Source organism: Lepidochelys kempii, chromosome 8 (assembly GCF_965140265.1).
Source record: "Lepidochelys kempii isolate rLepKem1 chromosome 8, rLepKem1.hap2, whole genome shotgun sequence".
Lineage (NCBI taxonomy): Eukaryota > Metazoa > Chordata > Testudines > Cheloniidae > Lepidochelys > Lepidochelys kempii.
In genome coordinates this window covers 33,989,741-34,061,604 of record NC_133263.1, presented here as the reverse complement: position 1 = coordinate 34,061,604, position 71,864 = coordinate 33,989,741, and the positions used below count along the sequence as shown (strand labels likewise).

Below are 71,864 nucleotides of genomic sequence, written 5' to 3'. Positions count from 1 at the left end.
AGCTATTCTATTCAGCACAATTCTTTTCTCAGCCATTTAAAGAAATCATAATCTAACACATACCTAGCTAGATTACTTACTAAAAGTTCTAAGACTCCATTCCTGGTCTATCCCCGGTAAAGACCAGCATATAGACAGACACATAGACCCTTTGTTTCTCTCCCTCCTCCCAGCTTTTGAAAGTATCTTGTCTCCTCATTGGTCATTTTGGTCAGGTGCCAGCGAGGTTACCTTTAGCTTCTTAACCCTTTACAGGTGAGAGGAGCTTTCCCCTGGCCAGGAGGGATTTCAAAGGGGTTTACCCTTCCCTTTATATTTATGACAGGGGGGTACTGGGTCCAGGGTGAGAAACAGTTCCTGGCTGTTCGGAAAACCGGTTTCTCCGCTTGCTTGCTGTGAGCTATCTTCTTTGTCCCCAAAACCTGCTTCCGTGTTGCCTCCATCTCCATTGAAGGAGTCAAACAACACGGCTGGGGTAGTGGTGGCTGAATCCCCTAAAATGGCATGCAGCTCATCATAGAAGCAGCATGTTTGGGGCTCTGACCTGGAACGGCCATTCGCCTCTTTGGTTTTCTGGTAGGCTTGCCTCAGCTCCTTAAGCTCCTCAGCTCCACGGCACTGCTTCATGTCCCTGTTATGGCCTCTGTCCTTCATGCCCTGGGAGATTTTGACAAAGGTTTTGGCATTTCGAAAACTGAAACGGAGTTCTAATAGCACTGATTCTTCTCCCCATACAGCTATAAGATCCCATACCTCCCATTCAGTCCATGCTGGAGCTCTTTTGCGATTCTGGGACTCCATCATGGTCACCTCTGCTGATGAGCTCTGCATGGTTACCTGCAGCTTACCATGCTGGCCAAACAGGAAATGAGATTCAAAAGTTCACGGTTCTTTACCTGTCTACCTGGCCAGTGCATCTGAGTTGAGAGCGCTGTCCAGAGCGGTTACAATGGAGCACTCTGGGATAGCTCCCAGAGGCCAGTACCGTCGAATTGTGTCCACAGTACCCCAAATTCAACCCGGCAAGGCCGATTTAAGCGCTAATCCACTTCTCAGGGGTGGAGTAAGGAAATCGATTTTTAAGAGCCCTTTAAGTTGAAAAAATGGCTTCATCTTGTGGATGGGTGCAGGTTTACATCGAGTTAATGCTGTTAAATTAAAGTCCTAAAGTCCTAGTGTAGACCAGGGCTAAATACCTGGGCCTAGAGTACCTCATCTCCAGTAGGCTCTTTCATAATTAGCTATCTCACCATAAAAACAGATCCTTTTTGGGCATTGCCTCTCTGCCATATAACTCTGACTCACCCTCCCCACCCCCTTTACAATGCCCACACCAATTTAGTTTGTTCTCAGAACAATATTTGCATAAGCAAAAGTGCAAATAACAAATGAGTAGGAAATGGTTGAACGTTGACCCCTGGAATAAGACCTGGGATTTTTATAATCTAGTCATCTGCTATATTGACTTGCAAATTTTACCCAAAGTCAGTGTTAAATCTGAGTGGGCAATGGGGTGGAAGTGAGGAGCTGGAGTTCACCTGCTCTAGTATGTTGTAGCAATGCGACGACTCACCGGTGCAGCACCGGCTGGTCGTCCTGGGAATTAGCTCTTCCAGCCTCCAGGACCCCAGTGCTCCTTACCTTGGGGTTCTGCCCTCAGCAGTAACCCACAATCTGGGTCTCCCCTCCCAGGGGAACCCCCAATCCTCTAAACCCATCTTGCCTCAGTGGCTACTGCCAGTCATCATCCAGCCCCCTTTCCCTTGAGCCGATTGCAGTCAGTAATGGCCACTCATCACCTGCAAGGGGGTAGGACCACCTGACTCTGCCTAATCCCAGGCTGCACCTCTGCAACCCCAGTACCTGTGTAGGCCTTCATCAAGGCCTACAGCCTGGGGGTTTACCAGGCAGGAGCTCCCTAGCTCCCCTTTACCCTTCCCCAGCACTGCTCCACATAAGGTACCAAGCTCTCAGACAGCTAGCCATTCCCACTCCACGGCTAGAGTTAGACACCTTCAGCTCCTTGACCCCAGGCCTCTTATAAGGGCCAGCTGGGCCCTGATTGAGCTGGTCACACCTGTGGTCAGCTACTCACTCAGCTTTTCCCAGCCACAGCCCTCTCCAGAGCTGCCTTTAACCCCTTCAGGGCTGGAGCGGGGTGGTCACCCCACTACACATGTCTACATGGCAATTTAAAACCTGCTGCTGGCCTGGGCCAGCTGACTTGGGGACTTAGGGCTCAGGCTAAGGGGCTGTTTAATTGTGGCATAGATGTTTGTACTTGGGCTGAATCCCAGGCTCTAGGACCCTGCGAGGTGGGAGGGTCCCAGAGCTTGGGCTGGAGCTGCAGGCCAAACATCTACATGGCAATTAAACAGCCCCTGAGCCCTAAGAGCCCAAGTCAGCTGGTATGGGCCAGCCACAGGTGTCTAATTGCAATGTAGACATACCCATAGTTTCAGTTAAACTCAGATGAATCAGCCTTAATAAAACCAGGATTTACTTTGCTAACTTGCCTCTGGACTCTTGCTTCAGCCCAAGAGAGCTCTTGGCAGTGGTTCCAATGACCACTGCGAATCCCAGGCTGTGAGATCATTGGCACAGCGTTGTTTCCTCCACAGTTTAAACAGCAGAATTGGTATTCTACCCAAGGTGGCGCATTTCAGGTTACATCCTGCTGGATGGCGTTTTGAGAATTCTGCTGCTGAATTATGTTCATTTTTGTATGTTCATAATGTGAATTATATCACGGGGGAAGCCCCTACGCTGTCTGCAAAGGCCTCACTTGATACTTCCTGCTGTGAGGAGGGGTGTGTGTGTGTGTGTGTCATAAATATAAAGGGAAGGGTAAACCCCTTTGAAATCCTTCCTGGCCAGGGGAAAGCTCCTCTCACCTGTAAAGGGTTAAGAAGCTAAAGGTAACCTCGCTGGCACCTGACCAAAATGACCAATGAGGAGACAAGATACTTTCAAAAGCTGGGAGGAGGGAGAGAAACAAAGGGTCTATGTGTCTGTCTATATGCTGGTCTTTACCGGGGATAGACCAGGAATGGAGTCTTAGAACTTTTAGTAAGTAATCTAGCTAGGTATGTGTTAGATTATGATTTCTTTAAATGGCTGAGAAAAGAATTGTGCTGAATAGAATAGCTATTTCTGTCTGTGTATCTTTTTTGTAACTTAAGGTTTTGCCTAGAGGGGTTCTCTATGTTTTTGAATCTAATTACCCTGTAAGATATCTACCATCCTGATTTTACAGGGGGGATTTCTTTATTTCTGTTGACTTCTATTTTTTATTAAAAGTCTTCTTGTAAAAAACTGAATGCTTTTTCATTGTTCTCAGATCCAAGGGTTTGGGTCTGTGGTCACCTATGCAAATTGGTGAGGCTTTTTATCCAACATTTCCCAGGAAAGGGGGGGGGGTGCAAGTGTTGGGAGGATTGTTCATTGTTCTTAAGATCCAAGGGTCTGGGTCTGTAGTCACCTAGGCAAATTGGTGAGGCTTTTTACCAAACCTTGTCCAGGAAGTGGGGTGCAAGGTTTTGGGAAGTATTTTGGGGGGAAAGACGCGTCCAAACAGCTCTTCCCCAGTAACCAGTATTAGTTTGGTGGTGGTAGCAGCCAGTCCAAGGACAACGGGTGGAATATTTTGTACCTTGGGGAAGTTTTGACCTAAGCTGGTAAAGATAAGCTTAGGAGGTTTTTCATGCAGGTCCCCACATCTGTACCCTAGAGTTCAGAGTGGGGGAGGAACCTTGACAGCGTGTGTGTGTGTGTGTTTGTATGTAGAGTGATGGGGAAGGGTAGGAGACTTGGCTGCACATTCTCTAATCACCAGCTGGAGTAGATAGCCTGGTACACACAGGGCAGGGTAAGATGCTCTGTGGAAAAGGATGACTCAGCTCAGTCCTCACCCAGCAGGAGCAGGCCAAGAACTGTGAGTCTCCAAGCCTCAATTTGTACTCCAACCTGCTCCTTTGGCAGTCAGCTATAGGCTGCCCCTCACTTGGGGCAGATATATAAAGTTATATCTAGCCCTTAGAATTATTCAGGCAATTCTCTTCCTCCTCCTCCCGTACACTCTCTTCCTTGCTCTCATGGAAGGTTAATGCTTTCCGTGATTGTTTAGACAAATTCTTGTAAGGATGCCAGTAACTCTCTTCTTGTCTCTTGTAATTACTGTCCTATCGTTATCCTTGAGAAAGACCATCTGTTCCTGTTCCATCACCAGTCATCTTCCCATCTTCTTGCTGTATCAGTTTCCCTGGAGAACAACTCTAATCGTGCTGATGGTGTATTTCCTAAGGTCTCCTGGAAGTTGTCTCTCATTCTTGCATAGTTCGTTATGTTCAATCACATCAAAGTGGGTGGATGGTCAGGTGGCTAACGAACTAGCCTGCGACTCAGGAAATCTCTGTTCAGTTCTTGGATTTGCCCCATGCTTTCTGTGTGACCTTGGGCAAGAAGCTTTGGCTGGCATTTTCACAGAAATCTAAGGGAGTTAGGTGCGTGCTGCTGAAAGTCAATTGGTGTCGGGTGTCAAATGCCCTTAGGCAGCTTTGAAAATCTCAGCCCTCATCTCTTTGTGCCTCAATTTCCATCTCTAGAATGGGAATAACAATATTTCTTTGTCTTTGTGGCAGGGACTGCTTCTTACCTTGTATGTATACGGGCTTTGCACAATGATACCTCTAGGCACCACTGCAGTACAATAACCAGAATCTCACTGGTGTTGCCTTCTTCCTCTTATGTTATTTCCTTCAGTTTCTCCAAACATAGGTGATTTAACCAGAAACAAAATTAGGTATGGAGAGAGGTCAGAGGCAAAGTGGGTTACAGTGTTTCTCTTTAATTTCTGAAGACCACGTTTCAAATCATGCCAGATCACTAGTAGAACTGAGCGAGAAAGTTTAATCTGCACATCTGCTGACTGCACAGTCACATTATCGCAAAATCACCACACAATCTGGCAGAGAGAAAGTCTGCTCAGGAGAGGCACTGGCTGAGAATAGCAGACCTGGATGCTGTAGCAAAGGATTGAGGTGCACCAGCATTAGAGAGGTGTTTCCAGGCATGGGGTGTTGTGGGTCAAGATTGTGCTGTGTAGGTGGTTTGGAAGAGCAGAAAATGCTGCCGAGTGGCATTCTGAGGTGCATTGGCAGAGTTCTGTGAAGGGGTATAGCTAGAATCGGTGCATTGTGTATCTGGATTAAGGAGGCTGAATTGCGTGGTGAGGGTGAGAACTGAAACGGGAGGCTTTGCGAGCGAGGTGGATTAACAGAGCCATGGGGGTCCTAGGGACTGCAATAGCTGCGCTTTTGCAAGTCAATGCATTGACAAAGCTGCATGTGGGAAGCTTCTACAATGCTTGCCCACACAACACTATGCTTAGCGCTATTAGTCTCTTGCTTTTAATCAACAGCAAATTAATCCCTGGGGTTCTGTTCTCTTGCCGCAGGATACAAGTAACTTTCACTTAAAGTCAATAGAAGTTACTTATACCCTGCAGCAGAAGAATTAGGCCCCAGAAACTTGAGAGACAGAGAAATGAGATTTATCCTCCATGTTGCAGATTTAACTGCAGCTAGGGCCTGTCACTCAATATAATTCAAAAATAAGTGTACGTTTATATAAAAAAATCACATTTTATTAGAGGGGAAAATGCAATACATTTTCTGTCAAAGCTTCCAGCAGCCAAAGATGAAAAGGATCATCATGAAAATCATTGGTATGGAGATAGATTTTCATCTTGCACTAGCAGGAGGCTCATTCATATTTTTAAGGAATCACATAACATTTAAATGATCTGTAAAGGGTAAACATCAAAACTCATTTTTCAGTGTCGATCGTGCCAACATCAAGGGCCAATCTTCAATGCACTACTAAGCAGAGGAGGTGCACGCCGCACAATGCTGAGAACAAACAATGCTGGTTCAGACTCATTCTGCTTCTTAGAGCTCATTTCCATACCAACTTTACATCCATGCAAAGAGCATTTATTGTTTGTTCATATCAGAGATCGTTCTGCTTAGAACTCCTGTAAAACTCTTTTTCTGTCCTTTTATCAAAATTGTCTATAAAATATATCCTTATCCCTTTTCAATAATTTATCATGAGCCTTTATATGTATATTTGCCCTTTTTCAGATGAGTCAAGGACACAAAGCAACTGCACACTGGCAATGTGACCTCCCTTGTCAGACTCAGGTCTGTTTTTAATTGGCCCACTCTAGCTTTGCTTATTGGGGATTGTGTGTTGATTCACAACAGAACTCTTTGTGGTCTAGAAAAGAGATGTGCTGAGGTGGCAGTGTTTGTGTTTGGATGTGGTCTGGATTAGTTTTTGCTCAGGGCTCAAGCTTTGAGGCTATCTTGTGGTTTGGGTTTAGATTCAAAATGGCGGACATCTCACAAGCTCAGCCAATGGGAAATCTCATGAGATTTTATGGAGATATCACTGGGTGTGAGGATACAAGATCTCGTGGCCATGGACAGCACAAAGACAGCCCCACTAATCATACTGGGCCTCCAACACAATCTGCTGCAAGAAACTGGCAGCCCGTTTGTGGAACTGAGCAGGAATTGAGAGGACTGCTCTCATTCCTCCCAGGCAGATCTCAAAAGCTGTGAGGGGCAACTGCTGCTCTGCCCTGAGAGCACCTGCCTCATGGGAACCAACATCCTTCCTGCTGGTTCCATTCCCCAAGAGAGCCAGAACTGAGGTTTCCGCAGATTTTTGGTAGATTCCAGTCAGTAAACTGACAAAAATATCCGACAAATGTCAGATAAAAATGATACTTTGCCCTTCTATAGCACTTTGTGAGGATGCCAAAGTATTTTGCAGACATTGATACAGCCTCTCAACAACCTGGGAGCAATACTATCCTTAGTGTACCGATAAAGAAACTGAGGCAACAAACAGGAAAGCGCCTGGCTCAAGCCCATGCAGCAAGTCAGTGCCAGAGCTTGGAATAGAATCCATGGGCCCAGTGACCAGTTCTGTTTGACATGCACAGGAATTTGGGGTAGAGGGAAAAGGTGGCTTTATGCTACTTTGCCATCTACCATAGTTTCTGTCTGGTCTCAAACACAAGTTATAGTAGCAATCAGGCAACTACACCTTTCATCATGGCCTCCATCAGCCCCATGGCCATTCCAGCAGCTTCAAACAGCTGGAATGCAGCAATGCTCCAGGCACAGCCTCTTCACGAGAGACTCCCCGGGGGTGGGATAGAGCTGGCTCTACTGGCTCCATGCCACCTGGGGAAGCCCTGGACACAGAGGTTTATTTCCCATTGGTGAGTTCTGTCTGGTTTACTGCCTCTTTACACAGGAGGGGCATAAAGGGGGTGAAGCAGGACTGACCATCAGACCCCTTATCTCCTGGCTCTCGCTCTCCTGTGCTTGAACCTCAAGACCTCCCTTCCTCCTTTCGTTAATTTAATTTCATCCAAGAACTCATTTCATTCTGTCCTTTTGTACAAGTGTCTGTTTGCCCATCTGTAAGTCTTTGATAAAACCTTCATGGGCTTTTAACAATCCTTCTGTTCCACTTCCTACATTTTTCCGTCTCTCTCCTCCCACTCAAGAAGCTCCTAGTTTATTGCTTTATAAGACGATTGGTTTCTGCAAATGAATACTTTTTAAAGATGTCCGAGCTATCAGAACCTTTCTAACGACTCCAAGGCTGGAAATAAAATCTACATCTGAAGTCACAGAAGTAAGTTTAAGTAGCATTTAAGGTTTAAAGCCACGTCGGAGTCAGTGAGGAATGTTTAAGTGTTCAGAAGTTAAGAGGCTCGCTGAGTCTGAAAAATGGAAATAAAATGTTCCTGGCAGTTACGGATGAATGACTCTCTAGATGTTTGTCCCCTTTTGGAAGCATTTCAAGGTTGCACTAGTGCTACATGGACATCAGAACATCCAGTAACTGATTTTGTGAATGTTGAAGGCAAGGGATCCCTGCAGAGCAGTCTGCAGAAGCTTCTGGAATGAGCTGACACAGCAAAAGAAACTCCTACATCAGGGTGTGTGGAAGACTGATAGCAGCAACTAGGACATGGGTGCTCCAGCCTGGTAGTCAGTGTGATGTTCAGGAAGCCAAGGCCAATGAGCAGGTCAGGAGCCAGCATCCGACAGGAAAGAGGACCCAAGTTGAGGTTCAGTGCTGAGCCGGAAACCAAAGAGCCGTAGCCCAGGGTTGGAGCTGAAGCAGTCAGAAACTAGTGCAACAAGGTTCATGGGCCAGAACAAGGCTGAGGACACAGTTGAAGTCAGGAACTGAGGACAAGGAAGGGAGTCGGGTAGCTTAGTGGCTCTCAACCTTTCTAGATGACTGTACCCCTTTCAGGAGCCTGATTTGTCTCATGTACCCCCAAGTTTCACCTCACTGAAACTACTTGCTTACATAATCTGACATAAAAATACAGAAGTGTCACAGCACACTGTTACTGAAAAATTGCTTACTTTCTCATTTCTACCATATAATTATAAAATAAATCGATCGGAATATAAATATTGTACTTCCATTTTAGTGTATAGCATATAGAGCAGTATAAACAAGTCATTGTCTGTATGAAATTTTAGTTTGTACTGACTTCACTAGTGCTTTTTATGTAGCCTGTTCTAAAACTAGGCAAACATCTAGAGGAGTTGATGTACCCACTGGAAGACCTCTGCATACCCCCATAGGTACATGTACCCCTGGTTGAGAACCACTGAGGTAGCTGATGGCAGGGTCTGTAGCAGCAGCAAGCCAGCATCCACCTTGTGGTATGGAAAACTTCCTGCATCTCTTTCTGGCTTAAATAGTGTACCCAGCCCAATCAGGGACTCCCAAGCACCTCCAATCAGCTCTTAGAGACGGTACCCTTTAGTGGAGCATAAAGCCTTAGGGTTTCTACTTCTCCAGTCACTAATAGAGCACTGGGAGAAAAGCCTGAAATGTGACACAAGAGCAGCCTAAAGGCTCAGAAACTAGAAGGCAAGTGAAAGGAACCCCAAATGTATTTTGTTTTTGGTTTTAAAACCATGGTGTTTTTTTTTTTAATCTCATGATTTTGGGGTTCCTAATCTGTGCTTTTTTGAATAATTGGGGTTGGCAGTAGTAGGAATATAGAGAGAGATGAGATCTGGTGAGATAAGCTCAGGTCTGGGGTCTCCCAAGTCCTAATCGCAGCCCTGATACTGACTCACAGTGTGACCTTGATCAAGTCATTTCACTTGTCCCAGCTTCCCCCTTGATGAAACTGAGAGATGTGATGGGTGGACCAATGCCACACTGAACCAGGGCAAGAAGGTGTTAATGGTCTGCCCTGAACACAAGGACAGAAACCAATCCCACCTTGCAACACCTGCCAGCACTATCAAATCTAGACGGAAGGACCTGCAGCCAGAAGGAAGGTCCCAGCTTCAGATCCTTGGAGGGGGGATCTTGGCTGTGAGACAGAGGATTGTTGTGTTAAAAAGTGGGCGTGTCTCAGGCCCAACAAGGGATAGGATATTAATCTTAGAAATGCAGGGCTGGAAGGGACCTGGACTAGATGACCTCTCCAGTCCCTGCACTGAAGCAGGACCAGGTGAAGCTAGATCATCCCCAATCGGTGTTTGTCCAACCTGTGCTTTAAAACCTCCAGTGATGGGGATTCCACAACCTCCTCTGGAAACCTGTTCCAGAGATTAACTACCCTTAGTGTTTAAAAGATTTTTCTAATATCAAACCTATATCTCTCTTGCTGTAGAGTAACCCCATTACTTCTTGTCCTACCTCCAGTGGATATGGAGAACAATTGTTCTCCATCCTCTTTAGCATTGATCGCCATTCTTAGCATATTTTAAGACAATTATCCAGTCCCCCCCATAGTCTTCTTTTCTCAGAACATGTCCAGTTTTTGTGTTTAACCTTTCCTCATAGGTCAGGTTTTCTAAACCCTTGATTATTTTTGTTGCTGTACTGTAGATTCTCTCCAATTTGTCAACATCTTCCCTGAAGTGTGGGGCACATAACTGGACACAATATGCCAACTGAAACCTCATCAGTGCTGAGTAGAGAGGGACAATTATCTCCTGTGTCTTACATGTGACACTCCTGTTAATAAATTCCAAAATATTAGCCTTTTCTACAACTGCATCATACTGTTGACTCTCATTCTATTTGTGATCCACTATAACCCCCAGGTCCTTTTCAGCAGTATTACTGTCTAACCACTTATTCCCCATTTTGTAGTTCTGATTTTTTTTCCTTCCTAAATTAAGATTAAATTCAAGAGAGACAAGTGCAAAGTACTTGTTGATTTCAGACCAGTTCTCCAAGTTGTCAAGTTTTGTTCTCCCAAGTGCTTGCAACCCTCCCAGCTTGTGTCCTGCAAGTTTTAGAAGTATACACTCCATTCCATTATCCAAATCACAAATGAAAATATTCAATAGTACCAGACCCAGAATTGACCCCTGCTGGATCCCACTAGATACACCTTCCCATTTGACAATGAACCATTGATAACCACTCCTTGAGAACGGTCTTTCAACCAGTTGTGCACCCGTTTGTTCTAGAAATGCCTCATCCACCTCCTTTTCCTGGTTCAACGTTAAACAGTTAAGGGTGATCTGAGGCTGTGTGTCAAGTTATTTCTGGCTCACTCCCATTGCAACAACCACTATTACAATCTTTTTAACCTTTTATTAAAGATCAGGGGATGAAAAAGCATTTGAAATGTAAAGGATTTAAGTTAGGCTTTTATTTCAGCAAACTTGCACCTGCCCACCTCCCAGGATTCTAATAAGGCCTCACTACAAAATCCAGTCCTGTTGTCTTTAAAACAAGACCAACACAGATGAGTTGATAAATGCAAAGTAATGCACGTTGAAAAACATAATCCCAACTATACATACAAAACGATGGGGTCTAAATTAGCTGTTACCCCTCAAGAAAGAGATCTTGGAGTCACTGTGGATAGTTCTCTTGAAACATCCACTCAATGTGCAGTGGCCTCAAAAAGGCAAACAGACTGTTGGGAATCATTAAGAAAGGGATAGATTATAAAACAGGAAATATCATATTGCTTCTATAGAAATCCATGGTATGCCCACATCTTGAATACTGCATGCAGATCTGGTTGTCCCATCTCAAAAAAGATATATTGGAATTGGAAAAGGTACAGAAAAGGGCAACAAAAATGATTAGGGGTATGGAACAACTTCCATACGAGGACAGATTAAAAAGACTGGGACTGTTCAGCTTGGAAAAGAGACGACCAAGGGGGGATCTGATAGAGGTCTATAAATTCATGACTGGTGTGGAGAAAGAAAATAAAGAAGTGTTATTTACTCCTTCTCATAACTGAAGAACCAGGTGTCACCCAATGAAATTAATAGGCAGTAGGTTTAAAACAAACATAAGGAAGGACTTCATCACACATTGTGCTGTCAACCTGTGAAACTTGTTGCCAGGGGATGTTATGAAGGCCAAAAATATAACTGGGTTTTTTAAAGAATTGGTCCATCAATGGGTATTCGCCAGGATGGGCACGGACGCAATCCCATGCTCTGGGTGTCCCTCGCATCTGACAGCCAGAAGCTGGGATCGGACGACAGGGATGGATCACTCCATAACTGCCCTGTTCCGTTCATTCCCTTTGAAGCACCTGCTATTGGCTACTGTCAGAAGACAGGATACTGGGCTAGATGGACCATTGGTCTGATCCAATATATATATTATATATATGGATATAAACTGGCCACTAGGAAATTTAGATTAGAAATTAGACGAAGGTTTCTAACCATCAGAGGAGTGAAGTTTTGGAATAGCCTTCCGAGGGAAGTAGTGGGGGCAAAAGATCTATCTTGCTTTAAGATTAAACTCGATAAGTTTATGGAGGAGATGGTATGATGGGATAACATGGTTTTGGTAATTAAATATTCATGGTAAATAGGCCCAATGGCCTGTGATGGGTTTTTAGATGGGGTAAGATCCAAGTTACCCGGGAAAGAATTTTCTGTAGTATCTGGCTGATGAATCTTGCCCATATGCTCAGGGTTTAGCTGATCGCCATATTTGGGGTCGGGAAGGAATTTTCCTCCAGGGCAGATTGGAAGGCCCTGGAGGTTTTTCGCCTTCCTCTGTAGCATGGGGCACGGGTCACTTGCTGGAGGATTCTCTGCTCCTTGAGGTCTTCAAACTACAATTTGAGGACTTCAATAGCACAGATATAGGTGTGAGGTCTTTTTTAGGAGTGGTGGGTGAAATTCTGTGGCCTGCATTGTGCAGGAGGTCAGACTAGATGATCATAATGGTCCCTTCTGGCCTAAATATCTATGAATCTATGAATCCAATATGACCATTCGTATGCTCTTAAGAGAGGAGAGAAAAGAACAGGAAAACGAGAAAAGGCCATGTCCCTCTGTGATACTGACATTTGCTTGAGAAATGTGGGCCCAGCTCATGATCTGATCAGTCACTTTGAGAGCTGGTTGTGTAGCTGCCTTTCTGGTCATGGGCTCACAGCAGGCTTGCAAAAGATGGACTGGTCTTGCTGGCTCAGCCAGAAAGTTATTACAAGGAAGGCAAAAGGGGAGAGAAAGGAAAATATGGTGGGGGAGGAAAGTGACACATGAGAAAGAGTGTGACAGCAGAACCCCAAGGCTCACTTCCCAGGTGATGCTCAGGATTTAGCAGAAGCTGGTGGTGGCGATGTCCTTTGCTCCTTCTCTCTGGGCCAGTTTGGTCAAGTTGCCTTCCAAAATCAGCACAATGAAGGCCAAGCATGTCATGGTGGATCCCCAGGTCCTAGAAGACCGTGGGGGTAGAAGCCATGATGGTAAAGCTCACGCCTGCCTGTCCGTGTCCCCCCCCTTTCCCTTAGTGACTCCCAAATACACAATATCCAGGAAGGGGCATCAGCATCATCCATATTTCCTCCTATTTCTAGATTTGCTCAGGGTGTTTCCACTTCAATCCATGACTCTACCTGCAGTCTTGCAGACCCCTATGCTGCTACTTGTAACCTGACCAATCCAGTCTGTTCCAGTCTATTTGTCCCCCAGCTGTTGCTGACTTTTACAACTGATTTTATGTAACAGGCTAATTTGGACCTTTGTTACTTGAAACAACAAAGGGTCCAGCTTCATTGTAGTTGGGAGATGTAATTCCCAGATTGGGTAGATATACATGTGCTAGCACCTAAAAATAGCAGCATGGCAGCAGTGGTTCTGGCTGGCTGCCAGAGAATGCACCTTGGGGGTTGGACAGGGTTGTATTTGGGTGGCTAGCCTTTGCCGATGCCCATGCCGCAACACCTCCACTGCTATTTTTAGGCACTAACCAAATCAAAGCTAGTGCTGTTCATCTACTCGAGGCGGGAATTACACCTCCCTGATGCCGCATAGATGGACCCTTAGAGTACAGGCATCTGCACAACAGGACCTACTGTGTGAGCTGAGCAACCCTTATCTAGGAACCCTAGGAGCAACCAAGTGTGGGGAGAAGACTTGCACTGGATCTGTCGTCTTCTTTGCATAAGTTGAACCCCAGGAAGGGGCTGTGTTTTGGCTCTGCTCCAAAACACTGAGTCAGCAGTGTGCCCTTGTTGCCAAGAAGGTCAATGGCATTTTGGGATGTATAAGTAGGGGCATAGCGAGCAGATCGAGGGACGTGATCGTTCCCCTCTATTCGACATTGGTGAGGCCTCATCTGGAGTACTGTGTCCAGTTTTGGGCCCCACACTTCAAGAAGGATGTGGATAAATTGGAGAGAGTCCAGCGAAGGGCAACAAAAATGATTAGGGGACTGGAACACATGAGTTATGAGGAGAGGCTGAGGGAGCTGGGATTGTTTAGCCTGCAGAAGAGAAGAATGAGGGGGGATTTGATAGCTGCTTTCAACTACCTGAAAGGGGGTTCCAAAGAGGATGGCTCTAGACTGTTCTCAATGGTAGCAGATGACAGAACGAGGAGTAATGGTCTCAAGTTGCAGTGGGGGAGGTTTAGATTGGATATTAGGAAAAACTTTTTCACTAAGAGGGTGGTGAAACACTGGAATGCGTTACCTAGGGAGGTGGTAGAATCTCCTTCCTTAGAGGTTTTTAAGGTCAGGCTTGACAAAGCCCTGGCTGGGATGATTTAACTGGGAATTGGTCCTGCTTTGAGCAGGGGGTTGGACTAGATGACCTTCTGGGGTCCCTTCCAACCCTGATATTCTATGATTCTATGACTTTTCTACCTTAAAGGGTGATCTGAGGATTAAATCATATTTGTAAACTTCTTTGAAGAAGGAAAGTGCTGAATAATAATTAAGTTTCATTTCATGAAGCCATCCATATAAATAAAGATATAAACAAATGTTACTGAAAAGGCCACAGAAATCCTGTAACTCTATGTTCAAGTTTCTAATGTGGGGATAGGTTTCAGAGTGGTAGCCGGGTTAGTCTGTATCAGCAAAAACAACGAGGAGTCCTTGTGGCACCTTGGAGACTAACAAATGTATATGGACATAAGCTTTCATGGGCTAAAACCCACTTCATCAGATGCATGGAGTGGAAAATACAGAGGCAGATATTAATACACAGCACATGAAAAGATGGGAGTTGCCTTACCAAGTGGGGGGGCGGTGAGTGCTAATGAACCAATTCAATTAAGGTGGAAGTGGGCTATTCTCAACTGTTGAAGGGATGAATACCATTGAGGGGGGGAATGCTTTTGTAGTGCTAATGAGGCCAATGTAATCAAGGTGGTCCATTTCAAACAGTTGACAAGAATGTGTGAGTATCAGAAGGGGGAAATTAGTTTTTGTAGTGACCCATCCATTCCCAGTCTTTATTCAGGCCTAATTTGATGGTGTCCAGTTTGCAAATTAATTCCAGTTCTGCAGTTTCTTGTTGGAATCTGTTTTTGAGGGTTTTTTATTGACGAATTGCCACTTTTAAGTCTGTTATTGAGTGTTTAGGGAGACTGAAGTGTTCTCCTACTGGTTTTTGAATGTTATAATTCTTGATGTCAGATTTCGTCCATTTATTCTTTTGCATAGAGACTGTCCAGTTTGGCCAATGTACACACCACACAACAAAAACACTAACCCAGGAATCAATCCCTGCAACAGACCCCATTGCCAACTCTGTCTGCATACCTATTCAAGGGACACCATCATAGGACCTAACCACATCAGCCACACTATCAGAGGCTCGTTCACCTGCACATCTACCAATGTGATATATGCCATCATGTGCCAGCAATGCCCCTCTGCCATGTACATTGGCCCTTTCTCATGTGTCACTTTCCTCTACTGTGGAGTAAGCATTTGAGCGGGTGGGATGGTTTAAAGCTATGATTAGTTAGGTGCTGGAGTAGCTTCCTTGCTCATAAGGGGCGAAGCTATCAGTGAATCATGCAGGTTGCCCTTAAGGAGTGGCACCATGTGCTTTCTACTACCACACACATGCTCATATATTCTGCTGATGCCACATATTGTAGAAAACATTTTTTACAGTTCGGAAAGTTTCCCTAGCATGTGGCCTAGGTAGCTGTGTACAGGTCCCAACGTGGCAGAGGAGTTTATACTAACACATTTTCAAAAAATCTAAACATTTTATGGAAAACTTACTTAAAAAATCATGTCACAGTTTTAAGGTCCAATATCTCAAGTTGCCAGGGCTAGAAATGGATGCCGGATATCACTGGAGAGCCTAGGAAACCAGTTCTGCACAGAAGAGAGCTCTAAGAGATTTTGGAGCTCTAAGGGTTGTAACTTGTAAGTAGCTCAGTGGCCCAAATTTAATCTGCATATATTTACATAAACATCGTATTAGTTAGCATTTCCCCTGCTCATATGTTTCTATAATTGCCAGACATTTTACTAAACTAAAGCCATCTCTTCTTGTTTTCTTTTCCCTTTCTTAATTTCCACCTGTCACTTTCCTCCTCCCTTGCGCTATATTGATGACATCTTCATCATCTGGACCCATGGAAAAGAAGCCCTTGAGGAATTCCACCATGATTTCAACAACTTCCATCCCACCATCAACCTCAGCCTGGTCCAGTCCACACAAGAGATCCACTTCCTGGACACTACAGTGCTAATAAACAATGGTCACATAAACACTACCCTATACCGGAAACCTACTGACCGCTATTCCTACCTACATGCCTCCAGCTTTCACCCTGACCACACCACACGATCCATCGTCTACAGCCAAGCTCTGCGATACAACCGCATTTGCTCCAACCCCTCAGACAGAGACAAACACCTACAAGATCTCTGTCAAGCTTTCTTACAACTACGATACCCACCTGCGGAAGTGAAGAAACAGATTGATAGAGCCAGAAGAGTTCCCAGAAGTTACCTACTACAGGACAGGCCTAACAAAGAAAATAACAGACCGCCACTAGCCGTCACCTTCAGCCCCCAACTAAAACCCCTCCAACGCATTATTAAGAATCTACAACCTATCCTAAAGGATGACCCAACACTGTCACAAATCTTGGGAGACAGGCCAGTCCTTGCCTACAGACAGCCCCGCAACTTGAAGCAAATACTCACCAACAACCACATACCACACAACAGAACCACTAACCCAGGAACTTATCCTTGCAACAAAGCCCGCTGCCAACTGTGCCCACATATCTATTCAGGGGACACCATCACAGGGCCTAATAACATCAGCCACACTATCAGAGGCTCGTTCACCTGCACATCCACCAATGTGATATATGCCATCATGTGCCAGCAATGCCCCTCTGCCATTTACATTGGTCAAACTGGACAGTCTCTACGTAAAAGAATAAATGGACACAAATCAGATGTCAAGAATTATAACATTCATAAACCAGTCGGAGAACACTTCAATCTCTCTGGTCACGCAATCACAGACATGAAGGTCGCTATCTTAAAACAAAAAAACTTCAAATCCAGACTCCAGCAAGAAACTGCTGAATTGGAATTCATTTGCAAATTGGATACTATTAATTTAGGCTTAAATAGAGACTGGGAGTGGCTAAGTCATTATGCAAGGTAGCCTATTTCCCCTTGTTTTTTCCTCCCCCCCCCCCCCCAGACGTTCTGGTTAAACTTGGATTTAAACTTGGAGAGTGGTCAGTTTGGATGAGTTATTGCCAGCAGGAGAGTGAGTTTGTGTGTGTGGTTTTTGGAGGGGGGTGAGGGGGTGAGAGAACCTGGATTTGTGCAGGAAATGGCCCACCTTGATTATCATGCACATTGTGTAGAGAGTTGTCACTTTGGATGGGCTATTACCAGCAGGAGAGTGAGTTTGTGGGGGGGTGGAGGGTGAGAAAACCTGGATTTGTGCTGGAAATGGCCCAACTTGATGATCACTTTAGATAAGCTATTACCAGCAGGACAGTGGGATGGGAGGAGGTATTGTTTCATGATCTCTGTGTGTATATAAAGTCTGCTGCAGTATCCACGGTATGCATCCGATGAAGTGAGCTGTAGCTCACGAAAGCTCATGCTCAAATAAATTGTTTAGTCTCTAAGGTGCCACAAGTACTCCTTTTTTTTTTTCCTCCTCCCGTATCTACTCTTTCCCTTCCATTATGTTTTCTTCATCTTTTTCTGTTCCTCTCATCTCCATGCCCGATCCCTTATTACCGGGCTAGCATAGACAAGACATGTAAGATATGGTGGCTGTGGGGTAGCTGCTCAGGGAGTTAGGTTGTAAGAAATTAGCCCTGGGAGAGATGGATGTAAAATAGTTAAAGTAGGGTGGAGGAGTTGCATTGTATGTAAGAGAGTGGTATGATTGTTCAGAGCTCCAGTATGAAACTGGAGAAAAGCCTGTCGAGAGTCTTTGGGTTAAGTTTAAAGGTGAGAGCAACAAGGGTGATGTCGTGGTGGGCGTGTCCTATAGATGATGAGGAGGCTTTTTTCGGACAACTAACTGAAGTTTCCAGATCACAGGCCCTGGTTCTAATGGGGGACTTCAATCACCCTGACATCTGCTGGGAGAGCAATACAGCAGTGCACAGACAATCCAGGAAGTTTTTGGAGAGTGTTGGGGACAACTTCCTGGTACAAGTGCTGGAGGAACCAACTAGGGGCCATGCTCCTCTTGACCTGCTGTTTACAAATGGGGAAGAACTGGTAGGGGAAGTAGAAGTGGGTGGCAACCTAGGCAGCAGTGATCATGAGATGACCATCTGGTTGGTCATACTCCGTCTCAAACAGTATCCATGCAGTGCCCATGCATTGGGGGGGTGAGCGCTGCCTAATCAGAGTGCTATGACCTGCAACTAGAGATGACTTGGCCACATTTGGTTGGTCACACTCCACCTTGGGCAGTGTCCATGCATTGGGTATGTGAGTGCTGCCTAATTAGAGTCGTAGACACCTTGTCTACCTGGGAGCTCTTCTGATCTTCCAGCTGTTCAACCAGCCCATTCATCCCACAAGCATTCCAGGAGGGAGGGAGAGGGGGAAAGCCTCTTCACAGGTATTCAAAGAGGGAGAGGAGACAAAAGGAGAGGTGGGGGAAAGTGTAACAGACCTTTTGAGCATACAGATTTTACATAGCATAGTCATAGAGAGCATGCAGATCACTGCTGCTCCTACAACATTGGAGAAGACCATCCTAACTGGTTCTAAGATGGAGCCTAATACATTTATGACTGGGCTGATATTATGGGGTTGCCTGTGCTAGCAGGGGGCTGGACAAGATGACCCACGAGGGCCCTTCCAATCCTATGTCCTATAAACACTATAAAGCTGATTCCCCATGGCATTTCCACCTGCATTTTGCAAATCCAGTAGATCCTGATAACCCCGAACAAGCATGTGGATGCTTATGCAAACCAAACGTTCAGCGCTATGTTCATTGTACCCTACAGCTGCTTAACCTGTTTCTCTGAACACAGCAGTTGCAGTCCAAGCAGAGATCAAAAGCCTGTGGGGATCAGTGCACCTTTAATTAATGTCAATTTCATGGAAAATACAGTGTAACAAAAAAAACCTGCTAAGAGTTGAGGATCTCTTCTTTTAATCACATGCATCAAGATTTATTGAGACATCCGAGTTGAATTACTGGACCACTGAGAGACTATCACACATCTACAGATTTTTATGTATTGGGTAATGTATTTCTGATGGAATTTTGAGACTAAAAAGAACAATGTCATTAGCCATGGATTCTTCAGAACACAACTGCTTTCACCTAAAGAGGAAAAAATGGAGGTATATTTAAAAAATAATGAAAATAGATATTTGTATCAACAATCAACGAGGATCACGTTTGTGTGTTAAACAACCACCTTGAAATTGGCCTGCCTCAAAGGACTAAGCAATTGCAAGCTACCTTAGCATGAATGATTTATGACATTCATGAACTTGGCAACTACATCAGATTTCCTAAACCTGGCAGCAAACACTGCCTGCATATTAAGTGAAGATTTATGATTTATAAAACTCACCTCATTATGCGGAGGTACATGAATTGTCTTATGTGCACAGTCTATAACTCCCTGGACAGATGAAAAGGCAGCTATGTCACACAATTTATGCATTCTTGCTGCTGAAGTTTGGGAGGAAAAAAAACAGACAAAAATCACCAGTTCTCAGAAGAATATCTTAAAACTACCTATTTCAACACAAAATGATTAAATGGCTAAAATTGAACAGTATCTCAGAGGAGGGGGGAAAACCACAGAGGTTAATGGCTAAGGTCACTTGAACCACTGTACTAAACTATGGCCACATTTTGAAAGGCACAGTAATAGACAGCATCCTAAATGACTCCCTGGAAATAACAAGAGCTTTGTCAGTCTAATTCTCTTTATTTTCTGCCCACTTTTGTGTGCCTTGTGCTATTTTTCATCAGCAAACTCAGCCGGATTCCAGACTTGGTGACATGATCTTCTAAGAAGACTGCGTACAGGGAACCTTTCATGCCATTAATTCAAAGTGGCTATAAAAGAGAACATTGTACTTAAAGCAACATGTAATTAACCCATGGAACTCACTTCCACAGGTTGTTGTTGAAGCAAATAACTCCAGCTTGCTTTAAAAATGGATTTTGCTCATCTTGAGCAAGACTAGAGTAGTGACGTTAACGAGGTTGAAAATTCGAAGGGTTACCAAGGAAGCAGTAAGGGCCAGTGGGGAGAACCCTGGAGTAGAAGTCAGGACAATATATTTTATGCCACTGATTTGCTGGGAGACCCTTGATGAGTCAGAGTCTCGTGTCTTGGTTTCTCATCTGTAAAGATGGAGATAATGCTACTAACCCATTAGCAATGTGAGTGCTAAGAATTGCTATTTAAGAATTCTCTGGGTGTAAGTCGATTGCTGGCTGGGCTCAAAAATAAATCTATCAACCTCCTCCTAGCTGCACAAGTAGCCAAGTGTAGATGGATTTTCACCTCCCTCTGAAGCACCTGCTATAGGCCACTGCCCAAAGCAGAACAGCTGACTAGCTGAACAGTTGGGGTATTCAGGTCTGGCGACTCCCATGTTTGCCCCTAGGCTAGTGTCCATTGGTCTAAAGCAGGCCAAGGGGGTTACACAGACTACAGCACCGCATGAGGTGAAGGAAAACTATTGGAAGGAGAAAAGTTCTGCTGCCTGCCCCAAGTTAGATGGCCACACAACCAGAGGCAGATGCACTTGAACAGCTGCCACCTCTGTCCACACTGTGCGTTTTCTGTACCTCAGACACAGCTGGTCTTGCCTACATTGGAGGTGACTATTCTGGATGCTTGAGGCATCTGACTCAGAAACAGCAGCAAGGTGTTAATGACAGGAGGAGCTGAGGGGAAGAATGTGAACTCCTTCCCCTCCCTTTTGTCCTTGCTGGAGCCATTCTCTTGGATTTAAGCAATTCGATCTGAGACGCAGTTCAGTGCACAATCTTGGTGCAGGACTCCAATGCCGCTGAAGCCAGTAGTGAATGTTAACTACACCCAGGGATTTCAGTTATTCCGAACCTACCGAAAAGAGGTGAACTTGCACAGATACACCCACAGAGAACTGGGGGGGAGTTGGCGGTCTGAACAGGCTGAATCCTTAGCTCATCCTCAGCAGAACACGGAGACTCTGAGTTAGTGTCCCAACTTACCCACTCCGCAGGTGCTGGCTTTATTGGTAACTGAAAAACAATCACACAACCTACACAGCAGCTTGGCAGCTCTTTGGGTTTCCCTCTAGTGCCTCCTCTGTCACCCTCCTAAGAGCCATACTGAGACTTCTGCCTCCTGGGTGAGCTGTTTGGACCCCCACTGCCAGCATCACTCAGCCGTAGTTACCCTGAATCTCAGTGCAGGAGTTAGCATGAGCCTGGGGTGACTCTAGCACGGGGCCATGCTAGCCTGTTACAGGGAAGTTTTTCTATTTGTGTTTCGGTGAAGCAGCAGCCCCTGTGCATGCAGGGCTGTGGTGGGGAGTGAGGGCATGGCTGACTTTCTCCCTCTTCGCTACATGATGTCACAAATGGGGCTCATTAAACTCCACAAGCTGCCTGTTTGTGCCTTAGGCCCTGCCCAATGTTCCCTCTAATTTTTGACAGGCCAGGTGCACAAAAAATTTCTTCTCTGCAAATTGTTGTGATTCTATGCAAATTTTTGTGTGTGTGGTGTTTTGCCGTGTGCGCGGGGTTTAGGATCTGTGTGCGCGTATACATGCACACAGCTTAGAGGGAACAGTGGGGCCCCTGCCCTCCCATGCTGGGAGATCCAGGCACTTCAGGGAGATCCAGAGACTTGCTGTGCTCCCTTGAGTTGTTGCAGCTATTTCCATCCCCTCTCAAGGGGTGCAGCACTCACTCCCCTCTGAGGGGCAGCTAGATTTCCTGGCACACGCTGGCGAGGCAGGGCCAGGATTCCTGCTGCACTGAGATGGCCAGCACCACTCGCCTCCCTCAGCCATGGCACTTGGGTGAGACTATGCTTGTAATCAGCTCTGCGAAGCAATGCAAGACGTGGACATCATTTTGTTTGCTCCCTCTCATCCCTGGTACCCACATAGGCACAGGGCACCATATAGCCCCTAGCAGGTGCCCATGGAGCATGATCAGTTGCAATTTTTCAAACCCTTTTAACTTCTTTAATAGCTTTCCTCCACCAAAAAAAAAAGTAAAAAAAAAAGTAAAAAAAAAAAAAAAGTAGGGCCCAATCCTGTGAGGTGCTGAGCTGGAAGTGTTCAGCATGTCAGAGGATCAGGCTGTGAGTGTCCTCAGCTTCCCCTGAAATCGGTGGGAGTTGAGGGTTCTCACTGACTTGGCAGGACTGGCAGCACTGGCTCATATCTGTGATCTAGAATCATGCCACAAATTCCCACCAGCCTCAGTGGGAGTTTTGCGTGAGTAAGGCGTGGAGAACACTGCTCTTAGCTGGGCATGACAGCTCCGCAGGTAGGAGGTGCCATGTAGCACATCTGAATATTGTGGTGGTCTGGTGTTTATGAAAAAACACTTCACTATTGATTTTTCTGGGACACAAAATTCAATAGAAGAGGATCTGAAATTCTGATCTCTTTTTCTTCCCCACCCTCTCAGCACCAGAGTGGCTGAAAATGCGTGTTTGTTCTTTTTATGCCTACACCAGTTTTTTTCCCCCATTCTAAATTTAAACCTTCCCTTTCAATGTACATGCATCTGTCACAAGGCTGAGCTCACTATAAACTGCCATAATCATCTGCATCAATTGCAAAAACAAGCAGTTCAATACCAGGACTAGGTGTGTCATTCGCAGGCTGACTCACTATGTCACTCAGTGTGTCCAGGCAGCAATCATCCTGGCTTGACACACTCAAGTGGATCATTCCAGCCAGTTTGAAGTATAAATTCAAATTGGCTGGGGTAAAACTGTTCAGATACCATGGTAATGGGCACAGTGTAAGAACCTGAACAGAATAATAAATAATAATAGCAATATAGCATTTTTCACCAGCAGATCTCAAAGTACTTTACAAAAGAGCTCAGAATCATTATTCCCCTTTTACATGCGGGGAAACTGGGGCACGGTGGCAAAGGGACTGGCCCACTAGTGCTGCCAGATGGACAGAAAACTGGACAAAGGTGCAACCAAAGAGTACTGATCAAGGGCACAGACTTGAGAGGGTGGGGGAAGTGCCCCATGGATTACTGCAGGGGTTGGTGTTCGGTCAGGATTCATTTGGAACAAAAAGTAAACAGCCCACTGTGTTCATGATGGGACACTGGGGCATGTTTCAAACACTGGTGAGAACAACAAAGCCAGACAGGTTAGAAGTATGGGCAGAAAATAAGAGAATGAGATGCAGCACAGAGAAATAAATGCAGGCTAGAAATAAATGCCTCACCTCTGGGAGAGAACCATTCAAACCACATTTAATCCCAGGGCAAACTGTGGAGAGTAGCAAGGCCGAGTGAGAGCCAGGCATGATCCAGGACAGCAATTAGATCTGAGCTAGGAATGGCATATGGCAGTGGTTCTCAAACTTTTTTTTTCACGGACCACTTGAAAATTGCTGAGGGTCTCGGCAGACCACTTAATGATCTTTCCAAATGTTGTTTGTACCATTAGCTAACTGTTGTAAAGCGCTTTGGATAAAAGCGCTATATAAAAAAAACTTAATTAATAAACATTTTTTGTCCTACAAATAAAAGCACACAACTCATATTTTAATATCAGTAGTCTTACCTTTCTAAAGTGATGGATGTGCCCTCTCTCCCCTGCTGCAGCAGCCCCCGAGCTGGAGCTGGGAAGAAGGGGGGTCACTCCCTCTCTCCTCCACCTCAGCAGCCCCCGAGCTTGGTTTGGGAAGGAGCGGGGTCTTTCCCCCACCACAGCAGCCACAGAGCTGAGGCTGGGAAGGAGGGCTGTCTCTCTCAGGCAGCTGCAGCCGTGGAGCTCGGAAAAGTCGCCTCTTTCTCTGGCTGCCGCAGCCCTGCACATCCCAAATTCCCCCCACCCCCTCCCACCTACCCTCTATTCCCCCCAAGGCCTCCACCTCCCCTTATATGTGCATCTTCTCCAGAGTCCAGGCACCTAATTAGTGGAGCCACGTCTGCATGGCTCCACTAATTAGGTGGGTGGCCCTTCATTTTCTCATGTGCGGCCGCCCACGCACGCACCTTAGAGGGAACTATCCGTGAACCACCTGAATGGAGCTCGCAGACCACTGGTGGTCCATGAACCACAGTTTGAGAACCTCTGGCATATGGCAATTGGAAACGCTAATGCGATTTTTGGGCATACACGGAAGCCTCAAGTTACAGAGCAGGGAGCTGATATTGCTGCTCCATGAGGGCTCTGTCTGACAAGGTGCAGAGCCCTGTGCAGCCTTTGGTTTCCTGGCAGTAGATGAATTTTACAGGGTTTTTATGGGGCCTTAATATTGATTTATCAGCATCATCTTCCTTGGCTACTGTCAGCTTTTTACACGGCAGAACATGCCATGTACAGTAGCACAAACCTTCTGACAAACGTATATTCATTCTGAGCAGCACACACTGGAGGTGTCAGCGAGATGGCCATGTGGGCCTGTACTATAGCAATGCCAGCAGCAATAGTTGTGCCAGTGGGGGAACATGGGCCCAATCCTAACCCCACTGAAGTCAGTGGCAGAACTCCTCTGGGTTCCAGTGCACTGGGGTTCAGAGCTGTTGTCTTACTCATCCGCTTCAAAACATGAGCTCATGTTTCCATAACAATGACAGTGCTCTCGGGGAGCCAGCCAAGTCCCAGGCTATTTAGGGCTTTATGGATGCTAACTGAATGGCATCCAGAAGCAGACTGAGCCAATGAAGAGCACCTGTGTTTTGTGCTCATGTACTCGTGCCAGCCTCCCCACCTTAAAAAGGCACATGACTGAAGTTTCCACATATGCGCCAATCATAGGCCATTGCAGGAATCCAGCCATGGATCTGGGGAATGCAGGAGCAACAATCTATCCACTTTGGGTATTTATCTGGCCCCCATTATCATAGAATATCAGGGTTGGAAGGGACCTCAAGAGATCATCTAGTCCAACCCCCTGTAAAAATTGTGAAGTGCTCAGAAACTAATGTACTTCTCTTCACACCACACCATGAAACAGAGCAGTGCTGGTATCCCCATTGTACAGATGGGGAACTGAGGCACAGAGAGGCTAAGTGATTTGCCCGAGGTCACCCAGGAGGTTTGTGGCAGAGCAGATAACTGAACCCAGATTAATATACAGCAGAGTAGTGCTCCAAGCTCTGCATCATCCCTCCGCTGATTTGTAAAGCCCCAAGACTACAAATCATTGACAAAGGGATTGATGTGCCTTCTCATTGGAGGGAGACCTCATAGGCTACATGGATTTCTGCAGTTACACTTGTAACAAAAACTATCCACTTACAGGATCTAGATGGGCTCGTACTTCTATTTTATTTCTACCTCCACTGTAGCTCATGTTCTATGCGTTAGTTTTAGTTGTAGTAGTTTATGACTCTCACAGGATATTGATTCTTTATTATGCCAGGTAAATATTTCCTGAATTAAGTTAAATTCCTCATTCTCAGAATCCCTGATAATATTTGCTGAGCGTTTTGTAAGACCAATAATAATATTGGACCTCGCCACTGTGTAGGTATCAACTCACCCAAGTGCTCACTACTGGGTCAAGAAGGACATGTCTCCAGAAGAAGTCATCTTTGTTGCTTAAAAGAGGTAAAGCAATTCCATGGATGTACCCTTGCCTTGCCAGGGTCAGTTCCTTAGTGGAGAGCGGAGAACACTTCTAGTCCAGGCCTAGGTCTTTCCTTTCCTGGAGCTGTCTGGTTGGTTTCTCCCACTCCAAGAGGATCTGATTCCACTACCTTTATTCACTGAGCCGTGCCATACTTCTCAGGTGACCCCACTGATTTTGATAGAACCCCTTGCAGAGTACAGCGGTACACAGCAAGAATAAAGGTAGCAGGGTTTTGGCTCAAAGCAGACAGATTGGTTTTGGGGGAAAATATAGACCTAAGTATAGTCTGTCTTTTGCATAGGGAGACCTAGTCAGGCTCTCCCACTGGGGAGGTTTGTTGATTGAGCCTTGTCCTCCCTCCTCAGGGAAATCACCCAACTCACAAGCACCTGTATTTCCTTGAAGGATGACCCACCCACCATCTCTGATGCCTGACTTCTCTTTTGTGTCCTATCCAGATATTAACTCCGACTGGACTGTCCTCTTTCCACGCTTGACCCTTCAGGATGCCTTGCATGATGGATTTAGGTACTTGGGCCAGATCCTTAGTCATTGTAAATCGGTGTAATTCCCTTGAAGTCAAGGGAGCTATGCTGCTTTAGACCAGCTGAAGATTTGGTCTTCGTCTCCAGCACAGACCACTAACCTCTTTGTGCCTTGGCTTTGCATGGGCTTTGAACCAGCCACAAATATTTACTTTCGATTAAATGTGCTGTTGCATGGACTTCATGTTCCACTTTAAATGTAAAACAAATTGTGGCTTAATTGTAAATCTTACCCATTCAGAGCTCTCACCTGTAGACTGATGGACTCAGGCTAGGTTGGCCCCATCCTTTACCTGTGTCTTCTTTAACCTGATCATGTAAACAGCTAGCCTTCTTTGAACATGGCTCTTTGTACAGAGACCAACCTTCACTGAGCTGAACTAGGCTTTCTGGAACCTCCCTCTGTCAGTGGTTTTCTTTTTTTATCTGTGAAAAGCTTCAGATCAGGGAAACAATCGACAGAATGTATAATGGGGAGGCTCTCATTTGTAACATGCTAATTGCCTTCATTATTCTGATGCCTGGGGGTGCCTCACATACCTATCACAACAGCTGTGATTGTGCAAGGGTGAAATGCAGTTTGCTGCTTCCCACTGTGGCCTGCATCTTTAGCACCAGTGACAAGTCACTGATACTTAAACAGTAGGAAGGATTTTTCTGTGAGCTGCTAACAGACTCTAAAGCAGCTGTGGATTTTTGTCTACTTGTTCTGTTGTTTCCATATGACTTTCTAGTCTCCCTTTAGGCCATGATCAAGTAATAAAATTCACATCCACACACCCTGGTGATTGTCGATGAGAACCCAAGCTGCACTAGATTCTAGTATCAGTAGTGCTGGTATAAATGTGGAGAAACTCTTGAAGTCAATGGGGTTACCTAAGTGATGAGCATGGTACAATTGTCTCCCTTCTATGTGCTGAACACCTATCCCCAATCAATTTATACAGCCACTCCTGTTGTCCACCAAATAACTTCTGAAGACTCCCATCCCCTGTGATGCCCATGGTAAAGTGCCTAATGATAATGGCTAGACAAGTGTTCTGTCAGTGATTCCTTAACCTTTCTTACTCCCTTAACAATGATGAACATACTACCTGTGAAACCCCCACTTATATGTCACCTGGATCTTCTCAACTCTTCTCCCTGCCACCTCTTGGTCGTTTTCTACACACACTTGTTGTGCCTTGTCTCTGTTCAGGCCCTGATCCAGCAAACTACTCAAGCACATTGCAGTGGGGTGTGACTCACCACTGCAGTGCCTCCTGCTGGACATACTGGGAATTAGCTCTCATTTCACCGGAGCACTTTCATCTAGTGGTGTCTCACCCGTCATCACTCTTGCCTCTACCTCTAGGACCCATGTTGCTCCCCAGACCACAGTGTTCTCTTCTGGACTCAGCCCTCACCCCCCTTCCAGGGGACTCAACAGTCCTAGTCCAGCCACTTGCCTTGGTGGCTGTGACACTCTGTATCTCAGGGGAACATGCTGCACCCCCATGTTCATCCTTATAATATGATTGTGTGGTATCCAATGCAAAGTTTGTCATGTCGGGTGTCTTAGGAAGGCTCATGATGCACTGAGCATTGATGTTATAGTAATGTTATAGGTTGTAATTTCATGTATTTAGTTATGAGGTTTAAAATGTGTCCTCGTGGCTTAAAACAAGCCCAGGCAAAACTCTCCAGGAACAGAGGGCCAGTTCACACCTCATCAGGTCATATATGGGACAAACCCAGCCCAGCCTCACAGGAACAAAGGACACTGGCCTAGGCAGCAACAAAGTGAGTCACCCCCCTTCCCTTGGTCAGTCAGGGACTACAATGAGGTAATGCCCACCTGACCCTGAAGGGTCAGGGGTGGACAAAGCCAAGAGAGAAGAAAGAACATGATAAAAGGGAGAGACATTTGCCATGCTCTTCCTCTCTCCTCCACCTCCATCTATAGACATCATCACCAAGCAACTGAAGCACTGATTAAAGGAGAGAGCCTGGCTGAAGGGCAACCAGCCAGCCTGTGGTGAGAAGCACGTAAGTTCGTAAAGGCAATCAAAGCTTAGAATGCCCATTGCTTTTATTTCATTTGACCAAATCCAACTTCTTGTGCTTTGACTTAAAATCTATCTTTGTAGTTAATAAATTTATTTATTTGTTCTACCTGGAGCACTGTGTTTGGTTTGAAGCATGTCAGAGACTCCCCTTGGGATAACAAGCCTGGTGCCTATCAATTTCTTTGTTAAATTGACAAACCCCTATAAGCTTGCAGTGTCCAGCAGGCAAAACTGGACACTGCAAGACAGAGATTCTGAGGGTTTTCTGGGACTGGAGATATTGGCTAGCGTCATTCAGTTGAACAATCCAAGCAGCTTACATGCCAGAGGCTATACATGAACAGCCCAGGAGTGGGGTTTCTCACAGCAGAGCAGGGTAAGGCTGGCTCCTAGAGTCAAGGATTGGATGACCTCGCGATCACCGGTCCAGATAACACCAGGGGAATGTCACAGTGGCAAACTGCAATCCATGTATTGGCTACTCACCTCCATGAGAAGGGGGGACAGAAGAAGCAGGGGGAGACTGAGGCCCATCTGCTACTCCAGGTCATGGCCCAGGGACCCTATAGCCAGCAGCCACATACAGCCCCTTCTCCTACTCCACTGCCTGTTTCCCTGGGCCACTTCCCCACAGCCCTAGCACTTTCTCCTCCCTTGTATCAGGACCTCAGGCTGGAGCTCCCTCTTGCTTCCCTGGCCCTGGCCACCACTGCTCTGTCCATGCTGCTATCTCTCTCAATTCTCCTACAGGGCAGCTAGTCATCCTCATTCTCCCTTACCCTCCAGGAAGAGACTACCTTTGATTGATCTGCTCAGCAGCCCCTCTTATATGGGCCAGCCTGGCCCTGATTGGCCGCTCCACTAAGCCTTCTCCCTATTGGCTGGCTCAGTAAGCCCTCTTCCAATTGGTTGGGTTCTGCACAGCCTCCCCAAGGCTGTTTTAACCCTTCTTCTGCCTGTGTGGGGCAGTCACCCCACATAGGGTGACCAGATGTCCCGATTTTTGGGCCTTTTTCTTATATAGGCACCTATTACCCCTTACCCCTGTCCCAAGTTTTCACACTTGCTATCTGGTCACCCTAGCCCCACCACACATGCTTAACTTTAAGCACAAGAATATTCCCATTGACTTGAATATCTGTTGCTTATTATGGGCCTGTACACTGTAACAATAACACAGAATTTGGCTCCTAATATTCTCCATTTGGGCCCTTGAATCCTAGATATAGCTTGGCTCCTTGTTATGTTTGATCAGGCAGTGCCTTTTCTGTTGGACCTCATTTCAGGGTGTAGGAAAGCAGTTGGGCTGCAGCTGACTCCAAAGGCTGCTCTTCAAGACCCTTTCGTAGTAGGACACATCAGCGGTGCATATACAACATACACCTAGGAGCCAGAGAGCAGCAACTGCCTTAGAGTCACTGCAGACAGGAACTAATTACTGTGGAGAAGCTAATGCACAGCTCCCTGCAGAACTTGTCACATTTGTCTACAGATTTAAGTTGCCTTGGCAATGACAGATGTTTTATAACATATTCATTTAACTGAAGATTGCATGTAACCTTTTTGCATGCTGCCAGTTACAGAGAAATCTGCTTAAGACAACTGTGGGTTGAACTAACAAGACGTTTTCCCAAACAAATTGAAACTGACTTAAACAGTATAAAAAATCAGTTAGGACCCAATGCTGTCCCCACTGAAGTCAATAAAAGTTTTGCTATTAACTTCCATAGGAGCAGGACACAACCCTGTGGCAGAATATTTTTGTAGAGTCTCTCCCTTCTTTTCACTAGCCGACTGGATCATTTCAAGGCTAGAACGCTGAGTGGCTCTGGAATAATTTGGTCCTGAAATGTTGTGAAGTGTCTTCACTAACCATGCCAACTAACATAAAATGGGTTAATTATATCTGCACACACTACTCCCTCTGACCATTTCAATTGCACTGCATTGCGGGTAACCATCCCACAGTTCCCTGCACAGCTCCTTTAAGAGGGGTTTGTGAGAGAACCTAATGTGGGTCCAGAAAGGTATTCTGGGAGACTGAGTCAATGTCACAGAATCCTCAGGGAGTCACATCAATGTATATGATGATGAAACGCACCCTACTGGCCCTCTTCTCTTCCTCATAGCCCCTCCTCACACCAGCACCCTTCCCTAGAAAGGCTCAGATCCAGGAAACTGCAAATATAGGACCCAATCCTGCAAGGCTCTGAGCATCCTCCATACCCTAAGAACTCAATGGGAGTTGAGAGCACTGGGCATCTTTCAAGAGTTGCTCGGCATCTTGCAGGATGGGGTCAGAGTGACTGAGTGGTGAGGGGAATGCCACATTGTCTGTCAGGAAGTGACTGTTTCATCTATTTTGCTACCTTGTGGGGAGGACAAAAGTTAATAGGCGTCACAGCACAAGAGTGTTTTAAGGAGGTACTTGGAGGAGGAGAGATGGATAGGATCCATGGCAGACAAGGTCAGGGAAGGAATTGCATAGACAAAGATTCGGCAGGAGAATGGACCAGGTCTGAGAAGGAACTGCATGGAAGGAGGGTTGGAAATAAGAACAGGGCAAGGAAAGAAAAGAGGCATTTAGAGGCGCATCAGGAGTGCAAAGGGGGGTGTAAAAAGACGGGGGAAAGAGGTGGGGAACCAAGTAAATTAATTCAGGGCATATTGAATTAACACAAAAGATCTTGCCCTTAGTGTGGTGAAAGGTGGACGTGTGACATTTCAACAATGGTTCTTTAGATCATCCACTGGGCCTTGAGTCCAGCAGCATCTCAGGGCCCACGCAAGGCCACATCTGGAAATTGTAAATAGGGGCACTGACTTTTCAGGAGTATGCTCCCTGGCTAAAATCAACTAAAGATTCTGAAATATTAAACCACCAACATTCCAAGGGCACTGTACGCAGAGCTGCTGCAGGACACTTCAGTCTCTTACCCCTGCAGTGACATGGAGGAAATGTTTAGGCTCTGAGTTCAGCTACTCAAGAGAGCTGCTTTCTTCATTTGTTATTACAACATCCTTGTTGAGTACTGAATTGAACTGGCTGCTGCTTTGTTGATAGCAGCCTGTACAGTTAGTGCAACTGAGCCAAGAATTAGAGGCTCATTTTTGGCAGGATTGGATAGACAGTCTTTCTATCACTGACTCTGTAAATGAAAAGAAAACGAGGGATTGTTGCAGACAATGCTTCAGGACAGTTCCCACTGAGAACACTTTTGCTTTAACTGCAACCTTGCCAATACTTGCACGTTCTTTGTCAATAATTTGAATTAAGTAGACTTTCTCATACTGCTCATCATTCACAAGAAGAGTCTGAAAGAGATGTTTCAGAGTAGCAGCTGTGTTAGTCTGTATCCGTAAAAAGGAGTACTTGTGGCATCTTAGAGACTAACAAATTTATTAGAGTATAAGCTTTCATGAGCTACAGCTCCCTTCATCGGATGCATACAGTGGAAAATATAGTGGAGAGATTTTATATACACAGAGAACATGAAACAATGGGGGTTAACATACAGACTGTAACAAGAGTGATCAGGAAAGGTGAGCTATTACCAGCAGGAGAGCTGGGGGGGGGACCTTTTGTAGTGATAATCAAGGTGGGCCATAAAGTGAGCTGTAGCTCACGAAAGCTTATGCTCTAATAAATGTGTTAGTCTCTAAGGTGCCACAAAACCTCCTTTTCTTTTTTCTGAAAGCAATGTAACTTTAGCATGGCAGTCTGCTGCCCCTGTCTGGTAATATGAGAGAGCAGCACCAACAGACACACTTACATGGGTATATTGTTTGTACTCCCAGCTCATTTATCTATTTATCTGAACCCCTCCCCCTGATAGATTCAGATCCAACAGAATAGGGTTTCAATAGCTGAAAATTGTTCCCTGCCTTTCTGGCTGTGATGATCAGCTTCCAAACGTGCCCGAAGATAGTGTTTGTTTCCTTAGAGAGACTAAAACAAAAGCTTTTAGCGTCGTGTGAACTGCACTTGTTCATATCTACTATGTGCTAATGGGAAAGCCTGTGCAAAAATATGGGGTAACAAAATTGGGGTAACAAAATGCACAAGTGGCAGAATTGGAAGTGGAAATAAACGGTTAAGAGCAGAACTGGGAGTCAGAACCTCTGGGTCCCATGGTGGGTTCCAACACTGACTCGCTACTTGACCCAGGGCAATCAGATGAGCCAAAATTTTGAAAAGTAGACAGTGATTTTGTGTCTCTCACTTTTGGGTGCCCAGCCTGAGACATCTTGGGCCCGATTTTCAGAACACTGAGCTACTAGAATCTCCATTGACTCAAGTTGGGCTCAGCAGCTCAGAAAAGCAGGCCCCAAGGGGCTGAGGTTGGGCGAGGGTCACTTTTGAAAACGCTGATGTGAAACACAGAGCACGCTGCACCCGTGTGCAGCGGCAGGGCAGGTTAACAGGATTGCCTTGCCATAACTGCTGCAGCACGAGGAGAGACCCCTCTTATGGGCAGTGTGGCCCAGGGAGCAGCCTTAGGGGCTCCATAGGCCATGCTGCCCATGGGCATGCCACGCTGGGCCAGGCAGGCCAGTGCCCATAAGGCCAGTGTCCTGCATGGAGCAAAAGGGGTGGGGGGCAGGCAAGAGGAACCCACCCTGCTGTGGGGGCAGGCGTGACCGTGTGTCACACCCCTGTACTGCCAGCAGCGAGTGGGGAGCCGAGCCGCCTATGCCTGCGCGGGAAGGCTGTGCCCGCGGAACTACATCTCCTCCCCTCGGGCTCTCCCCCGCAAGACCCTTGTCCCCCTGGGGCTGGTTTCGCACACCACTGGCAGCTCAAGTAGCAGAACCCCACCAGCCCCCGCTGGGAGCAGAGGACACGTGGTCCCTCGGCAGCCTTCCGACTGCGCATGCTCAGTAAGGTCGTCGGAAACAGCCACCTTCCGGCTCATCTGCGCATGGGCTGTACCGACCTCCCTGAGCAGACAGCGCACGCGCTCTTGAAGCGTAGTGTGCAGTCGCCCTGACGCAAGGCCGCTGCAATTTCCCAGTGTTTCATCTCGTCCGACCTTGAGTACGCCGTGCCTGTCAGGACCCCAGCTGTCCGGCACAGTGCCTGTGTGGAACTCCCCCAGGGTGCCAGCGCTTCACAGGAGGCTTGTCGGCCGCAGCGCGGGATCGGGTAGCGCGCGCGGGAAGGTGCCGCGCGGGGTTGCCGCGTAGTCTCCACTGCGGCGCGTGGCGCTAAGGCGTTGGTGCGGGGTCAGGCCTTTGTAGTCGCCAGCCCCGTCCGGGTGAGCTGACCCCGGCCCACGTGGGTGGAGGTTTCCAGAAGAGCCGCTGCGCAGGCCGCACTCTCCTCTCCGCGTGAGAGTCTCCGGCCCCACCGCACCCGGACCATGCTGAGCGCCAGCCGCACCGCCGCCCGCCTCCACCTGCTGCCCCGCCGGGGCACCGCTCCTAGCCCCGGCCTCGCTCAGGTGCGGGGCCGGGCCCCGTGGGGGGGCTGGTGCGGGGGGCCCCGCGCGTTACCTGGGGGAAGTGGGAAGCGAGGGGGGCGGCACCCTCCTCGTGGTGCGGGGTGCCCGAGGGTGGGGGCGGGGTGTAAGGCGCCCTCCGGGGGTCATGGCTGGGCTCTGCCGGCGACTTGCGCGGTGGGGCCCCGAGACAGAGGGAGGGGATGCCTAGGTTGGTGGAGGCCCTGGTGCTGGTAGCCCCGTGCTGAGCTCCGGGGCGAGTCCAGGGCCCGTATCCTGCGGGGTTGTGTAACTCTCCAGCTTGGATCGCTGCCTGTCCCGAGGCCACCTGGAGCAAGTCCTGTAATCTCGGCCTCGTTCCCTGTCCGTCCTGGCGGCCTTGTACTGCTGGGGGATGAGTTCATGGGTCCCTTAGGTGCTGAGATGTTCGTGATGAGGGAGCACCGGAGGAGTGGGGCGGCTGGAGATGGGAAGGGCTCTTCTGGAATCTGGGCGTTTAAAATGGATTTAACTGTAAGAGCAGGAGAGTTCTGATTTTAACACCCAGACTGATGAATGGGAGTACCTAATAAAGATGGTTCAGCACAGAGTCATTGGCGTTTAGGGGGCGGGGGCTCTTCCTTTGACCTTCATTGTCGGCATGTGTTGACAGAGTTTAGTGCCAGAGTTCAGCTCTACTACTGTGTGGTTTTCAGCTAATCTCTTACTAAGCACATGTTTTAGGAACTGTTTTTAAAAGTAAAAAGCTTTGTATCTTCTTTGTCCCTCAAAAATTAAAAAAAAGTAGAGAATCTTTAGTTAAGGAGCATTTGTTAGTTGATATTGCTGACAGGCAAGAGATTTTCAAGGTAACTTGGTGGATTTGAAACTGAAAGACCCCCTTTGGTTTTAGTGGGAGTTGTATCTGGCCCTGTAATGAGAATCTTAAATGGCTAAGAATTTCTACTTTTCTCTGGTAAATAAATATTATGCCCATTTTACAGATGAGGCAACTGAAGGGCAAATGGTTAAGCAGTTCAAGGATAATGGGGATCATATTGGGGTGGATATTCAAGGATAATGGGGATCAATGCTGAACAGCAGCCTAGTTTCTGAGCTCCTTGATCTGTGTACAGAGAGATACTCTGTCAAGATCTCAGGATGATTTACAGTGGCACAGCTATGGTGCAGCAGCTGTACTGCAGTAGCACCATGGTGTAGATACTTGCCTCATTGATGAAAGTGGTTTTTCTGCCAATATAGTTAATTCCCCTCTCCAAGAGGTGATCGGTAGGCCAACAGAAGAATCTTTCAGTTGACCTAGCCATGTCTACATCAGGTATTAGGTCACTCTAACAGCAGTGCTCAGGGTGTGACATTAGTTACATAATGTAGCTGGATTCAGCCTCCGGCCTCTCCTCTTTTTGCTTCCTGCCTCTCCTCTTCTCACTCATCCCCAGGTCAAAGTGTATGCTAAGCAGGAGGGGCTTGTATTCTCCAAAGTATTAACAAAGCAGTATTCTCTTCTTATGATGGGGTTCTGTTTGTACTAAGCTGTTACGTGAGGTTACACACACACAAACACTGAAGTTTTTGTTCAGCATCTCTTAAACCTACTCGAAAGAATGAAACTCTGAAGCAATGTGGTCTAGTCTACCCTTTGAGGAAATTTCAAGAAACTTGGTTAATGTTTATTTGCTGCTGGTTGCTAAAGAGGCTAAAAAATTCAGTTTTACTTGTTGCAGCATTTGCAACAAGTTTAACTTGTGCATGTTCATAACAAGAATCTTCTATACCAGCAACTTGCTCAGCTTGGATAATATGGGTCTTAGTGTTCACATTTCATATAAACAACAAATAATAAAACTTAAGGTAAATGTTCTGTGGCTGTATAATATAACAAAATATTTTCTTGAGTCCTTGGTTAGTTTTCAGTTAAGTAAAAGGAATTTTGAAGATTAAACACACAGCTAATGTGGTGGTAGAGATGTATCACATTTTTATTATTTTTAAGGTAGCACAGCTACAGATCCTTTTAAATACTGGATGTGAGGTAATCTTACCCAAAATAAGATGCAAGAAACCTCTGATTGCTGTAATATCCTGACTTTATTTTATAGGCAGTCTGGAATACTCTCAGTCAAGATGTTCTCAGAACAGTATCAAGTAGGAAGTATGCGTAAGTATGTCTCCTCTTCCCTCCTCCCCGCCCCCCTTTTTTGAGAGCGAGGAAAAGATTGAACTGTAAGAAAAACAAATAACTGTGTAATAGTCTTGATACTTAAATTGACTCCAGCTTCATAATCTGAAATCCTTGGTCAGATGTGTGTATGGTTAATTAAGGAGAAACAAAAAGTCCTCTACTGGCGCAGCATTTCATAGATAATCAGATACTAAGTATGGTAACAAATTTCCAGCTACACACAAAGTTTTTAGACCTAATAAAATTCCAAACAAACCTATTTATTGGAATGCAAAGAAGATACTTAATAAAACCTTTTTAACATCATTTAATCCATCAATTAGTTCCATAGATCCCAATTAAACTTCTTTTGAAGCAAAAACATTTGTTTTGTGGGCATAACCAATACACACACCACTTCTCTCCCATCCAATATAAAGTAATAGAGGAAAATTGTGTATTAAAATTTGCAAAACTTGGTGCTTTCTCAAGACTGACTCTGTCTCCTTCTTTGTTTCCCTCGCTTTTTCAGGAAACAGTTAGAACTCTGTATCCCTGAAAAGTTTATTCTATTTAGGAATCCCCCTTACTTATGAAATCAGAACATTACATGGGTGTGACAGATTACTATCTGCTAATCCTGATGTATCATCAGCATTATCTTCTGTTATTGTGTTGGAGAGGGTTCCACAGCTCTGCAGATCAGTTTACTTTCATTTTTTTTCTTGGAAGTGGTTTGTGCTCCCTCACAATATATTCTGCAGATTTTCTTAATTTATTAATCCAAGGTAAAAAATAAACCCAAAGATTCTGGTCTGTTATCTTTTTTTCATCAAGTTATATAGTTGATGTAACTCCTTTAGTACTGGAACCAAAAAGTTATGGAAGTGAGGTACCTCGGGTGGGAGGGGTTTGAGGTGAAACCCTAGAGGAAAAGCTCACACCTGGGGCTATCGCCTATCTTTGCTCACTGCATGTCTAATAAATTGGTGTAATTGCAACTGAAGGCAAGTTTTCTCAAGTAAACTAAGGAAAAAGGATATTCAACCTCTCCCAAAAGCAGAGCCTCCCTGTAAATCATTTCAGTCAGAAATATCACCCATCATGTTACCCCACAGTCAAGGCTTAAAAATGTTAGCATGTCTTTTTTCAGAAAGAAAGTTAGCTGTAGCTCTAAATACCCCAGGATCAGAGGACCTCAACAGGGCCTTAGTTCATCCTCTTTATCTATAGATTTTCACTTTTCCATTCTGAAAATTGCCTTCTAAACTAATGTGAGCACTTTTTATAGTCTCTCTCCTCCAGGCAGCTGCTTTCAAGCAGGTGTGACTATTAACGTCTGAATTATTAGATACAAATGAGAGGCTCTGACTACAAAAATCCTGGATTTCTGTATTAACTCTTCATAAATGTACTATAGCTTTTATGCTTGCTATATGAATGAATAAATCTGTTACAGATTTTCCAGGTTAGCATGCAGGGAATAGGCTTTTCATGGGAATTTGTAATCAAAACTGTGTGTAGGGGAACTATTGCAAGTGTCAGATAAAAAGCTACTGCCGGTAATTCTGATCAGTTTAACCTTTTTTTAGGGTTGTCGATTAATCGCAGTTAACTCATACTATTAACTCAAAAATTAATCACGATTAATCACAGTTTTAATTGCACTGTTTAATAAATTTCAATTGATATGCTGTTTAATATTTTGGATGTTTTTCTACATTTTCATATATATTCTGTGTTGTAATTGAAATCAATGTGTATATTATATTTAATTACAAATATTTGCACTGTAAAAATGATAAACAAAAGAAATAGTATTTCAGACTGCACTACAAAATGGTATGAGGTGAACCTTCTCCTGAATGTAGATGTAGATTTTTGTTTTTTTGTTACATGACTGCATTCAAAAATAAAACAATATAAAACTTCAGAGCCTACAAGTCTACTCAGTCCTACTTCTTGTTCAGCCAATCTCGAAAATAAGCAAGTTTGTTTACATTTAAGGGAGATAACGCTGCCCACTTCTTATTTACAATGTCACCTGAAAGTGAGAACAGCCATTTGCATGGCACTTTTGTAGCCGGCATCGCAAGGTATTTACGTGCCAGATGTGCTTCGGCCACCCTTCCAGAGGATGTGCTTCCATGCTGATGATGCTTGTTAAAAAAATAAGCGTTAATTAAATTTCTGACTGAACTCCTTGGGGCAGAATTGTATGTCCCCTGCTCTGTTTTACTTGCATTCTGCCATATATTTCCTGTTATAGCACTCTTGGATAATGACCCAGCACATGTTCTTCATTTTAAGAACACGTTCACTGCAGATTTGACAAAACACAAAGAAGGTACGAATGTGAGATTTCTAAAGATAGCTACAGCAGTTGACTCAAGGTTTAAGAATCAGAAATGCATTCCAAAATCTAAGAGACGAGGTGTGGAGCTTGCTTTCAGAAGTCTTAAAAGAGCAACAATCCGATATGGAAACTACAGAACCTGAACCACCAAAAAAGAAAATCAACTTTCTGCTGGTGACACCTGACTCAGATAATGATAATGAACATGCACTGGGTTGGATTGTTATCGAGCAGAACCCGTCATCAGCATGGACGCATTTTCTTTTGGAATGGTGGTTGAAGCATGAAGGGATGACGTATGAATCTTTAGCGCATCTGGCACGTAAATATCTTGGGATGCCAGCTACAACAGTGCCATGAGAACGCCTGTTGTTACTTTCAGGTAACATAAACAAGAAGCTGGCAGCATTATCTCCTGCAAATGTAAACAAATGTATGTCTGAGCGACTGGCTGAATGGGCTTGCGGGCTTTAAAATTTTACATTGTTTTATTTTTGAATGCAGGTTTTTTGTACGTAATTCTACATTTGTAAATTCAACTTTCATGATAAAGAGATTGCATTACAGTACTTAGGTGAATTGAAAAATGCTATTTTGTTTATAGTGCAAATACTGGTAATAAAAATAAAGTGAGCACTGTACACTTCGTATTCTGTGTTGTAATTGAAGTTAATATATTTGAAAATGTAGAAAACATCCAAAAATATTTAAATATTCAATATATTCAGCAATATTCTATTGTTTAACAGTGTGATGAATCACGATGAATTTTTTTTAATCGCTTGACAGCCTTGCTTATTTTAGATTTACTCCCTCTCCCCAAGTGGAATTAGGCCTTTCATATGAAAGACTTGATGTTTAGGGATGTTAGAACTGATTTGACATCAGTATTTGAAGGACCACATTCACAAATAGCATACAGACTCTTAAGTATTTAAAGCGTGATGCTAGCCAATAAAAAGTCCAGGGGATTTCACAGTGGAACATCGAAAACGAGTAAGAATTTAGACACAACGTATGCCTGGAATGACCAAATCTAATACAGAACCACAATTTGCTGATACTAAGTTGATTTCCAACATAGGCTCGGTTGTTCTCCAATTTCCTCTATTACTCTAGAGTGGAAAATGGATTTGCTTCCCCAACTGCAGGTAGAATCTGGTTGAAAGGTAATTCCTCCGCTCCCCACATCATCTTGCTGGGAGAGAAAGCTTTTTGGTTGTTTCACTGGTTGCATCCTCCTTTAGCAGTAACCCTAACATTTTGTTTTAAATATATTTTGCAGCTCAGAAGCAGTCAAAGGTGCTGTTATTGGTATTGATTTGGGCACAACTAACTCCTGTGTGGCAGTTATGGAAGGAAAACAAGCAAAGGTGAGTAACTACTAGTGTATAACAATTTATCTAAGGGAGGGAATCAGTGCTGCCGCTTTTGCAGGTGGTTTTCCTGCGTTATAGACTCTCACCATTTTTACGTAGGTGCTGGAAAACGCCGAAGGTGCCAGAACTACCCCATCTGTTGTAGCATTTACAGCTGATGGTGAACGATTGGTTGGGATGCCAGCTAAACGACAGGCTGTAACTAACCCACAGAATACATTCTATGCTACCAAACGTCTCATTGGACGGCGCTATGATGATTCTGAAGTACAGAAAGATATGTGAGTAAAACTAATTAACGTTATTCCCCAGTTCTGGAAAGAGAATTTGCAGAGTGCAGCATGCCCATGCATGGCCTAAAACAAAGTGCTGTTTCTACATGGTGGGACATGGTACTCGGTGCATAGAATCCCATGTTTGCTCATATTCCTCAAAAGTTTAGCCTGTGTTTCACTGCATTTATTAATGATGCTTTTTAAGCTTTTTAGGGGCGGACTTGTAATTGGTTCTTGACAATGCAATATAGCTGGTGCTGTCTGCATTGGCAGGAGGAATGGATCAAATGACAAAGTGCTGACTGTACTTTGTACTGTACAGAACCCTGAGAGCCCCTGCCCTGAGGGTTTCCTGCATCTTACTTCTGATTGAGTCCGCGTTGTATAGAACACTGCACACGTAATATTCACTGAATTTTAAGGAAGGTTATAGTTTCTACATAATGTCTGTCATATAAAAGTTCTGAGCAGATGCCTTGTGATTGGAATACTGAATAGCTGTTACCTTTCATGAGAGGGAGAAGAACAGTAATTTAATGGCCACTTCTCTCTGGATTGCAATTCAGTTCTAGTGGCTTGTCCTACTCGAAAGCTATTTTCCTCACTTTAGTAAACTCTCATAATACAAAAACATTTAATGAAAAGGAAAGCAGCATGCCTGCAATTTATTAAGGAAAATACTTTCTATCTAGTGCATAAAGTAACCTGTGGAATTTATTGTCACAGGATATTGGAGGCCAAGAGTTATGGGATTCAAAATATGGTTAGATATTGAAGTGGATGAGAAATATAAGCCAACCACTAGCTGATGGGGGGGCTTAACCTACACCTCTGGAAAAGATTTCTATTATCTCTTAATTTTCCACCATTGGGTTTCTTGCATCTACCTCTGAATCAGCTGATGATGGCCACTGTCAGAGGATGGCTTCTGGACTACGTGGACCACTTGTTTGATCTTGTTTAACATCAATTAAAGTTTGCATAATTGCATTCATGGCACAGTTTACACTGGGATTCTTAAATGAAACTGTTCAGGTTCAGTGCTCATTGGTTTTATTGTGTGCCCAGAAATTCTTATGTGTTTATAACTTAATGTAGATCCTTAATCTCAGCACTTTCTGCAAAATACTGCAGAAAGTTGGGTGTACCTGAGTCTATAAACTGAATCTTCTGCAGGTGTTTTATGCAAAATTACTCTGTCCAACACAGATTAGTGTGAAAGTTTTTAAACATTCTGTTTTTTTGAAGGTATAGGCCTTACGTTATTTTGGACTTAAGCAAGTGAGAGGTTCTGATAGTTATTTTTACAGCACTCCGAAAACACTGTCTTTGCCCCAGAGAGCTTACAAGTCTACTGTGTAACAAAAAAACCAAACAAACGAGTTGACATGCATATAAGAAAAAACAAAGGAGCTGGGGGATGTGAAAGGACAGGTTACAGTGAGACTGTGTTGCTGGATTAGAGTAATGTGCACACAGATTGGGTTCTAATCATAACTTCTGTAGCAACGGCACATTTTAGGTCTTGTGTAAGTGATAAAAACTGAGTGTTCTGGTAGGTACTCAGAGAAGAGCAATGGGGGAAGAGTGGCTGAAAGGAAAAGTGGGGAGGACAGCAGTAAGGAACTTAATGGGCAGCGAGATTGGGCTGCGTAGCTGAACGGTTGCAATGCTAGAAGGGTAGAGTGAAAGGAGAGCAGCCACCAACTGCAGTGCAGCAAATGAGGGCTCCAGAGTCCATATTTCAGAGTTGAGTGAAGAGTGGTGTCAGGAGGCTGACAGCCTGTATAGGGCCCTTCGGGAGGGAGCAAATTGGACGACCCTGAGCTTACTCAGGGTTCTTACCTGTAACTGATGCCAGGATACATCAGAGCTGAATCAAACTCATTGGTATTGACCTTTTCCAAGAAATGCAAAGATCCTGGATGAAAACCATTGCAAATAGTATTGTCAGATGCCTCCCTTACATCTGAGGCTGTTAGGGGAAGGTTTACTGTAGGATCTCTCCCTTTAAAACCAAGGTGTCACTATGTTTTGCCAATTTCAGATTAACCAGCAATACCAGCTGTGTATTCACCGTAGGGCTTAGACTCATGGTCCCTTCTGGCCTTTTAGTCTATCATGATGATCTAGTCTGACCTTCTGTATGTTGCAGGCCACAGACCATCGGCCACCCACTCCCTGTAATAGACCCCAGCCTCTGGCTGAGTTACTGAAGTCTTCAAATCATGATTTAAAGTCTTGTGTGATGCATTCAGTGTTATCTAGAGAAACTTTACACAATGTGAAATTCTTGTGTTTCAGTAAAAATGTTCCTTTTAAAATTGTCCGTGCCTCTAATGGTGATGCCTGGGTAGAAGCGCATGGGAAGCTGTATTCTCCAAGCCAAATTGGTGCCTTTGTATTAATGAAGATGAAGGAGACTGCAGGTTGGTACAGCAAGGTGTTTACCTTGTTTAACTTGTTTGAGCACAAGTTTAACCATGGTATTGGTACTAGGTGTCTGATAAATATATTGAGCATACTACAGCCCTAATAAAAACTTCCTTCTAGAACCCTTCTAAACCATGGCCTGAGTTACATCAGATTGTGTAGGGATAAGGTAGTAGGCTATGTTTTACCCTCAGGGAGAGTGAAGGACCCTTAATTTTGTTCTGACCAAGTCAGGGTATTTGACAGAGTTACAGCTTCAGGCAAAGCTTTATCTTGATTGCTCTTATTCGAAGTCTCAATTTGCAGAGTCTTGAAATACGTGTTTCAAACAAAATGTCAGTCATGTCTGCTGGCTGTGAAGTAGTGCACACTCCTTCCTCCTCCCAGGATCCTGTACATGCTTATTCATCTCTTCCAGATAACCGTGCATATTGTGAAACTTGCCATTTACAAACTCCTAATACTTGCCTCCTTTGGCATAGCGGCTGCTGTCACAAATACCTACTAGCCTTTGGTCTATACAGCAACTATTTGACTTCCTATTCAGACAGGGTTCGGTCCTCTGCCTAGCTAGCTGTAACATGTCAGCTTCCTAAATCTGCTGCTTTTCTACACGTGGAGTTAAGCTCTGCCCAGTTGCATTATGTGGCTAGTAGACTGATGGGAATGATGATGGGTGGGTTGGTTCTTACATGGCTAGTTGATATCCATCATCAAGAGAAGAAATGTTAAAGGGACCTCATGTTGTGAAGTACTTCTCCCTAGCTAGTGGTGGCTGTGGAGCTCTGCCAGGCCGATGGCCCACAGAGCTGGAGATTCTTTCCCCTTCCATGCCTACTGTGACCTCAAGGAAATCCCCCAACTACAATAGGGTGGGGTAGTTTGACATTTAGTTTTGGAGCTCTCACTGCTCCTCACCTGCTGTCTGGGTTGGAGAGTACTTGTGCACCCCAATATCAAGTGATGACAAGTAAGACTGCACGTGGGTGTTGACTATACATAGATTATTCGGCCTTGCAGTAGCTACCAAGGCCTAGCAGGGATGGAAGGACAGGCCTAGAAGACTGAGTTGCAGTGTACAGCAGGGTAGAGATTGCCTGCAGATTCTGGAAATGGCAGTCTTTAGTGTTGTGCAGCAGGCCAACCCATATCCCAGATAGGCCAGTCACCGCAAAAGCTGTAAACTAGATTGGCTAGAAATGCTGTAAGGATATTAAAGCAAATAAAGTACTGTGACGTCTCTGGGATGGGTAGTGTGCATCCAAATATTTGAACAGGTTTGTTGTGTTTAGTGATGACTTTCGACTTCCAATATTAATTGAAAGAGAACAGCAAGTTGTGATATTGAATAGGGATGTGCCAGAAAACTAGGAGCTTTTCTGATTAACCATAAATTACATTTTTATTTGCCAACGTTAATCTGCAGTATATCCTCCTGCTGTGGAAAATACTTATAGTGGACAAACAAATCATACAAATGATAGCCAATGGGTAAGCAGTCTGTTGACCAAATATAAGACATTCCAAAGTAAAGGAATAGCCTCAGGATTGTTTTTTACTCCCTATAAAAGCAAAGTCTGCAAATGTTATATGTGAATTCACACTAACCAGTTTTGTCTGATCACTAGTGGAAAGCATAGAAATGTCTTGAGGTGACTGCTATTCTAAGAGGTCACAAGCTCTTCTATACTGTGACCCCCATGTTAAAAATGGAAAAAAGCTTTGGGACCCTCTCCCATCTCTCCATAAAAGGAGGGAAGTCACAAAGCCCAGATTGAGGACCCCTATTCTGTTTATAGCTAAGGGAGTATAAACAATGTACCAACGATTTAGAGTGGGTCTGAAGTTGTTGTTAACTACAATAACTTGCTGTTTTTTCTTTTCCAGAAAACTACCTGGGACACTCAGCAAAGAACGCTGTCATCACTGTCCCTGCTTACTTCAATGATTCTCAGAGGCAGGTAGGGTCACAAGCTCCTGTGTTTCCTGTGTGTGTAAGCAGAGATTTTAACTTCTCTCACTGGTCAACTTTCTTCTCTTTTCCAGGCTACTAAAGATGCTGGGCAGATTTCTGGACTCAACGTCCTGAGGGTGATTAATGAACCAACTGCTGCTGCCCTGGCTTATGGTCTAGACAAGTCTGAAGACAAAGTGTAAATGTCTGCTAGTAATCCCCATCCCTCTTAGCCAGAGCACTTTAGGGTTCTGTTTTGTAAATAATTTAAGACTTTGTGTTTCTTAAAATCCTAGTTCAGACTTAATTGCTCAACTAATCACACAGTAATCTGTTTTATGCAGTTGCTCTCAGAGCTTTATTCCATTCTTAGCAGTTTTAAAAAAAAAACCAAAAAACGAATCTTAGATGTTCATTCCAAAACTGCATCTTAAATTAGTTAGCAGTAGTTCCACAGCAGCACAACTGCACACCTCTAAATTAAGCGCACACAACCGTGGTTAGTAATAACAGTTTCTTAGTGTGGTTCTTCAAGATGATTGAGTTGAGAGGTTTGTTATATTTAAGCTTAAATGTGGCATAAAAATCTCTATCCAGGTTCTGGTTTACTGGCATGTAGGCGACAAGATCTCTTCCCTGGAAAGCATTTGTTTCCTGATGTACCTGTTAAGAAATTTATTTTTATTATCCTCTGCATGTCAGTATTACCATAACAATTTTGCTGTGATAGATCTTACAAACTGTAAATTCATGTTGAAGAGAATTTTTCTTAGTTTATAGTGCTGTGTAAGCATTCTCTGCTTCCCCTAGCCTTTCCCAAAAACTGTCTGATAACTCTGAAATGCTGGGGCTTTAGCGCCATACCTTAATTTGCCTTATGACTTTATGGGAGGCAAACCACAAATGTTCTCTCTTTTTAATACAAATGTTCTCTCTTTTTAATACAAATGTTAAGGCTGATTGAACTGCAATATCCAGTTCCAAACTTTCTAGTTTGGTCAGTGGTAGGCACAGAGCATTGGTAAATAAGAAGTTCCCCTGGAGAGGCCTTCCCTAGTAAGGCAGGTAGTAGAAATGACCAAGGTTACATAATGGCAAAATCATGTAGTCCATGTGCACCCAGAACTCTCATTTGAAGTCAGAAATTCCAGATGTGCATGGAATGGGCTGATTATGTCAGCTTGGTGACTCCCTCTTTAGAGAAGGCTTCTTTAGGGGAAACTTACTATTCATCAGTACTCCAGGAGATGAAATAATTGAATAGTACAGTAAACCAGGTGCTGAAATTACATAGTGGGCATGATCCTGCATTCCTTGTGCACCACAAGCTCTCAGTTTAAATAGGAGTCAGATGTCTTCAAATGGGGACTTTTGGTGTGTAAGGAATGCAGGATCAGGCCCACTATCAGCCTTCATCTTTGTAGACAATAGCCTATGCATGCAATGTAAAGGTTCACATGACTGTCCGCACCTCTGTCTCATGAGTTTGAAAGTGTTCAAGCCAAAAAACTTTGTCTTTAAAGGGTGTTGACATATAGTCTCTCTGTTTTCTGTCTTAGTATTGCAGTGTATGACTTGGGTGGTGGCACTTTTGATATTTCTATTTTGGAAATTCAGAAGGGAGTCTTTGAGGTGAAATCTACCAATGGTGACACTTTCTTGGGTGGTGAAGATTTTGACCAGGCCTTGCTGCAGCATATTGTCAAGGAATTCAAGAGAGAGGTAAATGAGATCTGTTTGCACAGATAACATGCCATGTGTAATTTTGATTGTGTTACTGAGAATGCTTTGAAAACCAATTCTCAAAGCTAGGGAATCTCAAATTACTTCAGAAGGATGAGGATCCTCTTCTGTATTGGTATGTTTTGAGTTTTAGTTGACTATTAACCTAAATGCTAAAAGTGTAGGGTATTAAAATTACTTGGATTGCTCTTTAGTATTCTGACTCATATTTTAGTATTCTGCCTCATATTTGTCAAAAAATAAATACGAATTAAAGAGCGGACATCTCACAGGAGTCTAAGTCAAACAGAATAGCAAGACTTCTGTTCCTTTGACACTGTCTCTATGGGGTTGTCCTACAGATAATTCACCCCCCTTTCATATTACAAGGGAATTGGCCGCATAAATCCATCAGTGCTGCATGATGCTACTGCCTAATAGATGGAGCACAAGGGTGGCAGCTGGAAAATTTGTGCAGTTTAATTATAACTCAGTCATTGATCCAGTGTTACCTTCAGCAAGGTACGGTGTCTGCTCCAATACTTCTAATCGTTAATGGATATATCACTACAAAACTACTTCACTTGGTGGTTAGGGCTAATGTATGTGAAATACACGTATTTATCATTATGGTTACAAGCGTGGGGGATAAGCAGACAAAGCACTAGGACTCAAATTCTAATTTTTGCAGATGTCTTTCTAGTACAGTGGGGCAGGGGTGACCTACAGCAAATATCAGCTGCAGGCTTCTGGGTTTCTGGAGACTGACAGGTTTTTTTGTTAACACACATTTCTTATTGGTTAGACGGGCATTGACCTGACTAAAGACAACATGGCTCTTCAGAGAGTGAGAGAAGCGTCAGAAAAAGCCAAATGTGAGCTCTCTTCATCTGTGCAGGTGAGATGACTGTACAATAAAGTGCATTAGTTGGCCACTTTGATATGTCACTTCACACATTTTATTTAACAGGTAAAAGACCAGCCAAATGCGAAGGCAGTAATTTGGGTTGATAAAACAAACTTGAGTATGTGCAAAGGACATCATGGGGGAAATGCTTTGATAAGCTAGTATTGGTATTAACAATCTGAGAGAAAACTGAACATCTGTTAGGTGATGCAAGGTAATTGCTTGAGGCTTAGGACAACAGCGGCAGTTTCTGCCTCTGGGATAGGAATATTAATCCTGTTAGCTTTGACCCCAAAATATGTCCTCTCTCTCCTGTAGGAATATCTGACCTTGTTCTCATGTCTGAATCATAGAATCATAGAATATCAGGGTTGGAAGGGACCCCAGAAGGTCATCTAGTCCAACCCCCTGCTCAAAGCAGGACCAATTCCCAGTTAAATCATCCCAGCCAGGGCTTTGTCAAGCCTGACCTTAAAAACCTCTAAGGAAGGAGATTCTACCACCTCCCTAGGTAACGCATTCCAGTGTCTGCATGCTACTTATTCCAGAACTCTGGAGGGCCTCAAGGAATTGAATTGCTGATAATCCTGCTTCTGATACATTCTGGCTTTACTTCTAGCTATTCAAAATCTTACAGTTTTAAATGTAACCACTGACTGAACCATTTATTTGCATAATGAAGAAAATCTGTTTTTTAAAAAAACTACTCTTTTAAAAGCTGCACACAAGGGAGTTAGTCATGAGACACTGAGAGCAGATTCCAAGGATCGCTTCCCCCACCCTCTGCTTCACCTATCAGATGCTTCCAGACCCCTCTCTTTATCCGTTGCTAATGATTAATTATTTTTCATTGAAGGGAGCAGTCTCATTTAAATGTTGTTGAAGTCAACTAGACAGTGTCTGAGTTCGAGTCTTTGTTTCCAATTTCCAGGATTTGAATAGTGTTAAGAACTGTTATTTCTGAGTGGGAGTTTTCTTTGGCAAAGTGGGGAGATCACAGGAAGCATGGTCCTTAGGTCAGTCACAATGGATACATAGTTCTGACAAGGGCATAACAGATTCTGGTTTGCCAGCTCACCGGAGAAAGAAAATACACTACATTAGAAAATACACTCCATTCTGCCAGAAAATGCTTCTGTACTGCACCAGTAAGAGTTAAATAAGGAAGAGCCTTCAGGAAAGTCTTCTGATATGACTTTATTGACTTTGCTATTTAAGAGGAGAGAGCTTGGCTTTAGTCTATAACAAGGGACCCGTTCTGATTTTGCAAACTTTCTCCATCAAGTTCGTGTGTGTTGAGGCATTAATGTTTTGCAGTGATTTGTAGTGTCAGCATGACTCAGCACTTTTGCTGCTGTTTTGCTGTGCCTCACTTCAAATTAGTGCAGTGGACTTATAAGCAGGGACACTGGATTTTAAACCTCTTGCATAAATAGAGAAAATGAGCATTTTAAATTGTAATGCCTGGTGCTTAACTTTAAATGGAAATCATTGTTTTAAAATGTTCAATTGGCTTTGTTCTCAAGCATAAATGTTATAAAATAGAGATTGTTTGGTTTGTGAGGAAACAGTTTGTTGTTGCTGAATGTTTAACCCCAGCGGAGTAGGCTGTCTTGTATTAAAAAAAAAAACCACATTAGAAATGAGGGGTATCTGGTGAATTTTTCTATACTCTCTTAACAGAAAATATGCATGTGCTCTATCTTGCAGGGTTTTGTCACTTTCTTCTACTTCGATTTTTTTTTAACCTCTGTGATGTGAAATGTGAAGCTCTTGATAAAAAACTTTGCATGTAATAAGGTGCTAGTGGGTTTTTGTTTCTAGACTCCCATTCCTGTGTGTTTACACATGTTGGTTACAGCAAACAATTCACAGCTCTGCAAAGTTACTGTGAACAGGGCCTGACTCAGCTTTATAAAATTTAAAAAGGTAAATGTACAGTAAAGTTCCACCACTGAAGAAACTGGGTAGAATACATGAGATTTGTCTTAACCATAGAGATTCTGTGGTTGCACTTAATGTTAAGTTTCTGTTTAGATGTAGTTTATAATTTAACTGATTAACCATTTATTAAAATGTCAATCGTTAGATTTTTAAAGTCTAATGGGTCAATGGATTGCTTATAGCCATGGTTATAAACATCTAACATAAGCAGATCATGTCTGTAACCTGCTTATAATATTAATAATTTATCCTTTATAAGCCATTTGTAACTGGAACCTTAATATAAAAGGTGACCAGCCTCCTTAAACTGAGGCAATAGGGGATGGGGTAAAGATATACAGAAATCTTAAAATATGTGTAAAAACTCAGTATGTTTTTCAAAAGAGTCCTAAAGGTATTCTTACAGAAACCTGTTGGCTTCATCTGTAAGTGATCAGTTATCTGTTGAACTGTGACAACACTGAAAGCCACATATAGTTGCTTGTCTTGATTCCCTGCTTCTAATAACCAGTGAATTCTTGTTTTGCAGACGGACATTAACTTGCCCTACCTTACTATGGATGCTTCTGGACCAAAGCACTTGAACATGAAGCTGAGTCGTTCCCAGTTTGAGGGGATTGTAGCAGATCTGATCAGGAGGACAGTAGCACCTTGCCAAAAAGCCATGCAGGATGCTGAAGTCAGCAAGAGCGACATTGGTGAAGTCATTCTGGTTGGTGGCATGAGCAGAATGCCTAAGGTATGGCATGTTCCTGTGTGACACACACCACTTAACACCTTTGTCCAAGGATTGAGTCACTTTTATTTGTGTTGCACAAAAGCATTTTAAAGGGGACCTAAGTCCTAATTCCAGAAACTTTGGCGATGCTGTAGGTGAAGGGCTGTCTATATAGTCAGCAGGATGAGTGGGTAGGGGGGACATGATCAGGCATGCCAGTCATGTGACTAGAATTTCTACTCCCTCCTTTGGTTGGTGTTTGATCCATGGGTCTGTCTGGAAGATACTGCTGATGGAGTTAACCTTCCCAAGACCAGTGAGAGTTGGCAGGAGTTACAAATTTCTGTTCCTGGCTCCTGCTGCCTGATGTGGACTGAACACAAGCAGTGCTGTTGAGATTTAAGAATTTAAGGCTTTCTCTCTAGCCTGCGAGAACAGCTGTGTGGTCAGTATGCTGCTGCCAGACTTGTGACTTCTGTGGAATTCACCCCCTCTTGTCAACTTAGCTTTGCCATCTAGGGATCTTGTAGGTTCACTGTTCTGGCTGTCAGCGAAGTCATTCTGTCACCTGCTGTTAATGCATAATTGGGTATGTGTTTGCTCCCTGGCATAAGCGATGACATGTTTCACTGGCCTTATGCTCTTAGCACTGGCTACCTAGATATACTTGACTCTTGTATACTGTGGTGATAAGCACCAGCAGGTGACTTAGACTTGCTTTGCTGACATGCAAAGTCTTGAACATTTAGGACCCACCTGGTGTTGATTTAGTGTTCTCAGATTCCAAGCTCCAAAAAGAACTGTTCAGTTCCCATGAAGTCAGTGGGGAACATGCTTGTGCAAGGGTGTCCTCAAGAATGTGGACTGTGCTGCTACTGGAGGTCTCTTAGGGTGCATCTACACAGCCAAAAAAAAAAAGACCCATGGCAGTGAGTCTCAGAGCCCGGATCAACTGACATGGGCTTGTGCTGCAGGGCTAAAAATAGCAGTGTAGAGACGCAGTGTGGAGCCCAGGCCCCGAAATCCAGTGGGTGGCGGGGAGATCTCAGAGACCAGGCTCCAACCCAAGGCCAAATGTCTATACTGCGATTTTTAGCCTTGCAGCACCAGCCCAAGTCAGTTTACCTTTGCTCTGAGACTCGCTGCCATGGGTTTGTTTGTTGTGTAGATGTACCCTCAGTTATTCACTCCCAGTCTGTGGAGAACAGTAAAGACTGCTTTACTCTGTAGGTGCTGTGGTACTCTTCAGATGTTATCACCATCTTACTGTGACTGACAGCCATCCAGGATTCAGAGTACGCTGGTGGGAAGAGTCTGCCTGGGAGTGATTACTTCAAAGCGCTGGCTACACAGCTGCTTTCAGAGCACTAGCAGGAGCCCCACTAACCCAAGTCTGTTGATGAGGGCTGGGAGGCTGCTCCTGCAGGTGCTCAAATGCTGTGTAGACATACTCTGAGGTTTCAATGACTGTAAGGTTTGCAGGATAGAAGTCACTAAAAGCTACTGTCCTGGCCAAAGTCCAGTGATTGCATCCTCCCTTACTAAGGTCCCTGCAGTTTAAACTGGGCATAATATTTTCCTAGCCTTCTGTCTGAGTCTCTTATGTAGTGTTATACACTGTGACTTTATTTCCATGGTGGGGGAAGCCCTTCCTGAAATACTGAGAATCCTTTGGGAGTGGAAGACACTACTTAAATGTCAGTATCCTATTTATACCTTTCTAGCACCATGTGGCCTTGCAAGGTTACATAACGCTTCCCTGACTACTCTCACTCAAAGCTTTAACTGCAGGCTGAGTTGAGCACAGCCATACCGAAATCTGCACCTGTGTATTGCACACAGTAATGTAGCTTTCTCCCTCTTGTACTGCATCTTGCCCAGTTCACACCACTGCTGGGTGGTTCACACCATCCCATTCACACCACTGCTGGGGTGGAATTTGACATTACTTGAAACTGCTCTCACACAGCCAGTGCTCCAGGAAACGTCAGGTCTGTGATCAGAAGTAATACTTCCCCTTGTACTGTAAAACATGCCCTCTAGGGGGAAGATTTCCAGTTAATTATATGGTCTTCCTGTGTGTTTCACTGTATCAAGGGAGTGTTCATGGGCAGATGAGCTGGAGTAGTGCTCACAGCTCCCCAGGAGCTCAGTGCTCGCTTGTCCAGAAAATGGCTGCTCCACAAACGCAGCTTGGGATGCAGAGGAGCTGTGAGCATCAGCTAAAATCTCAGTGGTGAAGGTGGGCCCCTTGGAGTGGAATTGAGAGCCGTGTAGGGTGTTTCAAACACCCAGCTGAGTTTCTGTCCTGATACTTCAGCCATGGATCTGATAAATTCATCAGCATATTGTTCTGAAAAGGTGGAGCGCAAAGTATCTTCTGAAACACCACATTAAGTAGGGGCTGGAGACATTGTTGCCCTTCATATGGCTTCATTTATTCTTTAATACACTAAACAAGATTAGGTGTGTCCTCTCCTTTCTGTGGATTTTCTAGCCTGCCCCATGGTTCTGTGCTTGCTATTGCATTTCAGTCCCCGGAGCTGGTCCCGGCACTGGGGAGAATAAGCCTGGAATATGCTGACTTGTGCCCAGCTGGGATAAGTGATCCCTGTTCTGCTCGAGCAGAATGTTGCTGCGTTATTGCTGTGTGGTGAGCTAGGGGTCAGTGTAGGTGGGAGTATTGAACTCGCAGGGGGCTAGTGTTCTCCATTCCCCTCCTTGGGTCACTCACTGCTGGCTATCTGGGTTGGAAACAGTATTCCAGGGGAGGGGGCTATCTGTCTTTTGGCCTCCTAGGTGATGTAGGTGTAGGGCAAATATGGGTGCACCTGAATCCACTCAGCTGGGTGCTAGGAGGAGCAAATTGAGGGATGCGGGGAGTAGGAGCCAGTCATGGGCCTGAAGCTTAGTCTCATACGTCACTGGATGGCAGAAGTAGTAGGGGTAGGGGGAAGGGAACGGCAAAAGTGTCAGCTGGTTGGAGGGCAGATAATGAGGGGTTCCTTCCTCATATACATTTTTTATTATGCCATGGGGTGGGCTGTGGCAGCAAGGCTGTGATAACAGGAGTTCCCTACATGTCGGCTGTGTTCTGTACTCATTCAGGTGCAGCAGACTGTGCAGGATCTGTTTGGCCGTTCTCCTAGCAAAGCAGTTAATCCCGATGAAGCTGTTGCTATTGGTGCCGCTATTCAAGGTGGCGTGTTAGCTGGTGATGTCACCGATGTGCTGCTGCTGGATGTGACTCCTTTGTCCTTGGGAATTGAGACGCTGGGAGGTGTCTTCACTAAGCTTATCAACAGGAACACGACAATTCCAACCAAGAAGAGCCAGGTGAGGTTAAACATCGTGGCAACTGTCTGCTTCTAATGGAGTTCCTGGGCTGTTGTCTTAGGGACAGCACAATAGCAGGCATTGGGTGCCCCATGTTCTATTTCTGCCCCTTCCCTGTATTTAAGTCCCATGGGGACACTGTGACCAGTGTGCTTTTTCTCCCTATCCATGTTTCCCAGGAGGGTCAAAGTCATGCCACTCAGTGCTTTCCTCATAGCCCAGCCGACGAAACTGAACAGCTTAACAGTTTCACTCTGCTGCCTGTGGTAGCATGACTGGAGGAGCACTATGTGCAGAGGTAGCAGCATGGGCATGATCCTACGGTTGGGGAGGGAGAAGGTGGGACACCCAATATGGGGAATAGGTAAAGGGCGTTTGGAATTGAACACACCGTGAAGGTCCAGCTGGCTTAATAGTGGTAGCATTTCTGGGCTCAGGGCTAAGATGAGTTCTCACTACAGCAAGGGCTGGGAGCCCTGTTAAGGCAGCCCTCTGCCCCAGAGAGAGAGGATATGCCTTGTGTTGCTCTCTGACAACCATCTGAGGCTGAAGGCTTCTTCAGCTAGCTAATGACGGTCACTGCAATATGCAGCTATTGGGGAAGAGAGCAGGGAATCCCAGATGAGTCTCTTCTCCTTTCCACACCCAAAAACCTAGACAGAATTCAAGTGGAAGGAGAGGCTGAAATCCAACACAAAATGAGGCCAATTAGTGAGTAACTCTTCTTTGTCGGGGTGGAGGTAGCTTTCAACCCAATAAACTCAACTTCCCTCCCCCCTCTTTAGAAGCATGAGGTGAGAAATCTCTTGAGCTTTTTGTCTTGGGACAGAACCAGGCCATGTGTCTGTGCTATGATGTTACTGTCAGCACATCATTCTGAAGAGAACTAGTGCAGAGACTTAATATAACTGAGCACAATGCATGGCCAAAACTGCCCTTGCTGGTCTGGACTCATAGAGAATGCTCTCCCCATCTTGCAGGGATACTGAAAAGATTGGGCTCCAGTGCTCATTTTCTTGTTTCTCTCTGACTCCCAGACAAACACTTTGACTGCCTTTGTTGAAATCTCGCCTGCTAATCGTTATCTTTTTGCCTTAGAATCTTTACTGTATTAAAAAGCTTGTGAGGCATGGAGGGAAAATACACATTTAAAGTATTTCTTTATCCCTCCAGCCTAACTTCCAAGTTTTCATGCTGTTCCCTGTCCTTTAGTCCTTGTATAGTAAGTAGTTCAATTCAGGGGTTGTAAGCTGTCAAATATTCTGTTTCTCTCACCCTTCTACAGGTGTTTTCTACAGCAGCTGATGGGCAAACTCAAGTGGAGATTAAAGTATGCCAGGGTGAGAGAGAGATGGCTTCTGACAACAAGCTTCTTGGCCAGTTCACTTTGGTATGTTTGCACAAAATGTTCATAACCTTTAAACTACCTTTATGCAGTAAGTTCCAAGCCTCCCATTTTGTTTGGAACCTCCCCCCTTCCCTCCCTGCTTCTCTTGAAAGTGGGGACTTTAACAGAAGCCATTTGATTTTTACCTGCCCCACAAATGTAAAGCACAAAGTGATCCAGGCTCGTAAATCAGTAGGCCTTACTGACCGCCTGCCTTCAGTAGCCATACGCTCTTAGAGGCATTGATTTTTTTGGTACCCATGGAACTAGGATGTTAGATCCTGTTGCCAAATATAACTCAGTACTTAGATCCCATGTTGCTTCACAGTTGTCCCTGAGGCAGCCGGTAGCTGGCCCATCACCCACTCCCTTCAAGTCCCTTTGGAGCAGCCTAGATTGTGTTAGACAGCAGTTACCGTGCTTCAAGGGGTGATTGTGTATAGGACATAGCTGCTGCAGTTCAGTGTGGCTGAGTAGTTCACTCTCTTCATACATAATCAGCCTGTACAGGTATTTGTCCTCCTGATCCGTATGGATGCTTCTGATTTAATTTCAAGAGTGGTCATGTTGAATAGGGCTGTACTGTATCAGGACCGCCTGAAGCTAATACAGGTTCTTAAGAGGTTTCTTCTTGCTTGACATCTCTAATATTAAATCCAATTGCCGGAAGGAGCCTTCCGGTAAGGCAAGGGTTTGTATCTCCTGAAGCATGGTGAATCTCTCACCATTTAAACATGGTAGCCTCAAGCAGGGCCTGGCTCTCCCCAGAATAGACCCAAGTAATTAACTAAAGAAAATTGAACTTGTTACCGTGCATGGGACGGGGAAAGTGACTTACTGGCATTAAGTGTAAAACAGCATTTGCTCTTCTTATGACATTTATGGCAGCTTCCGGGTAGAAGTCTGCAGCTGCATTAAATTAGGTCTGTCCCATTAAGTCTATCAGATACCACTAAATTGTCACGACTTCTGACAAGCATATCCTGGGATCTGCTTTGAGGTTGTTTTAGTTGAATTGGCAGTTCACCAAGATAATATGCACAACACTGAAGGCTTCGATACCAAGCCCACATCTGTTGGGGAACTAATGGCTAAGCACTTCTGGTTTCCAGGTTGGAATTCCTCCAGCTCCACGGGGAGTGCCCCAGATTGAGGTCACGTTCGACATTGATGCTAATGGCATTGTTCACGTTTCAGCAAAGGATAAAGGGACAGGACGCGAACAGCAAAGTAAGTGCAGCTATCATTGTTGTGCATTCCCTTATAGTGAAGGGAAGGAAATTTATGGAATTATGCTTGGCTACTCGGTATGAACCTCTGAGTGTATGACCCCCAATAGTGTGCTAGATGTCTCAAATAGATGGGATCCCTGCTCCCCAAAAGCTTACAATCAGAGTCATACATAGCGCAGCAGGTAAGGGTGATAAGTAGGCAAATACGGGGAAGGGAGAAGTAGGACAATTTATATTTGTTACCAGTTATCCAGGAGGTATGGTATCCGCTCCAGTGTGTTAAACCTTGAGCACCAGGGATGGGCTGCTGGTGGCCACATCCAACCCACCAGATCATTTTATTTGGCCTGCCAGTAGGCAGCAGAGATGTAGCCACAAGTGAGCTGCGGTGCACCCAGCTGGCACCCTGATCTGAGCACCAGGCACTGTGCTTAAAGTGAGGGGAATCATGGGATACAGGGCAAACGGAGCCCAGGACTGGGAGCAGGAGCCCACACCTAATGGCCACCTAATGGCCCAATCATCTCTCCATCACGGAAGCAGGGGCCAGGCTCTACCCTTCACCACCAGTCTCTGGTTGCTTCCTTAACATTGGCTCCCACCTCCCACAGCCAATCTAATTGTGGCCAGGCCCTGAGTTGGGATGAACTCATTCCAATGGGGAGGCATATCTAGAGCTGGGAGTGTAATGGCAGAGCCCCTTCCTTGCGGCTGTGAGGGGCATTGGGACCTGGACTGGATCTCCCCCCAGTCTCTGCCTCCCCCATGGGCACAGACTTCACCCATGTGCCAGGCTCCCCATCAGCTCTGGTCTCCAGCTCTGTCCCAGGCCACCCAGCTCTGGTTGCATTCTCCCTACTGGCAGAGTGTGTGCCCTGCCCCTGGTGCTCTTGTCTCTCAGCTCTCAAACAGCCAACTAGTGGGAGGTGGTAATGAAGTGGGTGGTGTGGGGCACAGTCGGAGCCTGTGGTGATGCAGGAGTGGAGTGGTATGAGTCAGTGGCAGTGACTTCAGTAAAAAACTGCACCCTTCAATAACCTGGCTCATTAACATTTATTTCGGCATGGACCGCCAAAGGGCTTTAGTGGCTGTTGTGACCCTCATCTACTACCTTAAAGCTGCCCAACTTCCATTTAAAATGAGCCCTGTACACGAGCAGTCCATGTTGAGACTTTTCACTGGTGGGAAATAGGCTAGCTTTTAAGTCTTCTCTTCAGCAGATGAAATTGCATTGAAAGCAGCCTGACTCTTTCACTTCGTGAAATGCAGTGATGTAGGCAGAAGAGAAGTCCCCTGACAGTGACAGATGAGCAGCTGTAGGTCATGCTCCCTTGCACCTCCAAGAAGCTACCCACCCACAGAGGCACTTGGGGCAAAGACTTCTGTTTCTTGTTTTTTTTTGGTTGGGGAGAAAGGAAGGGGCTGAGCAGGGAGGTAAGTGACTGGGAACCCTGGACCAGGTAGGAGCTTGTTTCCACTGGTCTGCTGTGCTATGCACCTTGGCACACTGTCCATCTGTGAAACTAGTGTCATATGTTAATAGTCCTAGCAGCTTATTGTCTAGTCATGGGACAGCATCAGTGTGCCAAGCTGTGTTAGGGGGAGGAGGTTAATTAGCAAGACACCTGGCCAATGGCAAGCACCCATAGCATGAAGAGTGCATCTGATCAAACAAGCACAGTACTAAGAATGTACTAACCACTCTGCCACAAGAATTTTAAAACCCAGGTGCTTAAGGCATATTCCCCTGATAACCAGCTGATTCTGGTAGCCTAGAAACAACATCTTTAAACTGCAGGGAGTTTGGAGAGCTGAAGCGGTCACTGTGTTTATTTAATAACACAATCAAATATTAGAAGCAATATTGCCTCCACAATTACTGTTGTAACCATCAAGCACTGGTTTAGACCTCTATAACTTTGGCTTGGAGAACTTCTTTAGCCTGGATTGCTGGATTTCTACAAAGCTTGAAGAAAAATTGTCATTATTTGGCACTTACTTCCCTATGATGATTTGTTGACTTCCAGTGTGTTCTGCTTCATTCAAAAATGGCGTATTGCCTCTCCATTCCAGAGGTATGGAATTCCTTGAGGAATTTGCGGGTTATAGCTGAAGAAAACATAATTAGAAACTTGCTTTAATCATCTTGGTGAATATTTTTGGGCTCAGTCCTGCTGCTATTGACAACAAAAAACCACCTCATTGACACCAAATTCATTTGGAGCAGGAGCATGCACTGTTTGTCGCCTTGTATTAGCTGGTTGCAGGTGCCCAACAGGATATGGAGGACCAGGGTTCTTATACCAGCCTTTAGCTACCTGTAGCATATAACAAAGGTTGCAACCATGATCCCATTGTAAATCTCTGACTCATTTGAAATAGACTAGTATTGTTAGGCTTTTAGGGTTTAGGCTCACTGTCACCTAGAATACTCTGTGAAAAATTTTAAGTGCTTACTGAGGTGAAGACCTAAAATTGGTTCCCTTCCTGAAGTGTTGTAAAATGTCCAATGACATCTGTCCCTTGCTTTCCGATGAAATTGCATTACGCCACCCCACTTGAAATGTAGTTTGTAATGTTGCTCAAACAAGGCAGCTTTCACAGGGCAGCAGTAGGAAAAAATTAAGTTGCCTTTATTTGAAAGCTAGCTACAGTTCTGTCACTGAAGGAAATAGAGGGAGAGTGTGGCTGGAAACAGGCTTGTAGCCTGCTTCTGAATTGCTCTGGGCTGCTCTCCAAAAGTGAAAGGAAACTCCATGGCCTGATAAAGACTCCTCCTGCATTCCGAGCCAGAATGCCCCCTTGGCCTGAGGGCCATATACACAGGCTCACTTTCCACATGGAGTAACTGAAGAACAGTGTGAAGTGGCTTGCAGATGGTTACAAAGAGGGTATCTAGCACAGCTGGGAACAGAATCTTTATCTGAGTTGCCAGGCTATTGTCTTGTCCATTATACCAAACCTCTCCAAGTGCTGTTCTGTCCTTGTACTTTCTAGTAGGTCTCCCTAGATAGGCACACTAACTAGAATAATGCAGACTACTAGCAACCTTGTGAGAAACTGCAGCCATTCAGCATTCTGTTGCTTTCAAGGTGCACAAGGATTGCTCTCTGAGCCCAAGAGCTGAATGCTCTCATGAGAGCAGAGAAATGGTAAATGCGGCTCTAGGAAGGAAAGTCATTGGGGATCTGCACTTTTCTCTCATCAGATCTCTTAGTTTATGTTTATACTAAGCATTCTCAAGGCAATGCTTTTCAAACCATGGGTCATGACCCAGTACTGGGTCTTGGAATGTAAGGCACCGGGTCGCGGCAGCTCTGGTCAGTACTGCTGACCAGGCTGTTAAAAGTCCCGTCAGCCATGCTGCCCGGCTAAGGCAGGCTGTTCCAACTGCACTGCGCCCTGGAGGCGGCCAGCAGCATGTCCGGCTCTGTGGCAGGGGGGCCACGGGGCTCCATGTGCTGCCCCCGCCTTGAGCACCGGCTCCAAAGTCCCATTGGCCAGTTCCCGGCCAATGGAAGCTGTGGGGACGGGTAGTGCCTGTAGGTGAGAGCTGGTTGCACGGCTTCACCTAGGAGCCAGACCTGCTGCTGACCACTTCCGGGGGCACAGTGGTCCACAGTGCCAGGACAGCACCCGGCTGTGCCGCTGACCAGGAGCCTCCCAAGGTAAACCCGTGCCCACATCCCTTGCCCCAGCCCTGAGCCGCCCCAAATCCAGAGCCCTTTCCTGCACCCTAAACCCCTCATCCCTGGCCCCACCCCAGAGCCTACACCCCAGCCCAGAGCCTCATCCCCTGCCACAGCCCGGAGCCCCCCAAACTCAGAGCCCCCTCCTTCACCCAGAGCCCCGACCCCCTCCTGCACCCCAACCCCCTGCCACAGCCCAGAGCCCCCTCCATACCCCAAACCGCTCATCCCCACTCCCCATTGGGTCACGGGCATCAATAATTTTCTTCAACTGGGTCACCAGAAAAAAAGTTTGAAAATCCACTGCTCTAAGGAGTCACTATTGCACTGGCTCAAATACATGCCTTGTGCTAGCAGCTCATTAGTACAAGGAAACGATCCCTAGCAACATAACTTAGCTGGTGTGTCTGGAGCATTAATGTAGGAGCTCTCTTCACTGTAGGAGAAGAGATTAAAATACAAAGCAGCATTTTTTAATACTGTACTTTATTTTCTAACGCAGTCGTGATCCAGTCTTCTGGTGGCCTCAGCAAAGATGACATTGAGAACATGGTGAAGAATGCAGAGAAATATGCAGAGGAAGATAGGCGAAGAAAGGTAACTTGGTGGTGGTCGTTGTGGTCTCTTGTAATGGGTAGTTTACCAGCCAGTCAAAAATCTCCATTCCATATTATGAAACTGCACTCTACTCCGAGGACTTCTGGCTTGACATATAAAGGCCAGATTAAGAGATTGTAATCATTGTACTCGTGCCTATGTTTGCATGTGCAAGGAGTGCAATTGCCTTTGCAAATGGATTTTTAGATGCCTAGATTACCACTTGTCCCCCTATTACCAAATTTCTACATGCAGTTGGCTTTAACTGCAAGAAAATATAGGCATATAAATACCCAGCTTATTGGCCTCTGTTCAATAGCTGACCTTATATTTACAAACCAAGTATTTTAAAATTCTTTTCTAAAGAATTAAAGGGACATGGTTGTGCTATAAATAGACAAATTCCCCTACCTGTTACTAATATGTGAACTGAAATTTTAAAATCTGGTTGAATCTACTTTTCAACACGGATGCTGTTGAATGTTTACATTTAATTCGTCTTGGATAGTGAAGCTAGCCCTATCACTTTCACTTCCAGTTTCTCCTGGAGCAATGCAATGCTGCATCTTTAGTTGCAAACACAGCAGGGAGCTGTTTTCACTGAACTCATTGAAATAAGTTTTGTTGTGTGTGTTTTTTTTCTAAATTTTACAAAACCAAAATGTTGGTCCGAACCCCCATGACACGCACACCCTTCAATGGGCAGTTGCAGTGCACGTGTTAAAAGCCTGGTCTCCAGCATCTTGAGTGCCAGATCTCATCTGAGTCTTGGTATTTATGCCTTCCGTGCACATGAGATCACCATTCCCTCAAGGAATATCTGGTCACAGTCCACATCTCCTTAGTCAAAAAGGAGTGATGCTTTCTGCACTCAAGTGATCAATCTATAATATTTATAAGGTTAATGGTTAGGACTAATTGATTTAATGAGGGTAAACTATAATGAATTGCTCTACTAAATATAGAACATTGATTTAAGCAGCTGATACTGTAGGATATGGCACTAGCATATGCTTACAGACTGCGGAAATTCACACTGTAGATGCTTTACACTGTTCTCGTCTCTACAGAACTAGTGATCTTGTTTTGGCAACACTTTTAAATCTCTGATCCTCAGAAGGGTGAGGTTCTGGCATAGACCAAAGGATAGAATATTCGAGTAGCTTTCTGTGAAAGGAGCTGAATTTCCTTAGGAGGAGTTGTAGCTTTTTCTTCTCTGCTTCAGACCTCTGTTGAAACCCTAAGATTCTTGATCCCTTGGCATTTGGGAGTTACATGTGCAAAATACACTATTGAGAGGTGCCAGCTCCTTGCATAACTTGTTTTCATGTATTGTCTGTCGGGTAGACTTTGTGGATACATAGGGCTTGTGTAGAGTGCTCTGAACATTCCCACCCCATCTCCTTGTCTTGTCACTGTTTATGTTCCTAACCCACTGAACTAGTGTTGGTGGTTTCAGGTGCCCAGATGACAGCTATGAAATGCTGGAGACACACCCCTCCACAGATTGGGTGCACCACAGACAGCAGTACAAGCTTTCTTGTGCTGCCTGCTAACATGCTTAAACCGTGCTCTGGAGTGACCCACTCCTGGATGAGGGCAGTTCACTCTCCAGTTCCCATTTTTAACTCTTGGCCTCTGCAGGGTGTACCAGCTCAGGTGCTTTGGGTGGTGGTGGTTTCAGATTAGGTGCTGTGAACTTTGAACCACTGACGAGGACCAATAGAAAATAAAGGAGGTGGGTTTTTTTGTTTTTTGTTTTTGCTAACAACTCCATTGCACCTTGCAGCATTATTCTTGTGGGGCGTTTTCCTAAACGGGTGGAACATCCAGCCTTGCTCTGTCTGAGACTGCCAGCAGTGCAGTAGTTCATGCCGCCACGTGGATTAACGCACTTGAGCAATGGACCACATGGTTCATCTACCTGTAGTAAAGCAGCACTGCAGCAGGTCCCATGCTGGTTATCTTTGTAACCAGGAAAGCTAGTAGGTATTGCATTTCTTGACCAGAAAACCTGGTGTGCAAAAATAACCCACTTGTCAATTTGCCCAGGAACGTGTCGAAGCTGTCAACATGGCAGAAGGGATCATCCATGATACAGAATCCAAGATGGAGGAGTTTAAGGATCAGCTGCCAGCAGATGAGGTGGGTATTTTCTGATGCCTTTGTTAAAGGGGCCAGAGTTCCCTACAGTATCTGCCCTCTCAGGTAAAGAATGGGTTAGCATGTAACCTCTCAAGGATTCTTAACTGTTTAAAATAGCATGTGGCTGAAACTTGCTAGAGAAGTTGACTTTCAGAATACATGAAGGATTCTTAACAGTGGAAGGTAGGCACAGTCCTTGGCTGCTTTTTGTCCCACTCGTACAGTGGAGGTGATTGTCTGATTTCAGAGGGAATTTTTTCTTCAGACACTGAATGTACGAAACAAGTTTTCTTTGTCTGTAAGTTAATCAGCATTAAGTGAAGGCTTCCATTCTGTCCTGAGAGTCTCAGAGCAGTGGGTGAACTTGCAAATACAGAACCCAGGAACTTGGGAGCAGCTTAAATGGTTTTAAACTTAGTTTCCTTCCTTTACCTGTAGTGAGTCAGATGCTTAGTGTCAGAGGGGTTTTAATACTGTTCAGTGACTGCTTCATCGCTGCATTATTCTTCATTTCAAAAGCTATGTTTAAAACTGAGTTCACAAGCTGCAAAAGTATTAAAGCATCCACTTCAAACACAAAGAGTAATTTGGGGTTTTAGGAGGGGCTGAGGCTGGAGATTCTTGGCAAGTACCCTTGGATAAAGATTCAGTGGCTCTACCCAGATCACTGCTGGGCTTCTCTTTAAAACATGGGTGTGGAAACGCCAGGTGCTCGTGTAGCCCAGTGAGAGCGTAGAACTTGTTTTCTAGCCTAGCAGGGGCTGGGAAGGCAAGAGACTACATACTTAGCCTCTGAAGGGAAGTTGCGTGGGAAACATGTTTAACCCCATCATCAGCTTTGTGGGAGACTGGAGGGGCAGTGATAATGGGCACTGTAAGGAGCGTGGCCTGCTTGGAGCAGGGAAATCTGTTATACAAGGCTTCAAGAACATAGTATTCCTTCCAACCTGTGGGCCTAAAAGTAAAGGACTGACAGTGGCTGCCCACATTCTACCTCTAGACATGGCTGAGTGAGTGTCCCACGCCCTCACAGCTCTGTCAGTGCAGCTGTCCCACAGTAACCTCACATCGCCAATCCTGCCCTCTTGAGCGCACTCCCAGTCTGACAGAGAAGTGCCAGATTGTGTGGAAGGTTTGACAGATGGCAGTAGGGATGGGATGGGACTATATTGCTTTTGTTTGCATCCCCACTCCTCACACACACAACAAAGGGAGGAAACTCTTAGGGGCTTTGTGCATTGAACACTCTGCTTTGTGGCTCTTTCTGGTGGAGTTTTAAAGATGGGTAGATGAAGAGCAGCTTTTTCTGCTCCCCTTGATTCTGTGGTGGCAGTAGGTCACTCGAGGTATCAATGAGGCAAGCTTTCAGCCAAAGGGGGCAGTTCTGTCTCTGGGGCTTCTTCAATCCTTGGCTTCTCTGCTGAGACTGCAAACAAGGTGACCAGTTAGTGCAGCTGTAGTGTGTTCAGTGATGTGGATACATGCCCGCCGGGAACTGGACAAGCTACTAGGCACTGCAGACTTTTAATTTGAGACTTAAATCCACTTCTTTTGGCAAGAGCTGGGAGGGGGTTGTGGAAGTGAAGGGAAGGGCTCAGTTTTAATGAACTAAGTGCAATGTAACTATTGTTTGTAACTTGTTTACAGTGCAACAAACTGAGGGAGGAGATTGCTAAAATGAGAGAGCTGCTGGCTCGTAAAGATGCTGAAACAGGAGAAAACATCAGACAGGCTGCGTCCAGCCTGCAACAGGCGTCCCTTAAACTCTTTGAAATGGCATACAAAAAGGTGGGTGTGCAGGGCTTGTGGATCACACTGGTGCTTGTACAGGGAGAGGGAGCTGATCCAAATGAAGCCTTAGAGGATTGTCCGTGCCTGGGTAGCTCGAAGCCACAGGTCAACTCCCCTAAATGGCAGCTGTTGCACTAATGACATCTCCTCTGGCACAACGTCATGAGCTGTCCAGCCAATCACAGAAGTTCTGAAGTCTGACCTTCAATATTATGTAGCATTTTGTTTGTGCTGCTGATCTGTGCCACCGATTACGTATAACTTTTTAATGTAAAACTACCTTGTCGAAACAGTCATTACAAAGCTCTTGATTGGTGACAAGCAATACTTGAAACTCTTTTTATACATCAAGATAAATGGGCATCAGGCAAACCTCCTAGCAGAAGTATGAATGTAGATCTTTCAGTGAGCGTAGAAAGGATACTATGTCCAGATGTTCAAATGCAGTTATTAAAAACCACTAAAATGATGGCAAACATTATTTAAACTTCTGTGCATAGTCATTGGATGCTAGAGACTCATCATGGGCTTCCTGGCTGCTCTGTCTAAAATGGTCAGCTAGGGCCAGATTGTTAACAGTATTTAGGCCCTAATGAGATTTCAGAAGCACTGAGGTGCCTAACTCCCTTTGGTTTCAGTGGGTATTAGTCGCTTTTGAAATTCCCACTTGGTGCCTAAATACCTTCAATAATCTGGTCTTTAGACTTTGTCTTTCAATGTGAGAAGAATATTGTGATCAGTCTAGAAGAAATCTGGGCAGCTGCTTCCAAGCTATCGGGATATCTCTGTGGGAGTAGCGTTCTGTAACTAACAGATAGTGTCTTTCACAGATGGCATCAGAGAGAGAGGCTTCTGGTGGAAGTTCTGGGGACCAGAAGGAAGAGAAACAGTAGAATGTCACTCTTGCGCACAGACTGCAGCAGGAAGAGGGTGAAAATTCTGAAGCTTGGGAGCGAAGGGACCTTCCTGAGCAGGAATGGGCAGAATTCAGTCTTACTGTGTTTTTGCAGTATTCTATATATAATTTCTTTAATGTATAAATTTAGTGATGTGTCCACTAGATGAATCATCATTTCATGAAAGTTAATTCATGCTAGACAAAGTTCTAAATATTGAGCCCTGTGGTATTTTCAACTGAGCGGTTGGGGGATTCACTCATCATTTACTCCTAACATTTGACGAAGTGGTATACTTAATTTGTTTAAAGGTTTGAAACCATGTCACAAATTCTGGGGTGGGGATGGGAGTCCTTATGTATCCTCTTCGTGGAGCCAAGTGCTTGTGAACTGATTTGTAACAGGTCCTGGGTTCAGCAGTGGCAGGGCCAGCTACGTTGCTAGAGAACGTTAAATCTGCAGCTAGCTTAGTATCCTTGTACTGAAGGAGAATGGGTTACTTTAATTTGGCTGTAACTTAATTCCTTTTAAATAAGGCCACATTGAAGTTACATGCGTTGCTTGTCTAAGCTTTCTGCTCCATACCATGTCTGTTCTCTGCGTATAGTAAAACAACTTCCCTGATAATAAAATTGTTCTTACTGGATCTGTTCTGGATTTTTTTAAAATAAAAATGGAAAAGCGTCTAATTTCTCTTGAGGTTTTTGGCTAGTTGCATCCGGGTGAAGTGGCATTTGTTGGTAGACCCCCTGCTGGCACAAAGAATGTGAGCAAACTGGAAACCTGAACACCATACGTGTTTTTGAAACTAGCTTCATTGATGCTTTAGTCCTGGTTACATTCAGAAAAGTTCTTCCTGCTTTTCTCTTACTTAGTGCTTGCATGCTCTTCTTGGAACGTAGGAATTGTCCTGCTGGCTCAGACCAGTGCTTTATCTATTCAATATCCTGCTTGGAGGCAGGCATCACTGGCTCCAGAAGAAATTATGCATCATGGGGCTTTTTGCACTCATAGAAGTTTCTTCCAGGCCGTCAGTTGGCTATTGCTATGAAGAATGAGGGTTTATACCCTCATTACTACACTTACACAACAAACTTAAGTGAATGTGACTGGTTGTTCATATAAATGTCTCCTGCACTTAGCCCAGACAAGGAGTTCTTGGAATTGTACAAACAATGGAGGACACTTCATACCTAGTGCAAAGTGAGGCGATGGAGAAGCCTTTACTGAAACTTGGTCAAAAGTCCAGTTTCTATGAACAGGCAAGACAATGTATCAACTGGCTCCTGACTAACAATCTGCAAATTAATACTTTAACTCCCCCAAAGTACGGATTACCCATCCCAACCTGTCCATTCCCAAACTTCTTCCTTCCCACGTGCCCAGCAGTGATTTCACTTTCATGGTAAATCTAATCCCTACTCTCATCCCAATTGCAAAACCCTCCCATTCCCTGCCTCCTCCAACATCTGTCGATACTGACCCCAACAAGCATCTCATCCTGATGGTCTTCCCCCCAAAAATTTCCCTGTGCTCACTCCTTAGACTTCTCGCTCTCTCAGCTATAGATTTTGGATTAAAGTGTTCTCCATCCCTTGCTGCTGGCCTCCCTTCTGCCCCACAAACCAAGATCGTTTTCCCTCTACTAACAGCAAAGCCTGCTCACTCGGCTACTCCACTTCAGAGCTGCTGCTCCTACCTCCCACCCCTGCGTGTTGCCAGTTTCCAGCAGGGAGCTTTGGCACTATTGGGTTAGTCAATGTGAGCAGTCAGGTCAGCCGCTTACTTTCATCTCCAAGTGAGCTCACGTAAAATCCTATACAGATTTTAGAAGATTCCTCTTGAGAGGAATTGAGATCATGCCTACTTTGTTAAATCTATTCAAAGAGGGGCTTTGTAAAATGCAGTGGGTCATCTGTGTGGAAAGGAAGTCATAAATAGCCCCACCCAATAAATCTTATCTACAGGTTCTACCTCTTGCCTGAAATAGTTCAATGATGATACCTATGTGTGAGCTGAACACCTTGGGCTGGGACACATTAAAGGCCCATTCTAATTAGTGAGAAGGAAATGGATTTGAGTAAAGCGCTTGCTGGGCTGTTTCAAAAGTCTTCTTGGAAAATAAAGGGCTTGACTAGGAGCTCTTGGCAGAAAGCCGGTACAGAGGCTAACATGATGTTGTATCAAGGTATACAGTGGTGCCCCCATAATTGGAGGTTGATCTGGTGTTGAACAGCTTCATCAGTGATCCAAAAGAGGTGGGGTGTTGGGCTAAACAGGGCTCTAGTGGTATTAAAGGGGATGCAAATTCCACAGAGGACAGAGAGACCTAGATGGGAAAAAGATGGGCATCAAAGGATTAAATGACTTTGAACTTAGAAAAATGAAAGCTCAGAGCCCTGGAAGACACATAGTCAGTGGGGAGAGAGGCCAGACATGCATCACTGCAGGAAGAGAGAGAGGCACTGTAGTTGGGATCACAGCTTTGAGCCAGGAGTTTCCAGAGCAGACTCAGGATTGTCATGGGGCAGGGAAGTGATTGATGTGAGGAGGAACGTAGCTTATAGTGATGCAAAAGGGGTGTCTTTCTTGCAAGCTGGCTGGTCTTCGATCTGAATTAATTTTGTGGTAGTGAAAGTTGCTGCTGTGATATTCCTTGTGTCTGATTTTCTGGTGGCTTCAGTGGGTATCTGTTTCTGTCCTTGGATGAAGGTAATCCATCTACTGGAGACTAAGGGCCTTTCTGTTCACAGCTGTCACAGGGACTGTAACTTGCAAGTTTTAGCTCTACCTTGGCATAGCAGCCCACAGGGATGGGGAGGTTTGGTCTCCATGGCCCATTCAGACCTTGGCAACACCCAAGGTCCTAACAGCAATAGAAATTTCAGTAATGTGGACACTTCTATGCTTAAGAACTAAACTGAGACCTCAACTCGCATCATGGGTGAGATTCAGATTTTATAAACCCAGAGGCTATAAGCTTTTTGACACAATCTGCCTTGACTGAGGGCTATTGTGCTGCAATTTTTCCAGGTTTCGTTCTAGAATCAGTAATTATCTGGTGTGAAAAGGACTGTTGGTAAGAAAGGGTTGGACTTCCTCAGAAGCTAAGCACACAGCTCCATGGGCAAATGTCTGGCTGTGGAAACGTGCACAAAATTACCTACTTTGGAGTGGCACTTGGTGTAATTGCATATGCAATTTAGACATGCAGGTGTGCATGCATTTGGCACATCCAGCTGTATGCTTAACCTTTCCACAATATGGAACTAGACCATGGTCCTGTATGCAATATCTGTTTATGGCAGGCACTGCTTAGTACTGTATCTCCTGATGAGAACAGTCTCCTTTACAAACCTAGGTTGCACACCAATGTGACCATCTAGTTGGTTTCTTCACAATCTGTTGGCATCATCAAAAGGGATTCTCCAACAAAAGTTGCTGATTGTCTGGAAAAGAGCAGGGAGAGACTTTCCTTGGCTCAGGGGTGTTTTGGGTGGTTCCTAAAAATGGTTAAATAGAACCTGTGATGGTTTTGGCTACTTCCTGCCTTAGCCCACAGGCAAGCAGCATGCACAGTATTAAACACTGTCTCAGTGCCAGAGCCAGGAACAGAAGCCTGGAATCCTAAATGCCAATCTCTTGCTTTTGGATCTAGTCTGCAGTTGTAGGACCATCAGGACAAAAGCATTGTCTGAAGAAGACTCTGCTCCTAAATAGCCTCCAGGGCTTTTAATTATTGGTCATAGCTGACCTTTACTTATTGAATGAATCTTTTCTTTTACTGCTCGAGCTCCCAGCTGCTTATGTCTGTTGCATGGAAAGATGCTGTTTTTAATGCTTATCACTAGCTCTGCCTTTTCTTTGGAAAACTAAATTATTAAAAGAGTCAAAAAGGGGTGGAATCAGGGGATTTTTCTTTCATGGTGAGAACAGCTCCCTGCTGCAAAAAACTGCTGAGCTGGCAAGAGATGCAGCATTGCCGCTAGACAAATGGCTATTATCGCTCATAAAAGGAGTGGTTCCTGTCCCAGAGAGTACCTGCTTTAGCAACATGCTCCTCTGAAGACACCTGTCAGTAGAGAGGGCGTATTTTAGATTCATTGAGTTTGGTCATTCTGAATATAAACTGATATTCATCTTGGGAAGCCTGTGTCCTGTGCAATGCTAAGGTTTTTGAATAATATGTGCTAATCCCTGCATAATAATTCAGCACCTTTTGCACAGCTGCAGTGGGGGCTGGGGGTTTTACTGGCCAACGTCTGTGCCATGTGCGTTCATTTGGGTGCATGAAAGAATCCCTCACCCAGAGCTTAGGGCTGGGTGATGCATATGATGTAAAGTCTAGGGACTCAAAACATGAAGTTCAATTGAACACGTCACTAGCAGCTGACGGCTCTGTGGGGGGACCTTGGAAAATCAGGTTGTTTTAAGTAATAGATAGTGCTATTAAAACACTTGCTTCCAGGCTTAAACCAATCTCTAATGATTAGATTTTAGAAAGAGACCTACTGTGAGGGGCAGATTAGCCCTCATCTGCCTTCTGTGAGGTTCTTGCACCTTCCTATGGAGAATAGGCGCAGGTGTAGACAGGACACTGCACCAGACTGACCAGGGGGCTGATGGAGTCTGGCAATTCCTACGTTTTCAGATCATATAAACTTGAGGAATGTGCCGTTTAAACCAAAGGAGGGAAAATGCAGAAAAAGCTACCAAGCATCTATAGGTTTGCACTGAAAGGAAGAGTTTCATTCAGTAAGATGCTCTGGATACCGATCAACTTTGTTCATTAAACATTAGAGACAGGCGTGAGCCAATACCCCAGATCCACATAACCCTCAGCCACTGGAAGACTCAGAATCCCAATCTGAGCCAGTTCTGCAGCTGGCCCTTCTCTGGCTAAAGGGGTGAGCCAAACCTCAGCTCCAAAAGTGCTTGTAGTTTGTGAGCTTCAAAATCTGGAGCTAAATCTCTGTGTCTTGGGCTCATTTCTAGCAATTGTTTCATTTGCCTTGGTCAGTGCAAGCATGTTGACCCCTTCAAGGCTGATTCATGTGTGCACAACTGCTGTAACTATCCTTGGCTGAAATGCAGTTTTGTAATGTTCTGTAGCAATATTTTATAGCTATAGCTGAGAGGAATGGGACTCTTTCTCCACTTTCTCCAGAGGTGCAAGCACACCATGTTACATGGCTGTGTCCTTTTGTAAAGTGCATTTCTACGCTGAAATATGACCTGGTGTGAAAGGATGCTTTCTTAATTCAATAGCTCTTTTTCCTGAGGACTAGGGTGACCAGATAGCAAGTGTAAAAAATTGGGACGGGGGTGGGTGGTAATAGGTGCCTATATAAGAAAAAGCCCCCAAAATCAGGACTGTCCCTATAAAATCGAGACATCTGGTCACCCTACTGAGGGCTGTGTCCCAACATAACTCTCAGAAAATGAGATGGATTGTAATCCTGCTCTTGCATCATCAGCGAGTTGTTAATTTGGCTCTGATTGCAGTGGTCTTACTTATGGTTGTGATGCATAAATTAAGAAAAAGCCCAGCTTGACTCTCAGATCCCAGGGTGAGTTTTTTATGGCTAGTAGTTAGAAACAAACTATCTACCTTTATATTGTAAACTGAGCTGAGCAGATCTGGTCTGGAGTGATGGAAAGATGAACATGGAAACCCATGATGATATTTTTGCACAGTGACTCTTCAGAGTAGAACCATTCCTTGAAGTACTAATCTAAAATGGAGGGATGTGACTGAACTACCAGAGAAAATTGAAGGTGTCCAGTTATCTATCTATCCCCACTAGGGCTGTCGATTAATCACAGTTAACTCATGCCATTAACTAAAAAAAATGAATCACGATTAATCGCAGTTTTAATCACACTGTTAAACAATAGAAAACCAATTGAAATTTATTAAACATTTTGGATGTTTTTCTACGTTTTCATATGTATTGTATTCTGTGTTATAACTGAAATCAAAGTGTATATTATTTTTTATTACAAATATTTTCACTGTAAAAGTTATAAAAGAAATAATATTTTTCAATTCCTCTCATACAAGTATTGTAGTGCAATCTCTTTGGTGTGAAAGTGCAACTTAAAAATGTAGATTTTTTTTTGTTACATAACTGCACTCAAAAACAAAACAATGTAAAACTTCACCACCTACAAGTCCACTCAGTCCTACTTCTTCTTCAGCGAGTCGCTAAGACAAACAAGTTTGTTTACATTTACAGGAGATAATTCTGCCCTCTTCTTATTTACAATGTCATCAGACAGTGAGAACAGGCATTTGCATGGCACTTTTGTAGTCGACATTGCAAGATATTTACGTGCCAGATATGCAAAACATTCATATGCCCCTTCATGCTTTGACGACCGTTCCAGAGGACATGCTTCCATGCTGATGACGCTCATTAAAAAAATAATGCATTAATTAAATTTGTGACTGAACTCCCTGCGGGAGAATTGTATGTCCTCTGCTCTGTTTTACCCGCATTCTGACGTATATTTCATGTTATAGCAGTCTTGGATGATGACATAGCACATGTTGTTCATTTTAAGAACACTTTCACTGCAGATCTGGCAAAATGCAAAGGTAACAATGTGAGATTTTTAAAGATAGCTACAGCACTCAACCCAAGGTTTAAGAATCTGAAGTGCCATCCAAAATCTGAGAGGGACGAGGTGTGGAACATAATTGCAGAAGTCTAAAAAGAGCACACGTTCATGTGGAAACTACAGAACCCAAACCACCAAAAAAGAAAATCTACCTTCTGCTAGTGGCACCTGACTCAGACAATGAAAATGAACATGCATTGGTCCGCACTGGTTTGGATCGTTATTGAGCCGAGCCCATCATCAGCATGGACACATGTCCCCTGAAAGACAGTTGAAGCACAAAGAGACATATGAATCTGTTAAAAACAACAAGGAGTCCGGTGGCACCTTAAAGACTAACAGATTTATTTGGGCATAAGCTTTTGTTAGTCTTTAAGGTGCCACCGGACTCCTTGTTGTTTCTGTGGATACAGACTAACACGGCTACCCCTGATACTTGACACTATGAATCGTTTAAAAAGAAAAGGAGTACTTGTGGCACCTTAGGGTATGTCTACACTACGAAATTAGGTCGAATTTATAGAAGTCGGTTTTTTAGAAATCGGTTTTATATATTCGAGTGTGTGTGTCCCCATAGAAAATGCTCTAAGTGCATTAAGTGCATTAACTCGGCGGAGCGCTTCCACAGTACTGAGGCAAGCGTAGACTTCCGGAGCGTTGC

At 44.7% G+C, this 71,864-nt stretch overlaps 1 protein-coding gene and 1 non-coding gene across 2 annotated transcripts; both read left to right on the top strand.

Moving 5' to 3' along the window:
• The first annotated feature begins 33,263 nt into the window (after positions 1-33,263).
• HSPA9 (heat shock protein family A (Hsp70) member 9) lies at positions 33,264-65,225 on the top strand. Its single transcript, XM_073356002.1, has 17 exons — positions 33,264-33,660; positions 35,757-35,815; positions 39,460-39,547; positions 39,653-39,834; positions 42,133-42,257; positions 44,149-44,222; positions 44,308-44,414; positions 45,775-45,937; positions 46,743-46,835; positions 49,318-49,527; positions 52,615-52,842; positions 54,128-54,232; positions 55,342-55,459; positions 59,653-59,747; positions 61,800-61,892; positions 63,540-63,680; positions 64,514-65,225. The coding sequence occupies exons 1-17, from the start codon at positions 33,580-33,582 to the stop codon at positions 64,574-64,576; spliced, it is 2,025 nt and encodes a 674-aa protein (XP_073212103.1). The 5' UTR covers positions 33,264-33,579; the 3' UTR covers positions 64,577-65,225.
• Positions 53,689-53,759, top strand: LOC140916685 (small nucleolar RNA SNORD63). Its single transcript, XR_012160599.1, has one exon. It is a non-coding gene; the product is annotated as a small nucleolar RNA SNORD63 (small nucleolar RNA).
• Positions 65,226-71,864: the final 6,639 nt, after the last annotated feature.

Coding starts and splice junctions, on each gene's coding strand:
- HSPA9 (XM_073356002.1), top strand. CDS start 33,580: ATGCTGAGCGCCAGCCGCACCGCCGCCCGCCTCCACCTGCTGCCCCGC. Junction 45,938..46,742: donor TCAAGGAATTCAAGAGAGAG/GTAAATGAGATC, acceptor CTTATTGGTTAG/ACGGGCATTGACCTGACTAA. Junction 61,893..63,539: donor ATCAGCTGCCAGCAGATGAG/GTGGGTATTTTC, acceptor ACTTGTTTACAG/TGCAACAAACTGAGGGAGGA.